The sequence below is a fragment of the Musca domestica genome, unplaced genomic scaffold, assembly GCF_030504385.1.
Source record: "Musca domestica strain aabys unplaced genomic scaffold, Musca_domestica.polishedcontigs.V.1.1 19, whole genome shotgun sequence".
Taxonomy (NCBI): Eukaryota; Metazoa; Arthropoda; class Insecta; order Diptera; family Muscidae; genus Musca; species Musca domestica.
The window spans coordinates 2,829,727-2,901,815 of record NW_026712245.1 but is presented as its reverse complement, the minus strand read 5'-3'; the positions used below and the strand labels follow the sequence as shown (position 1 = coordinate 2,901,815).

Sequence of the window (72,089 nt, the reverse complement as noted above, 5' to 3'; positions counted from 1 at the left end):
ATTGGCAAAAGATCTGGCGTGAAAATTTATAAGGGGTCAAAGTTTTGAATATTTCAATTTCTTGAAATGCGAAATAAGCACCCGATTCTCCTCAAATTTCACACATCTCAATATTTTTATTGGCAAAAGATCTGATGTGAATATGGGTTATAACGGTCCACATATTCTGGTAACTCTTTTGAATAAATATATATCTCATAAAATGTGAAAGGAGCAACTGATTCTCATCACATTTCACACATCCCAATATTTCCATTGACAAAAGATCTGGTGTGAAGATAGGATGTATCAATACAATTCTTTCGTGCCAAGTCAAAATATAATTAAATATACGAAAATTGCTTGTTTTTATAGCCCAAATTTTCTTTAGTCCGAAACAGTTTATATTGAAGCAGAAATATTTATTGAGGTCATATATATATTTTTTTAATTAAAAATGAAATTTTATAAATATTACTTTTCAACCGTTCCCTGAAAATTCGCATCGTCAATTTAAATAAATTTCCCAACATCTGAATTTTTATATTTTATTGTTTTTCATCCAAACACAAGTAAAAAAGCAGCCAATTTCGGTCGAGCCGAACTTTTAATACTATTACTACTCTTTTGAAAGAACTTAAAATATTTAAAAAAAAATTCATCGTAAAAAACCTCTCAAATGATAATCCGTAAATGGCGGCTTTACGAAGACGTATTCCTTCATAAACGAACTTCAATTACGGAGTTTAAAACAACTTTGGTGAATAATACCGCTAAAATGATCAAAATGCCGAATATCGGGAGGTATGGTTATATGGAGGCTATACTAAGACATGGACCTACATACGTGTTTTTTTGTCATAGGCTGTAGAACGTATTGTGAATTTTAAATACGAAATTTGAAATAATCCCGGTAAAAATATCGCTAAAATACACATCTGTGTACGATTTTATTTCATTTTGTTCGAAAGATATCATGATTACAATAGACAGACAGATGGTTGGAATTTTACGCTGATTAAGAATTTATATACTTTGTTGGGTTTGACATGAGTATAAACGGAATAACAGAGTTAATATACCCTCCATAGCATGGTAAAGTGTATAATAAACCACCGGGTATTGAAATTGAATAGGTCATATTTCAAAAGATAGCTTCAATAAAATGTTTCAATTTAATTCACAAAAAAAAAACTCCAACTCATCATCTCTTTATCCCCATATAAATATTGTAATTTGAGCCAAACTAAAACAATTATCGCGGCCAACAAATTCATTCCAACCAAGTTCGACTGTAACTAATGCTCGAAATGCCAATGATGTTGTCCGAAAACAATCTAAACGAGAGGAAGAAAGTCATCAACTATGAAGTTGGCCAGAAACAAAAAAAAAAAACTACGAATGAAATACAAATTGTGTTGTGTGAGAAGTTGTTAAGAGGTTCCTCTTCTCCACATGTATGTGTGTGTTGGCATCTCTCTGTGTGTGTAAAATTATATTATTATTTTTTTTGTTTTGCAAATCATTTTATGCCACCACACACACACAGCCTAACACACTCTCATGTATTGTAAATTTTTATGGAGCAAACTAGGCAAATGAACAGAGATATATAAACAAACAAACAAACGACGGAACGACATACAAACATTAGAGACAGACAGAGAGACACATAGGCATACATACAATCAAATCATCTCATCTCTCACCCACTGGGTTACGATTAATGAAGTGTCAGCATTAAAAACATGCGACTAAAAAAAAAACGTCGGAGAAGGAAGGCGAAGAAGGCTACTTCTTCTTCTCAATGGTCCCCAAACAGAGTCAGATTCAGAGTCACAACAACATCGTCATCGGTTGTTGGTTGTTGTTATTTTGTGTTGTGGTAGTTCTTCAGCTTTGTTGTGTAGTTGCTGTTGTTGGCCATAGCCATTGTAGAATATTATGATGATGGTGATGGCCTAGCCAGGCACTTACTCACTCACTGAGGCAGTTGGTCGGTCGGTCGGTTGGTTTGTTGGTTGTTTGGACCACAGTTAATGTAACACCAAACAAGCAATCCAACTTCAACTTCTATCCATCCATCTATCCAGTCAACCTTTGGTTTAACATCCAGCCAGGCTGGTAGTAATAGAGAGTTGTGGATAGAGGGCAATAAAACGGAGTAGTACCGTGTGTGTGGGGGGTGGTAGGTCAATCGTGACTCTCCGTCAGCAGGCACCCCAAAAGCGCCACCGAAGAAGAAGTTGGAGAAAAAAAAATCAGCACTACCTCCTCCGGCACTGTATATGATTATTAAAAGTGTATATGAATGGGATTTTGGGCTTCAATCAACAAACCATGCAATCCAACCCAACGAACCAGCCTGCCAGCCATCCCAGCCAGCCTTTTTTGACTTTCCTTTTTCTTGCGCGAAGAAATCGAGAGGGGGACAACTTTTTGCTCTTCAGCTGAAGTAATGAAATGGTACACATTTATTCACTCACTCACTCGCTCGCTCACTCAATGAAACACTTTGACACCATGGCCTTTTGGCACTCTTCAATGGACTCTTCAAATCGCATTTTTTTCCTTTTGCAATATTTTTCCTTTGCGTTTTTTTTTTCAAATTTTTGTTTGGCACTTTTTTCCAGGAAAAATTTTATTTACGATTTTTTTTTTCAATAATTCTTCGGAACTTTTTTGTCAAACTCCCGTACTTTAAAATAGTTATACATATTCAGTCGTGCGTGTATTTACCTTTTTCTAAGCCACTTTTCCGATAGCCCGTTTGTTGCAATTTCCTAGGAATTTGTTTTCAACATAGCCACCAACACTTGCCTTTTTTTTTTGCTTTTGTTGCTCTTGGGACCCGCAAAAATTTATTTTGTTTTAATTTTTGCAATTCTTGTTTTATTTTTTCTTTGATTTTCTTTTTTTTACTTCACTTTAACAAAAAAACTGCTCCATGAAAATGTTGTGGATTTTGATTTTGCTGGCGTTTTAGGGATAATGGAAAATTGTAAAATAAAATGGATTTTGTCGCACGACTTCTTCGTTCGTTCGTTTCTGGTCTTCTTTTGAAAACAACGTTCAGCAGCAAACTGAAAATGTTGATTTTACTACAGCATCCATACAATGGAGCCGACGTGGTCGTAGTCGTCATAGCCATCGCAAAACGCCATCGTCGGGTCGGGTATACGACCAAAAACCAAAAAAAAAATGGCAAATTACAACAACAAAATTCACACAACCAACAGGCAACCCAACCAAACCAAACGAACACTCAGCCAGCCAGCATTTTGTTATGTTCGTTCAAATCCATAAACTTTACTCTCATCGCATCCAGAAAATACAACAACATCATCAAATCACAACCACAAAGAGACAACAACAACAGCATATCTCTGGTATTGAAGGAAAGTTTTTCCTTCATCCGATTTTCTCTATAAATGCTTTACTCCATGCTCTAGTGCTCCAACACGTTTGCTCAGAGCAAACAGATTCTCCAATAACCCAAAGAACCACGCAGCCAACCGACCCGCTCCCATAAACCGACAATCTCATTCACTTTTCACCAGATTTTCCTTTCCTTCCTCACATAACAATGGAAGGCAACGCGACACACATATTTTTTGGCGGTTTTTATTATGGGCCAACGTTGCCATTTTGATTGAAGCTTTCCGACCAAAATGTAGATATGAAAGTGGAAGATATACTTAAAAATCGACGAAAAATACCTTTATATTCTTTGAAGAACATTCTTAAAAATTCCTAAATATTGTTATTTTATTCTTGAAAAATTCAGTTACAAATCTCTATGGTTGTCATTTTAAAGGCCTTCGAAGAAAATCAAATGGAATCCAAAAAAAAAAAAAAACAAAAAAATTAAAACCATAACAAAATATTTGTGAAATTTATATATTTGTGATATCCTGGAGAATACTGTGGTAGATCTTAAATATTTTTTTAATATTCATGATAGTACTCCTAATAGTCCTAGAAGTAGATAGTAGATCTTAAATATTTTTTCAATATTCATGATAGTATTCCTAATAGTCCTAGAAAATTCATGTCATAGTCTTCGAAAAATGTTCCTAAGAAATTCATTATCCTGCATTGTCTGCAATTGTCCATATCCTGCATTGTCTGCACTTCATAAAATTCTAAATCTAAAAAAAACTTAAACAATAGTTCTCGAAAAATAGTCTAAACTAGAATAAATTTAAAATCTTTATTAAATTTTTATTAAAAATCTGTTATCTCCAGTCCTTGGAAAAATCTCTAAATGAAAAAAAAAATATTTTTTTTAAATTTTAGTTGTTGAAAAATAACTTAAATAATTCCTATTTATATATTGAATTGTTTGATTTTTGTAAGTGTAATCCCTTCAAAAAAACAGGTTATGAACAAAAACAGTTTAAAAATCCACAATTGTAAATTCTTGAAATAAATCCACGTCTGTAGTCCTTGAAAAAAAAAATATAAGGATATACAGAACTTCTAGGTCTAGACCAAATATTAACAGGTCAAAAGTCCCAGATTTTATTTATTTATTTTTTTTTTAATTTTGATAAAGTTTGTTGAAGATTTTATATTAAAAATCCGTAATTTTGAGTTTTTGAACTAAAAAAATTAAAAAAAAAAATGATCTAAAAAAATTCAAGTTTTTGAAAACCTTAAATGGGTCTATTATCGAATTAAATAAAAAAATATTTTTTAAAAATGACATTGAGTTTTTAGAACATTATTTTTTAAAAATCTTAAAGTTCACGATTACTAGTCTTTGAAAAAATAATTATTAAAATTCCAATATTTTGAGTTAAAAAAATCTTTATTACTAAAAATAATCAACGTTATAAATATACCTAGAATATCCACGGTTTTCAGTTTTTGAAATACACTAGTTTTATTTTTATACCCTCCACCGTAGTATGGAGGGTATATTAAGCTTGTCATTCCGTTTGTAACACCTCGAAATATACATTTTAGACCCCAAAATGGATATATATTTTTGATCAGCATAAAATTCCATGTCGATTTAGCGATGTCCGTCCGTCTGTGGAAATCACTTTAGCTTCCGAACGAAATGAAGAAGATTGATCCAATTTTTCTTAAATATATATTATGTCTGCAGGACTTTTGGTATTCAAAATGGGTCATGTAGGTCTACGTTTTGGTATAGCCTCCCATATAACGGTACCTCCAAATATTCGGTAATTTGATGATTTTAGCGACATTATTCACCGGAATTTTTTCAAATTTGATATTTGAAGTTTGTAATGTATACTACAACCTATGACAGAAGATTGTCCGTGCAGGTCCATGCCTTCGTATAGCCCCCATATAGCGATACCTCCCGATATTCGGTATTTTGATGATGCAGGTCCATAATTTTTAACGGATTTAATTTATTATTATTATTTTATTTATTTATTTTTATTTATTTATTATTATTATTATTTTTTTTTTTTTTTGAAAATTGCCAAATTTATTCCAAGCGGTGGAGGATATTCAAAGTTCGGCCCGGCCGATTTTTTATATTTTTAAAAACAAAAATATTTTACAAACACTCAATTTTAAATTCAATTTTGCTTTTATTTTTTTAAGGTTTTCATTACCTCGTTGTGGAGTGTATTAAAAGTCCGGCCCGAATAAAAAAAAAATGGTATAAAAAATATGTGCTACATGTGCTCAAAAAGTACTAATTAGTACTATATTTGGCACAATGTGGTGAGCAGATAGTGCTTGAAATCTGTAATATGGTATAAGGGTCGCTGTTCATATGTAGCCCGGACATATGGAGGTGGTTTTGGAAAAATGCACTATAATTGTACGAAAAGTACTGAATGGTACTATATTTGGTATAGGGTGAAGGGATACAAATAAAATTCTAAAATTTAATATTTAGATTACTAGTTGTACCTGTGTTTGAGATTTAGCGGCAGTTTGGAAATGCGTCCTATATATGTACCAAAAGTACTAAATGGTACTAAATTTGGTATTGAGCGAAGGGACAGGGCTGGAATCCTGAAATGTGCAATTGAGGTCTCTGTTGTTGTCTGTGGTTAATACATGGAGGTGATTTTGGAAATATGTACTACAATTATTCGAAAAGTACTGAATTGTACTACTATTGTGAAATCTGTTTGAATCTGAAAATAAGACATGGATTGTTTTTTGGAATGTGTACTTTAATTGCACTTTTAGTACTAAATTTAGTATTGGGTGAAGGAATGGTCATGAAATCCGGAAATTTGATGTTGATGTCACTTTTTGTGATCTAATCTAATCTGATCTGATCACTGATCTCAACTGAAATTAAAAAAAAAAAACTATTTCAAGAAAAATAAAGAAAATCCATTAAAAAATAAGAACTCCAAATTTGAATAAAATAACTTTAATAATTTACAAATTTGAGATCTAGAGTTATTGCTCGATTTTTTACTATCAGTTTTGAGCTCTTAAAATAACCATGGTTGAGATCTTAGATTTTTATTAAATTTTCAGATATCGATTTTTTTTTTTTTTTTTTTTTGAAAATTTAATTTCTGCAGACCTCGATTTTTATCTTTAAAAAAATAAAAATCCACAATATTCTGAAATCTTGAACTTACACAAAAAATATTGGAATTTTTAAAATTGTGCCATAAAATTCTGATAAAAAAAATAAATACGTCTTGTAGCTCTAGCAGAATCACAGTCCACTAATTTCAGTGCCTGGAATTCACAAGTATTAGTCTTACACATTTTATTCTCTTAAAACCCATTTTTTTTAATGCATGGCAATATAATTGGTATAAACAATTTTAGCCTTCGAAAAAAATAATTTTTAAGAAGTACATTATTTCTAATTCCGGAGAAAAATTTTATTAATCTTAAACTCCCATCTTTAATTGTTTAGAGAATAATTAAAAATCCTTCAAGAATTCATTTTAATGAAAAAAAAATATTTTCCAAAAATCGATTTTCATTGCTTGGAGACCCTGAAGAATATCCACTTTAATTATTCAGAGAGACCTTGAATAAATAACCTCTAAAAATGCACATCACTTGCACATGAGTCCTTGGAAAATATTTGTCAAAAAAACTACGCTGAGAAGGTCCTTGAAGAAATTGCGCGTAAATATTTTAGAAGACATTTGAAGATATAGCCTTCAAAAAATCTATTTTTTTCAGAGAGTCCTTGAGATAATATTCTCTAAAAATCCACTTTAATTGCTCAGAAATTCCTATAGAAATACAAAAAAATCCAATTATGTATTTCTGAAAAATATGCACACTTAAATTCTTAAATAAAGTCTCACTAAAAGATCAGAGGCGCGTTAAAAATATTCTTCGAAATCGATGCTTATGCTATGCGTTATTGTACTGGTCCTTGAAACATTATTTTCAAGAAACGTCCAGAAAATCGTGTTCGTTGCTCTGCTTTCAGGAAGTCCTTTAAAGTATCCTTTAGAAACTTATAAAATAATATGTACTCTGAAATGATGGTCATTGAAAATTTATTTCATCTCAAAATTTTGCAAATATACCTTTAAAAACCTCATTGGTTGCTCTGGGAGTCATTGACGAAAAAGTTCTAAAAATCAGGTCACACAAAAATATTTTTTGAAAATTCAGTTTTGTAGCACTTATATCCATGGTAAGAATTCCTAAAAGTGTTCTGATTCAAACACAAAATTTACTTTTGTAATTCTGAAAATCCTTACATTTTTGTTCTGATAAACTTAGAAAATATTCTTACCTTTTTCACGAGATTGGCATCAAGGTCCTTAAAATTATCCTTACATTTTTTTGTTAACAAATCGGACAGTCCTTGAAAAGAATGCGTTAAAAAGTCCATGATAACCAGTCGAATAATCTTTAAAGAATATTCTTAAAAAATGGAAAATCCTTGGTCGGATAGTACTTAAAAAAGTCATTTAAAAAATATATTAAAGTCAACCAGTCTAAAATCCTTTCATGGTTCGTATTAGTTTTGAGGCAGTAGAGTCCAAAATGGCAGCGCCAAAATTCAACAGAGAGTTCCCCCCAAACAAAAAAAAATCTCAAAAACACACAATTCTCCCTCTCTCTCGAGCGCTCTCTCAATTTTCCACCCGGGTCTCTTTAATTAAACACACTGTTGCTCCAATAAAATGTTTGCCGCTTTTCACCAGCCAACAATGAAAGCAAAAAAATCAACATTCTAGGCAATTTGTTTTTCCAGGCAAAAATACCGAACCGCCATCCATCCATCCAACCAACCAACCAACCGGCCAAACATTGTCATGGGGAGGGAAAAACTTGTGCTGGTCGGTCGTATCTCGGCTGTTACTACAACTCACCATCGACATTTTTTGCGTTCACAAGGAAAAACATTAACGCACACAACCAATACAACATCTATGATGACGACGATGACAACGACGACGTCCTATGCAACGACAGACGACAACAAATGTCTACTACCTCAAAAAAAAACACACACACAGAGCAGAAAAGACGACGTCAATGAGTCGAGCGCACGTTATGTTGCGATGCGACGCGTTGCTTTGCTTTGCGAGCGATGCTTACAAGCCCACTTCCTAGCCACGTATGGCATTTTGTTATTGCTCAAACGTTCGTTTACGCCACACAACATAGCATTTTGTTGCCGTTGCCTGTTTTACAGCCTGTTTTGTATTTTTTGTTATTGGTGGTATGCCAACCAATGTAGCTCCCCCCACACCCCTTGAAGCATCCCCCCACAATTCAAACAAACATTGCTTCGTTCAATTGTTCCCAGTTTCATTGAGAGAGCAGAGCGGCATTACAATTTGATTAGATACTCTTTGTTTTCAAATTTCTCTGTGTTTTGTTTAGAGCTTTTTTTGCCAGCTGTTTTGTTAAGAGTCTAGGAAAGTTATTTGATTAATAGTATTGAACTTTGTATGGGACTTTTGCAAGTTTCATTTAATTCCTGTAATGTTAGCTAACATCGGACGGGATGTTAAATTGTTTATTGGGATGTATTGTAATAATATTGTTCGGGGAAACTCTCGTATGATAAAATCACAGTTTTGAATGTCGGAATTTTTATAAAGAAAATTTGGTAAAGGAAAATTATCCTTGGGCGCCACTATTATATCACAATCGCGCTTCTATTAATGTACATTTATATGAATATTTTTGCAGAAATAATAAAAAAATAACCCGAAATTCCGATTAGAATTCATTCACCAATCAAGGAAACGGATATTCTTTAAGAAGGAATGTTTCTCTCGAGGCAACATTATCTTCCTTAGTATATACACATTGTATATATTTCGCTATATATATATATCCGATATATTTACTATCGGCATCTACGTAACGGTCAGAATTGACCTGTTCGTCTATTTGTGTTTTCGCGGGGATTTAAAATATTAGCGGTTTAATGGAAAATTTGACTTTTATTTAACACAAATGTTGTGGCCTATTTCATCCACTTATTATTACCCGATGACCATCAAAATTGGAATGCTTCTGCCCAGCCCTAAGCTCTAGCGTCATGCTAACTTCCGCGTCGATTGGTCTATAATTGCGACCTATAGAGCAAATGAAAAATCGGGTTTCTTTTTAGTTTATGGTCCATTTCAATCCCTAAATATTATGCGATCATCTCCAAAAGCAATAGGGTTCTATTCGGGCCTAGCCCCACCTCCATTTTAAATTCCGTGAAGATCGGGCCATAATTGTGACCTGTAGAGTGATTACAAATTAACATGGACAGACGGTCAGACGGACGGACGGACATACATAGCTAGATCGACTCAGCTCGGCGAGATAGGAAGATCCATATATAATTTCCTATGTGGGAAACTAATATTTCGAGGTGTTACATAATTTTTGGCCCAATCAAACTTATAGTACCCCCAATCCAAATTGGTCGACGAGAAAAAAACCAGAAGTTTCTTGAAAAATTCTCAAAAATTAAAAATATTGAAATTTTACGAATTCACAGGGTGAGATGAAAAAACTGCGACCAACTTCAGACTGCTGTCATTTCTAAGCCACTCGTCCGACAGCTGTTAAAATTATCCCAGTGACAGCTTATTATATTGTTTACAAGCGTACAAAAACATTTTGGTGAGAATTTTCCATAAAAAAAGTTATTCGTGATTGAATTCAAGCGTAATAGTGTGATTTCTTTATACTTAGCTGGAAAACCACAAGTGGCTATCGTTAGAGCACTCCAGCATTTAAGTGTGAATAAATCTCTTGTGTCTCGTACCATCGTTCGTTACCGTGAAACTGGTAGCGTAGCCCGACGTCAAGGAAGTGGACCGAAGAAAACAGCAAAATCGGCCGAAATTGTTCAAAAAATAAAAGAACGACTTTATCGAACCCCGCGTCGCAGTGGCCGAAAAATGGCTCGTGACCTGAACATATCGCAATATTCCATTCGGCAAATATTGAAAAATGATCTCAGGGTAAAGCCATTAAAATTCCAAAATTCGATCGATCTACCGATGTCCGTCCGTCCGTCTGTCTGTCTGTCTCGAAGGGAGTATCCGATTTCATTCAAACTTGGTACATATTAATATTTTTGTCAAACTTAGATCGAGTTCGGAGATGAGCAATATCGGCCCACTCCTTCTGGTACCTCCCACACAAAATGTCAAAAATTTCAAAGAAAATAATTTATTGCACAGAAAGAGAAAGGATAATCCGATTTTGCTCGAACTTTGCGAATCCTCATATTTTCATCAGTGCTAGGTCATGAGCGAAAATGGACAATATCAGTCCACTCCATCAGGGACCTCCCCCACAAAGGGTCAAAATTGTGAATAATTAAAGCTCTTATAAAATGTGATGTAAGAGCCCGATAGTCTTCAAATTCCACACATCCCAATAATTTTGTTAGCCCAAGGTCTGGTGCAAAAACGAAATGTATCGGTCCACTCCTTCTGGTACCTCCCCCACAAAAGGTCGAAATTTTTAAAATATTATTTTTTGCACAAAAAGAGAAACCATAATCCGATTTTCCTCGAACTTTGCAAATCCTCATATTTTCATCAAGGCTAGGTTATGTGCGAAAATGGACAATATGGGTCCACTCCATGTAGTACCTCCCCCACAAAGGGTCAAAATTTTGAATAATTACAACTCTTATAAAATGTGATGTAAGAGTCCGATTGTTTTCAAATTTCACATATCCCAATATTTTTATTAACACAAGGTCTGGTGTTAAGAGGCAATACATCGGTCCACTTCTTTTGGTACCTCCCCCACAAAAGGTCAAAATTTTCAAAAACATATATATAAAAAAATATATTTTTGCACAGAAAGAGAAACGATTGGCCGAGTTTGCTCTATCTTTGCAAATCCTAATATTTGATCAGTGCTAGGTCGGGTGCGAAAATGGACAGTATCGGTCCACTCCATCAAGTACCTCCCCCACAAAGGGTCAACATTTTGAATAATTATAACTCTTAAATAAGTAAGGATCCGAACGTCTTCAAATTTCACACATTTCAATATTTTTATAAACCCAAGATCTGGTGTTAAGATGGGATGTATCGGTCCACTCCTTCTGGTACCTCCCCCACAAAGTGTCGAAAGTTTGAATACCCATGAAGCACATAAAACGCCAAATTAATATCCGATTCCATTTAGACTTGGCACATCTCAATATTTCTATCAACACAAGATCTGTTATAAAGGTGGTATAGATTGAACCATTTCTTCTCCCCAATACATAGGTTTCAAGATTTTGAAAATCAAAACACTCAAATAAAGCGAAATAAATATCCAACTCTCTTCAAATTTCACACACAAATATTTTTGCTAACACAAGATCTGTTGTGAAGTTGATATATATCTGCCAACCCCTTCTGGGGTCACAATTTTCAATAATTATATATGTTATAACTTTCGAAACAATTTAGCAATACTTTACTACTTGCTATGTCAAATATTTCTCTCAATAAGAAGCCCGATATGAATATGAAATTTCTCGGTATTTATGATTTCGCATAAAATTGGACATAAATATCCTTTCTTGTAAGTTTACCCAATATTTCGCTCATTATTTTTTATTTGTATCAGATGAAGTATAAAAGTGGAATATTTCGGTAGACTCTATCTTGTAAATAACGCACATTTTAGCACTTTCTAAAAATTATTACATATCTCATATTAAGTGAAGGAGCAAGTCAATATAATCTATACCAGGAACGTCGGAATATTTATATCATATTTTTGGGTCCGACACGAAATGGGCAGTATTGGCGAACACAGGCTGAGGGTATATATTTGTCGGCAATACCGACTGATACTTTTTAACTTGTTATGTTTTCATTCAATAAAATTTAAAAAAAAATGTAAAAACTATGGCGTTTGACTTTGTTGCAGTTTTTTTATTTCACCCTGTATTTATATACGATTTATTTAAAAGGTAGAAGGAACAAACATACCCATTTAGCAACTCTCTTGATGAAGACACTACATACCTAAAATGAATAGATTCCAAGGAATCTCAATGCGAAAAACTCAAAAAATTTGGTAAAGTTTAAAAATGTTTGCGGAATTAACCTTCAAAATATCGATAAACGTGTCTTCTATTATTAGCTTTACTTTCGTAATCTGCTGGATTTTTCCTGTAATTATGGAAAAATTTGAATTTTGTCGCCAAGTGTTATATTAAATTGTGTACCCTATTGTATATATGAAACAGGGTTCCCTATGGAAATCGTCATTAGATACCCAATCTCTCATTTCCCCGCCCCAAAATAAAAAACTGCCATCATCATTTTTGGTGTTATCATAAAAGATTTTTATTAAATTTTATTTAATATATATATTTTTTTGTTCAGAATTTTTCCATTTTTTTGCTTGTCAACAACTCTGAAGAATTTTTTTAATAGTATTTTTTTATTATTTTATCGAAATAGTATACATTCCTTTTTATGGGCTTTTTTTGTTTGTTTTGTTTATTAATTAATATATTTATTTTTAATTGTAAATCAATCGTCTTAAAGTTGATAATTGTTTTGGTTTTATGAAATATTTTGACTAGATAACAATTTGTTGTTGTTGTTTTGGTTTTTAAGGAAAAATGTTGTTGCTGTTTTTTTTTTTTTGTTTTTGTAATAAATTAATTTTATTTTTTATTATATTTAAGAGTAAACTTAACAAATACTGCTTATAAATCAGCATTAAAGCTAACAAAAAATTAGAATAAAATATAGTTTTAAATAACAAAATTTTTTATTGTATTTTTTTGGTTTTTATGCAATTTAGTTGTTGTTGTTGGTTTTTATTTATTTATTACATATGTTTATGAACATTCTTTTCACACTTTTGTTTCGCGGGTTTTTCTTACTGGCCTAGCTTCGTCTTATTCTCAGTTATGTTTGTATGTCGTTTTGTAGATGTGTGGGGGTGTGTGTACGTAAATGTAGATGTTTCGTGTGTGTGTGAGACATGGGCTTGGAAAAGTATTGGGACTATGGCTTAAAGAAATCATTTTTGTTTTCACCCAAGGAGGATAATCCAAAATATAGTCTAGACCTGTCAAATTTTCCATTTGCAAATTTATCCCGAAACTTTCCAATCCATGTCTCACACACATGTAAATGTTGTATGTCATACATGTATATACTTAGTTGTAGATTTAGATGCTTGTTAATGTCATTTGGATTTTTTTATCATAAATTTTGATATCAGTTTGTGATGTTTTTTCAAAGGGAGGGGAAAAAATGTTGCGATTTTTTTTTTAATTTTTGAAAATGTTTTCTAAGCAAAGAATTTTTTCTTTTAAAGATTTTACAATTTTTTTATTCGATTTTTTTTAATTTTTTTCCTTATTCATGTTTCTTGAAATGTTGAGAGAAAAAATTTGAAAATTAGGAGAAAATAAAAGGATATCCCTAGAAATTGTTAGAGAATGTTGTTTTGAAAAATGTTGGAGAATCAAACCATTTCCTTGTTTCAATTTCTTGGTTCCATTTTTTTTAAATCCTTCAAATCAAAATTTTTTTTTTGTTTTAATCAGGTTCTACCCTATAAGGTTATATTGAAGGGGAAAATTCAGTTCTTAATCTTCTCCAATATTGCTTTTACTAAAAATTAAACGTAAATGGATAAAATCACAAAATAGTGTACCGAAAAAAGAATTTATTTTGAATATGTATGTCTAGATTATGACCAAGACCAAGGTCTGAATTTTACCCCAACAAGACCTTTTAAAATTGACCTTGTTTTGTTCGTTTGTTTTTTTTTTAATATATAAATGGTACCCCAAAAATACGGAAATTGATCAATTTGGGAATATATTTCTGTTTTACATTCTTCACGTAATATCCATTCATTTTTGGGACACCCTGTATATATTTTTATTTGGTTACTGCTTTTCATTGTTGGTTTTTATTTGCTGCTATCCAGAACATTTAAAAATCTACCCGTTTTCCAATTTTCTTCGATATCGTAAAGGGAAAATCGGTTATCGTAGCAAAAACTTTTACATTTTTACAGTTCTGGAACAGACCTACTATATATAACACTGTGCAACAAAAATTCAATTCTTCCAATAATTACAGGATATATCAAGCAGATTATGAAAGTAGATCTACAAAGACAGACATATGTATCGGCGTTTTGAGAGTTTACATCGCACAGGGGCCTAAATAGTGGGAAGTTCCCTCCACCATAGTATGGAGCCTATATTAAGTTTGTCATTCCGTTTGTAACACCTCGAAATACACATTTTAGACCCCACAAAGTATATATATTCTTGATCAGCATAAAATTCTATGTCGATTTAGCCATGTCCGTCCGTCTATCCGTCTGTGAAAATCACTCTAGCTTCCGAACGAATTAAAGTAGATTGATAAAATTTTGCTCAAATGTATGTTATGTATGGAGGACTTTTGGTATTGAAAATGGACCATGTAGGTCCACGTTTTGGTATAGCCCCATATAACGGTACCTCCCGATATTTGGTATTTTGATGATTTTAGCGAATTTATTCACCGAAATTGTTTCAAATTTGGTATTTAAATTTCGTAATGAATACTACAGCCTAATACAGAAAATTGTCTGTGCAGGTCCACCTCTTCGTAAAGCCCCCATATAACGGTACCTCCCGATATTCGGTATTTTGATGATTTTACCGACATTATTCACCGATTTTTTTAAAGTTTCACATTTGAATATTGTAATGGCTTATGACAAATGTTACCTACTCAGGTCCATGTCGTCGTATAGACCCTAATATAACGGCTACATTCGGTATTTTTAAGATTTTAACAGAATTTTTAACGGATTTTATTGTTTTTGAGAATTGCCAAATACGTTCCAAATGGTGGAGAGTATTCAAAGTTCGGCCCGGCCGAACTTACAGCTTTTTTACTTTTTTTATTTAAATTTCTAATTAGGTTCCCTCAGAATCCGTGCATTTTAGGGGTATAATGTCTTCGGCAACCTTACAGACAATAATATAAGTATTATTTTTGTTGACAATTTTATCACTCAAGCAAGTCCTTTCCTCAAAATAGGGTTGAAAATTCTCTTTAAACGGCATCTCAAAAAGCCAAAAATATTCCCCAAATGTATTTGTCATAAAATTCTACTATAGGTCCCAAAAGACATCGAAGAGTTGCTTCGCTTGGCTGAAAGTGGTGAACTGCCGAATTTGGTTTTCTCCGTCTCCGATGAGAAAACATTCGTTGTCCATCAGTTTGTAAACAAACATAATTATCGTGTTGCCAAAAAGGTCAGCTGAAAATGTGCACCTTCGGCTGGCCACCAGAACTCAAGCGCCGGCCATGGTGATGGTGTGTGCCATAACAGCCAATGGTCGCTCTCGTATTAATCGACCGTGGCATAAGAATAACTGCCAAATGTTATGTCGAAGATATTCTGAAGGGTGTATTAAAGCCTTGGGCACGCAAACATTTTAGTCGCAGACCTTGGACTTTCCAACAGGACTCAGCACACGCCACCCAAAAATGGTTACAAAATGAGGTTTCTCTCTTCATTTCCAGCGCACAATGGCCACCAGAATCTCCGGATACCAACCCGTTGGACTATTGTGTCTGGAGTATTTTGTAAAGCAAGGTTGGCACTAAAAAATCCCAAAGTGTCGATCACCTCAAGCAAGCGCTTCGCCGGGAATGGGCCAAAATACAGCACAGCAACTTACGGGCAGCGGGTGGCGGTTTCATTGGCTGTTTGAAGGCCATAATTCGTGCCAAAGGTGACCACTTCGAACAAATCTAAACTTATTCTAAAATGTGATGCTACATTTTTTGATTTCATTGAATAAAATTTAAAAAAACGTAAAAATGAAGGAGTTTGACTTTGTTGTAGTTTTTTTTATCTCACCCTGTACATAATTTTTACTTGTAACATATAAAGTTCTAATGTAATTTTCTCAAAAACCATTAAACCTAGATATGTGGTTTATTCTGAGATTTATTATGAAATTTTGGTTAGAATATTTCTTCTTTTGACAACTTCTGCCTAAAACCAAATTTTATGCTACTTTCAGGCGTCGAATTTAAATAAGCCAAAAAAAATAGGATTTTTTTTTTTTGTTACAGTGATGCAAATATTTTTGTGATATATTATGGAAATAGAAATTTAATAAGGAATAATTTTGTCTTTGATGTCATCCACCAGAAATGAGGCTATATTGGAGAATTTGCATAAACTCACAAAGAGTACGATTAGAACCCTAAAATGTCTTTTTAATGTTAATGAATTTTCCTGGCGTTTATGTAAGGTTTATGTAAGACTTTTGATATTCCCATCGACCTATAGTAGAATTTTATAACAAATAATTTTGTGGAATATTTAAAACTTCCTATGATCCCGTTTAAAGGACATTTTTCACCATATTTTAAAAAAGGACCAAAAAGACCATTTTTGGAAATTTTAACCCTTTTATGAAAATTTTTACTTTTAAGATTTTCGACTAAAATAATGCTCATATTATTATATGAAAATTTGCCGAAGACACTATATACCTAAAACGAAGGGATTCCATTGAATTTTAATGCAAAAATTCCAAAAATGTTGTAGAGGAGAGAACTTGTCTCTCTCTCTTTAAGTTACTATGCCATGTAAACTTTCAAAACGCTCAGACACGAGTTTTTTATTTTTCAGTCTACTTTCATGATCTGCTGAATTTTTCCTGTATTTATATTTTTTTTTTTTTGTGTTGCACAGTGTAATTAAACAAAAATTTACATTAGATCGAAATTAGTTATCGCCTTTTTTCATGAATTTGTTTTTAAGCTGCTCAAAATGTTGTTTATTTTTTTCTGTTAAATTTTTATTTATTATAATAATTATTTATATTTATTTGGTTTTTCTATTATTTTTTTTTCTTTAAATAAAATGAATGCAATTTGTTAATTTCCTGAGGTTTACTTTTTTATGTTTTCTTGTTGTTTAATATTTTCTTTTTATTATTAAATATATGTTTTCATTTATGTTTTTAAATTGTTACAAAATAAACAAAAAAAATTGTTGTTGGAAAATAATATAATGTTTTTGTTTTGCTGTTTTTTTTCATATTTTGTTTCTTTTAAATATAATTTAATCATAAATTTATAGGTATGTCATGTTATGTTTTATTTTGTTTTTGCTTTACAACCCAGAGCCTAAATATTAAAAATAATGCATTTAAAAAAATTAGATTTTGTTTTATTTCCGTTTTTTTATTTTTCGTAAAAAAACTAACTCAGTTAAAATATATTCATTATTTTGATATGTAAAGGATATTATATATTTTATTAATTTCCATAATAGTGTTGATTTTGAAGAAATTTTTGTGATAACGGCTAAAGTGAATGTTAGGTGTGGAAATTGGTGTAACGGAGGAAAAGGAAAATTATCAAGAATCTACATTTTGAATTTGGTTTCAGAAAATATAATTTTAACATATAGAAGCCTCTCACAGCGTAAATATGACTTATAAAATGGAGAAATATGGGTATATTAAATCTTATTAAAAATATTTTAAAATTTACTTCAAAATTCCCCAAATATGAAAATACTGCTACCCCTTAGTAATAATATGAAAATTTTCCAAGTGTATTTCCACAGAAGGTAGAAAGATAATTTAAAGTTTCAATTCAAATGTTTACAAAAACCGAAAACAATTTGATGAAAATGTCGAAAATCTGCCTTAAAAGACCTTTAGAGAAATATTCTATGTTTAAAATGCATTCAAAATATTTTTTGTATGTATTGAATGTCTTTAAAAGAGAAAACTGTTTTATAGGCAATTCTTCACCACCATAGACGAATTATATTCCAGGAAAAACAACCAAACTTTGCTCCATCCGTGGTACTGCCCTGACGACTTTCTACATTGAGAATACTTTTCGACACGTTTTCAATCTATAGAATAGCAGAATGTTCTGTATTTAAAACACAGCCTGTCAACAATGTGTTCAAGCTTATTTCATAAATTTTGGTTAACCCATCAAAAAATCAATATTTTGAATTTTCCAAATATTTAATAATTTTTTTTATTAAAGTCGTTCATAAAAAACGTTGAAAAAAAATTTAAAATCATGAAAAATTTTATTTGATTTTTCTTTTAAATATTTTTTTACAATTTTCCTCAATATGGTCTCTGAAGAACGGTCAAATCTTAAAAAAGTCTCTTACGTGTTTATTGACCTTTACTGAAAAAACTTTGAAAAAAATTAAAAATCATGAAAAATTTTATTTGATTTTTCTTTTAAATATTTTTTTCCACAATTTTGCTCAATATGGTCTCTGAAGAACGGTCCAATCTTAAAAAATTCTCTTATTTGTTTATTGGCCTGTCTACAGTAGACATGGAGAGATGATGGAAGCCCCCTAAGTGACTTCCAGTAAATAAGGCCCATCAAAATGTACCCTACTGTAAAAGATTATTAAAGATCTTCTATCTGAGTGCGATCTCCACAAATTGCATTTTGAGCACATTTGCAGTATTTTCAGCCATCCCTACTTACCAATAAGCCTGTAAACGACCTCCACAGGAAACTTGAAATAAGTCTTCTAAATATCGAAAAAACTATGTGTTCTTTAAACGGATATTTTATCTTCATTTCGGAGATAAGCAATCCATAAATATACAGTTATTTTACAATCTCACACAACTCTCACTCTCTCAATTAACATCGTGTAATTCCATTGCATGAAATTGGACTGCTCAGCGGAGAGTTTTTATTTGTTGTTTTTTCTCCCTTTATTTTCTCAACCGAGCAGATCTTTGCCGATTTCCGTCCCAAAAAATTGCTACCTATTTAAATCCAGCAAAAGGTATACTTGCTAAATATATCCTCCAAACGGTGTAATGGCGAAATATTGTCTGACAATTAGTACTGCCCACGATGATTTGCATTAAAAATGGAAAACATCCGTTCACCCATATCCTGGTGCCCCCCTAAATTTCGTTTTTCCACAAGCCGCCTGTGAGTTCAGCTACTATACGGTAGACGGAATCTGAGCTTATCTACGCGAGAGTATATGTCCCTTGAGGCCTTTTTGTCTATAGTAAACGACCCCTGAGACCATCGACTCTACAGAAGATTCTCCTTAAGACCTATTGGTATACAATAGATGTGATCATCTAATACAGTGGATGTCCCCCGAGGCCTGAAAACATCTAATCATCTGTAGAATTCCCCTGAGATCATCTACTCTACGCTAAATGGCTCCTGAGACACCTTCCCTACATTAGATGTCCCCTAAGACTATATATTCTACAAGAGATGTCTCATGAGACCATCTTCTTTACAGTAGATGTCCCCTTATGCCACCGACCCTACAATAGATGTCCCATTAGAACATCTACCCAGTAGGCAGACTTGAGTCCATCTATTTCACCGTATATGCTCCAAGGGTCCATCAATTCGCCTTGATGGTCCGATATTGTCAATTTTCCCACCTAACCTAGAACTGATGTTGGTATCAATTTCAAATTATTTTTAAATAAATTTTCAAAGTAACAAAATAGTAATTATCCTTTCCCTTTCTATGATGTAAAATATTTTTTGAAAATGTTAACCATTTATAGTCGAGGTTTTGGTACCTCCGATGGGCCGATATTGTCCATCTCCGAACACGATCTAACTTTGATAATAATATTATGAGTTTTATATACCAAACTTTAAACAATTCTGTTAAATGTGTGGCTTGACTCGTCAAAATATCGAATACCGAAGAATCATTGGCCTCCTGCTGTCTGAGGAGTGTATATTAATATACCCTCGCCAAGATTAACACTAACCATTTTTGGAGGGATACATATATATGACTTTTACTTCACATAGGGTACCCCAATATGACATTTTGATAAGATTTATTCGAAAATTTCTAAGTTTTTTTATGGAGAAGGCACAAGCAGGATTTAACCAATGTATTGCATCTTGGCATTTTCTCTACTACAGGCAAAAATATTGCGAAAATCGGTCACTGATTTCACATTTTACGAGAATTGTAGTTATTCTACATTTGGACCATTTGTTAAGTGGGTAAAAAAAAGTCGCCCTATATTGTCCTGTTTCGCAGAGGACCTAAGTCTTATCTAAATATTACGATGTGCCTCAATCTGAATTTTTTTGTTTTGAATATTATTTGCTTTTGTTGTGACAGTGCCGATATGCTCTTCTCCGAACTCTATATATGTTTTCTAAAAATATTATCGTATACCAAGTTTAGACCAATTAAGTGATGCCGTTCGAGTGATATCGAGACACATGGAATACAGACATCACTAGATAAACTCCAAATTCTCTGAACCGGATTTCGTTAAGCATATCTAACACCTAAAACCGTTGCCTAAATGTGGCACATTTTTGCCATATCGAATTATATATACGCTCTGTAGCCATATGAGTGAGGGTATGAAACTTATAAAGTCCAGTTAACAAAGGAATTCAAAATGGCGCTACGTGTCGCTCAGGTAAGGAAACCATTACGAAAGAAGTTTTTGAACCGGACTTTCTCTTGAGGAGGTGATTAAATTAGACATGGAGATCTTGTGATTGACCAACAAGTGGCTTTTTCTTTGGTGTCACATGAAAGATGAGGACTACGCCAACAGCCCAGCTTTGATGAAGGAAATTCGTGAGGCTATCATTTGGCTGTTGTTGTATTCCGATATTTAATTCTTTCTTATGAGATAGACCATTGAACATATTTTTTACTGGAAACCCCATTAGTTTTCACAATAGTAATACAATGGATAGGGATCCAAATTAGGAGTTGTTTGTGTGAAACGAGAGATCGAAAGGTTTGGTAAATAAATCCTCTCATGTAATTCAAAACCGATAGTCATAAGCTGGGGGTCTGTAATGCATTCAATCGTAAACACTTCGGATAGGAAATAAACCTAGAACATTTAAAATACAAAAAATCGGCCCGCACTGCTTTCTGTCAAAAAGTGGAGCCATACGGAAAATTGATTATGATTTTATAATTGTATCATGATTTAAACAGATATACCAATATTTAATTCTGTCATCTTCGTTGAAAACACCTTATTGAACTGTCATTATTTTGACTATTTTTAAAACCAAATGGAAGGGTGTGCTCAAAATCAAAATATGGATCTAATAAAACTTACAAATGAAATAAAAAACCAGCTGGGGTTGAAATGTTAAGGAATCGACAGAGAAAAATTATTGAAATAACTTCAATTCTAAAATTCAATTCTCATTTTGGCTTTAAAGAACGTTTTAGTCGGAATTGGATTTTTTAATGAAAGTATCTTAATTCCAATATGGAAATAAATTATTAAAACTCGTTTTTTGAAAATTGAAAGTTTAATAACATTAAATATTTTTTCAGTGAATTTTAGCTAATATTTTCTTTTTTCAAGTTGGCTTATGGATTCCGTGTAAGGATATATGTAAGGATTCATGTAAATAAATACGACTCTAGATGGGTTCAAGTATTGAAAACAAAATGCCATTAAAAAAATTGTTTGGTATTTAGGCTAAGGGAATTTGTTGTTTTTTGGTATGTTTTTTGTTGATTTTTTTGGGTTTTGAGTTGAAAAGTAGAGAGAAAGAGAAATTCTTAAAGAAAAAGTATTTTGATTTGTTGTTTTTATTTTTTTCTAATTTCATTTTTTAATGCCATTTTTTGTTTATCTTATGTTGTCTTCGGTTTCTTTTTGATACGAATATTAAATAGATACGGTTATGTAAACATTAATGCAGATAAAGACAGATTCAGTTTGTTGTTGTTGTTTTTTGGTAATTATGTTGTTGTAATAGTATTTTCATGTTGTTTTTCTTGCGATTTTGGTGGTTGTATTGGATTAAAATTGTTTTTTATTTATGGTTTTTTGAATTTTGAACTTAGCTGATTTTTTTGTTTTGTTCCATTTATTTGCATTTGCTGTTGTTGTAATTCAATTTTGTTTCCGTTTTTATTTTGTTTTGTTATTATTTATTTAATAATTCTATAAAAAGTTTTTCTTTGATGCATCCGTTGTATTCTTATCCGTATCCTTAAAGTCTTTCGATGTTATGGGTGGTCCACGGGATTCAAAGGTCGGTTTGACCATGGCCAAAGCGGGATTTAGATCAAGCATGGTGCGAGGACTCATGGCAACAATACTGGCACCAATGGGACCTAAATTTTATAGAAAATAAAAAAATAGGTGATATTAGATCTCTATAGGGACATAAGAACTAATGGTTTCACTAAAAGTCTTCTAAAGTAAATATTACGAATAGTAAAAAAACAGAAGCATTTAGTTGAAGCAAGCTGTTGAAGCAGGTTTTTTTCGAACAAAAACAAGAGATAGAAATGTAGAAATTTTTTTATTGGAATAGTTAACAAACATATACACATGCTTTAAGTTGAATACATATGTAAGTAAGTAAATAGAAGTTCAAGCTTTAGGGATAGAAGAATATTTATTTACAAAGAGGGTAGGATACAGTTCATGCAGTTTTGTTAACATTTTTTATTTAAAAAACAAATTATAAACAAATACTTAAATTCATTGTATGTACAATTTGGGATTTTAATGCCAGTAACCTCAATTAAATGTCACATTTTTATCCTACACCAAAATGTATACAGATGAGTATATTATCTCACTCTTAACAAATTGTATAGAACACCGCCAAATATATGTAATGATATTATAATGAGAGGAACAACTCTAGTTTCCTAAAAACTTTTCGATTTTTTTTTTTAATTTTTTCCAGAGGTAGGTATTTTTACCCGGATTCCGAGAAACTGTTTTTTTTTCTTGGAGGATGGACCCGAGACAACAGATTTATGACCCGAACCCGGACTTTCATAACAAAAATTTGGGGTCCCGGGTCCGTTCCCCGAAAAAAAGTTTCCCGGAATCAAGGTTAAAATACCTACCATTGGAAAAAATTTTCAAAACAATTGAAGCGTTTAAAAATAAAAACTAGAGTTCGATAGAAACCCTAATTCCATTTTTTCAAGGGAAACATTGTCCTTTCAGTTAGCAAAATTACTTTTTGAATTTTTATAATATCCACAGAAAATCCGAACTTCCGATAATTCCTAGAAATACATTAAAATATATAAATTACAGCCTGGGAATACGTATTTAAGAGCTAATACAAAACAATTTTAAACACCAGATTTTTTGTTTTTTACCCAACAATACTACGTATTTGGGGTATTCTAAGTTTGATAACACCGCGAAATATTTGTCCTAGATCCACAAAGTTTCATATTGATTTTCCCATCTCGCTGAGTTGAGCCGATCTAGCTATTTATGTCCCTCCGTTCGTCTGGCGATATTAAATTGTAATCACGCTACCGGTCGCAATTACGGCCCCAAAGGTCAGAATAGAAGTCTATTGTTCTTGGAAATAATCGCAAAATATTTAGGGGTGGAAATGGACCAAAAAAAAAAAGAAATATTTCTTGATTTTGAAGGTGCTCTAAAGGTCACAATTATAGACCATTACATTCATGCTTATATCCAAGATATCGCATATATAGCAAAATGTATACAATCTCATATTTCAAAAAAGGAAATTTTAGTTCGACCTCTTATAGCTCAAGATGGACGGATTCTGACAAACCTCACAAATTAATAGCCTTTTGACAAAAATTAATAAAATCTAGAAATATTGCATAAGAAAATTCTAAAAAAATATATATATCCTCCACCATGGTATTGGTATTAAGTTTGTCATTCCGTTTTTCAATGCCCCGAAATACACATTTTAGACCCCACAAAGTATATATATTAGCATAAAATTCTATGTCGATTTAACGATGACCGTCCGTATGTCTGTCTATCCGTCCGTCTGTGGAAATCAGTGTAGCTAATAAAATTTTACTCAGATGTGTGTTTGTTTTGCAGGACTTTTGGTATTGAAAATGGGCTACATAGGTCCACGTTTCAGTATAGCCCCCATATAGCGGCACCTTCCGATATTCGGCCTTTTGATGATTTTAGCGACAATATTCACCGGAATAATTTCAAATTTGGTATTTGAAGTTCGTAATTTATACTACAGCCTAAGACAAAAAATTATCTGTGCAGATCCACGTCTTCGTATAGCCCCATATAACGGTACTTCCCGATATTTGGTATTTTGATGATTTCAGCAACTTTATTCACCGGAATTGTTTCAAATTTGGTATTTGAAGTTCGTAATGGCTACTACAGCCTATTGCAGAAAATTGTCTGTGCAGATCCAGGTCTTCTTATAGCCCCCATATAACGGTACCTCCCGATATTCGGTACTTTGATGACTTTAGCGACATTTTTCACCAGAATTGCTTAAAATTTTGTATTTGAAGTTCGTAATAGATACTGCAGCCTAAGGCAGAAAATAGTCTGTTCAGGTCCACATTTTGGTATAGCCCCATATAAAAGTACCTCCCTATATTGGTGATTTTAGCTGCATTATTCACCGATTTTTTTTCTAGTTTCGAATTTGAATATTGTAATGGCTGATGACAAAAGTTGAATATGCAGGTTTGCGTTGTCGTTTAGACACTAATATAATGACGACATTTGGTATTTTTAAAATTTTAACAGAATTTTTAACAGAATTTTTAACCGTTTTTTTTTTTTTTTTTTTTTTTTTTGAAAATTGCCAAATTCGTTCCAAATGGTGGAGGGTATTAAAAGTTCGGTCCGGTCGAACTTACAGCTTTTTTACTCGTTAAAAACTCTAATTGCATTCTCTTTCCAATTGGATGGCATTTTGATATTTTGGGAATCTCTCTCTCTCTCTCTCTGAAAAATTTTGTAAAAATAAGTCCACTTTTATATATAGGCCCTATATATGGGTACTTCCTAATTTTAGGTACTTTCTAGGTTTCAAACTCAGTATTTGCCGCGAAATGTCAAGAACAAAATAGTTATTGAGGAATCTGTCTATCTCCAACCAGATTGTTTGCTGCGGTTTAGGTTCGAAGGGCTTATTTTACCTTACTTTTACGACCATGAAGTTTGTAACGACTAAATAAATTTTTATGGTCGGAATTGGATGGTTTTGATCTGGACAAAGTTTATTTTGGGCGTTAATGTGTGGCACAACCCAGTGTCGATTTAAGACCTGAAAGACGGAATTCGTGAGGCAGTCGGGAATAAGGGGCTTCTATTTTACCATTTGACAATGCAGATGGGAGCTACACTAAAAAATGTACCTTCTTTAATGAATTTTGGTTAGACCATCCACAGAAAACCCTGCATATCAAATTACATCCAAGTCGGTTGGAAATTATTGACATTTTGGGATAAAACTTGAATAAATTTATGTATATATTTTTTAATATTTTTTTTTTTAGAAAAATATATTATTTTTATAGTTAACTAGCCAGTTTTTAAATTAAAAAAATGTGAATTGAACCTTAAATTTTCCTACAGACACTGAGCCAATTTTTTTTTTTTTAAATAAAATTTGAAAGAAAATTAATATGTTACTTTTCATCAATAATATTAAAGACCAATTTGGAATATTTTGAAAATTTCATCATATTTTTTTAACCGATTTGTAATTTGGAGTTCGTAATGGGTATTTAACTTTCTTAAAAAGATTTGCCGAATAAAAATTATAGTCCCATGTATTATGTAGTTGAAGACTTTCACTGCATCTCCTGCCAAAATTGGTTAGTATAACAACAGGTTTCAGAATATTTGACATATAACTGAACAACCTAATTATTTGCATACAAAATTAATATTTGTAGAAATTTTAATTTAGTCTCCATAAACCATGTCAAGTTTTTATTTATTTATTTTTTAAAATCGTCATTATTTTTTTTTTTTCAATTCTTTTCAATTTCAATTTTCAATTCAAATACATTTTAAGCTAAAACAACCACCTGCCATCTTCCTTGCCAGTCCTTTCCTGTGGACTAATCTTTCGAAGATATGTTCTTATGTTAACATATAAATATTGCTTTGTGATTTTATAGTTCAATACATTTATTGGTGGTGTTCCATTAATCTACCAGCTGTGGTGTAGAATATCAAAAGGACAATTTAAGAACCTTTAACTTTTGAGGTTTACTGACTTTAAAAATCCAAAAAAAAAATAGTTTTCAATAATTATTGCTGTTTTCTTTTGTTGAACTAAACTATACAATTTGTTTTCTTTTTTAATTTTAGTTCACTAAAATTTTGAGGGGTGTTTTATTATTCATAATACTTAAAATAGGGAGTTCTTTAGAGGACCTTTGTAGGGGGATTTTTTTCTCTTCACCAATTAGTTTCAACAATTTCAAAATAATTTAGGGGTGTTTAACTACAAATTTTTTTAGGGCTTCTCTATGTGGGTGGTTTTTAGTTTTTTTGGGAGGAAGTAACCTTTCAAGGGTAATAAAGTAAAAAAAAAGGGAATTGACTACTTTCTTAAATGTTGTTTAAAAAAAGGAAGAATTACGACAAAGTGATGGTATCAAATTTCAACACACCCTCCCATTTGCTTCCGTTTGTTTTGTTTGTTTGTTTCTTTTTCTTTATGAGGTAGAAGTGTTTTGTTTCCTATTTACTCTTTATTTTTTTGGATTTTGTTTTGATTTGAGATTATTGTGTCATTTTTCTTTTGTGTTCTTGTTGTTGATCTTTCTGTTTGCATTGCTTTGCATTTTGAAAAATTTTGAGAAGCGTTGTCGATTTATTTTTTTTTTGAAAGTTTATAAAAATTTCAATTTGGTTTGGTTTAACTTGTTTGTTAGTTTTTTAGTTAGTTTTTGTTCTTTTTAGTCAAAACCAAAGGCCACATCTGTAAGATACAAAATAAGGATTTTCATTTTAATGAATGTGTGTTGAGTTGTTTTGTCATTTTTTTTTTTGGCTTAAATATAGAAAATGTTATTTTTAAAACTAGGAATGATGTATTATAAAATAATAATAATAATACCAAACAGAAACCCCATATATACATTAATTTATTAATAATTTCATATAATTATATATAAAAAAATATATATAAATAATTAAATTTTTTTTAATGTGGATCACTTTTATTTTGAAATTGAACTTTAAGTCCTGAGTAGACAATTCAGACAATACAGATCAAAAAATGTCCCTTTTCGCTTTATTTAGAATAACCTAAATATCTGTAGGGCTATCAAAAAAAGTAAATAAACCATTTTTAGAATAAAATAAATTCCACATTTCCACACCACTAAGAATAGAATAATAATTCCTATAACTAAAGCACTGAAAGCGTACGAGGTTACTTCTTCTTAAATTTTTAATAGATCGCCAGTTCAACCAAATAACCAAACAAAAACTAAAGAAGTGGGAAAATTAAACAAAAACAGGTAAAAAAGTATCGGTCGGTTTTGCCGACAGATGTATACCCTCAGTCAATGTTCGATTTTTTTTTTTTAAATATTTTGACTTCTGTCATGAATTTTCAAACTCTTGACCCTCTATGGAGTGGGTTTTGAAAGAACGGGTCAATATTGTATCGGACCTAAATAAATATATATATATATATATATGTATATATGAGGATTCTGGATGAGAGACATATATTTAGATATAGCAAGTTGTAGAGAATCGCTGAGTTGTTTCGCAATTTATGACAAATAAAAGTATTGAAAATTTTTACCCTTTGTGGGAGGGGCACCACGAGACCTAGAACTGACGCAAATATTAGGATTTGCGAAATTAGATTATTACTTCCCTTTCTGTGCAGAAAATATTTTTTTCCAAATTTCGACGTGGACCGATATTGTCCACCTTAACATCAGACCTTGGGTTAATATAAATATTGGGATGTGTGAAATTTGAAGATAATCGGGCTCTTACATCACATTTTATGAGAGTTTTAAATATTCAAAATTTTAACCATTTGTGGGGGAGGTACTTGATGGAGTGGACCGACATTTATACACCAGGCCTAGCACTAACGCAAATATTAAGATTTGCAAAGTTGGAGCAAAATCGGATTACCCTTTCTCCGTCAGTGCAAAAAATATACTTTTTGAAAATTTCGACCATTTGTGTGGGAGGTACCAGAAGGAGTGGACCGATATTATCCATCTCAACACCAGACCTTGGGTTGATATAAATATTGGGATGTGTGAAATTTGAAGACAATCGGACTCTTACATCACATTTTATGAGAGTTGTAATTATTCAAAATTTTAACCATTTGTGGGGGAGGTACTTAATGGAGTGGACCGATATTGTCCATTTTTACACCTGACCTAGCACTAACGCAAATATTAGGATTTGCAAAGTTGGAGCAAAATCGGATTACCCTTTCTCCTTCAGTGCACCTATATACCTTCTGGTATATAGATACCAGAAGGGGTGGACCGATATTGTCCATCTTAACACCACACCTTGGGTTTATATAAATATTGGGATGTGTGAAATTTGAAGACAATTTTTACCCATTTTATGAGAGTTTTAATTATTCAGAATTTTGACAATTTGTGGGGGATAAGATATCCAGTATTTTTTAATCAATTTCGAATTATACTACGAGTTTCAAAAAGACCCTTTTCTTTGGAGAAGGCCCTAAAAAACGTTCTCCACAATAGTATGGAGGGTATGTTACGTTTGTCATTATGTTTGTAACACCTCGAAATATACATTTTAGACCCCACAAACTATATATATTCTTGATCAGCATAAAATTCTATGTCTATTTAGTGGTGTCCGTCCATCTGTCCGTCTATCCGGAAATCACTCTAGCTTCCAAATCAAATAAAGTAGATTGATAAAATTTTACTCAAATTTATATTATGTCTGCTGGACTTTTGGTATTGAAAATGGGCCATGTCGGTCCACGTTTTCGTATAGCCCCCATATAACGGTACCTCCCGATATTCGATATTTTCATGATTTTAGCGACATTATTCACCTGAATAGTTTCAAATTTGGTATTTGAAGTTCGAAATGAATACTACAGTCTAAGGCAGAAAATTGTCTGTGCAGGTGCACGTCTTCGTATAGCTGCCATATAACGGTACCTCCTGATATTCGGCATTTTGATGATTTTAGCTACATTATTCACCGATTTTTGTCTAAGTTTCGCATTTGAATATTGTAATGGCTTATGACAAAAGTTACCTTTGCAGGTCTACGTCGTCGTATAGACCCTAATATAACAGCTATATTCGGTGTTTTAAAGATTTTAACAGAATTTTTAACGGATATTATTATTATTGAGATTTACCAAATTCGTTCCAAATGGTGGAGGGTATTCAAAGTTCGGCCCGGCCGAACTTACAGCTTTTTTACTTGTTTTATTTATGTAATAGGGTCTCTTTCTGTACGACGTTACGAATTCCAAAAGAGTTTTTCCTATTTTTATAACCTTGTAAGGGGAGTATATTAACTTGGTCAATCCATTTGTAACATCCTCAAATATTCGTCATAGACCCCATATATTCATGATCAGCATACAATTCTAAGCCGATTTACTGATTTCCGTCTGTATGTCTGTTGAAATCAAGATACAACCCACATTATTTAACGTATAGCTTCAAAATTTGGCACAACAATTTGTATTGTTGGTTGGTATTGAAAATGGGATATTTCGGTCCAAGTTTGAGTATAGCCCCCATATAACGGTACCTCCCGATCTTCATTACTTTGATGATTTTCCCCACATTTTTTGAAGGGTTTGTCTAAAAATTGGTATTTATAGTTCATGATGGATTCTAGCTCTTGTGGCTGGACATAGTATATATAGGTCTACGTTTTTGTATAGCTCCCATATAATATATAATAGAAATAGAAATATAATAGAAAGTATTTTGGTAAAATTGGTATTTGTAGTTCATAAAGTGTTCTAGCTCCGGCAGCAGGACATTGAAAATTTAGGTCCACGTTTTCCTGTAGCATACCGATACTCTGAATTTTTTTGTAATCCTAGTAACATTTACCCATGAAATTGTTTCAAATTTGGTATTTAAGAAGATTTGGTAGATAACAATCCTTGAAGTATAAAATTTTTATGGAGGTTCCCTTTTTGATTGTCTAAAGTGTTTGTAGTTTAAAGTGAAACACGTTTGAATTCAGATACTTTTATTTAAAAATGTTTTCTTTAGCCAAAGGTGGAGTGTATTAAATGTTCGGCCCGGCCAAACTTAATGTTTTTTACGTGTTTTTATACCCTCAGCCATATGGGGAAAGAGGGTATATATCATTTGATACGGCCAAAACGTGACTGATCGAAATAACAGTTTTAGATGCAAGGTCTCTTTGGACCAAATGCGTTTCAGGACATTTGGAGTTAATCTTGCAATGTTCCCCCGTCAGTCTGGCTGGCTGCTGCGCACGGCAAGTATCCGAAGGAAGTTTCCGATTTGATCCAAAATTGGTACTATGGAAAATATCGGTGTACTCCTTCTGGTACCTCCCCCACAAAGGGTCAATATTTTGAATATTTATGAAGGTCATAAAACACGAAATTAACATCCGATTCCATTCAACCTTTCACATCTCAATATTTCCATAAATATAAGATTTTTTATAAGGATGGTGGAAATCGGACCAATCCTTCTGGTACCTCCCTCACAAAGGGTCAAAATTTTGAATAATTAAAACGATCATAAAATCCGAATTAAGCATCCTGTTTTCTTCAAATTACACACATCGCAATATTTTTATTAACCAAGGTCTGATTCCTCCCCCATAAAAGGTCAACATTTTGAATATTCATGAAGCTCATAAAACGCGAAATTATTATTCAGACTTAGTGCATCTTAATATTAATATCAACACAAGATCTGTATTTATTTAGATCCGATACGAAATGGACAATATTGCCCTATTCCTTCGAACATAGGCTTAAATAATCGAACATAGGCTAAGGGTATACATCTGTCGGCAAAACCGGCACTGGACCCTTCTCGTACTTAACTTTTTGTTCTGAATTGAACTTGGTGGTTTTGTGTTAACAAGAGAGTTGAAATAATGCAAACGAAATTGAGGGCACTTGTTGTTAGTGTATGAGAACTATATGAAAAAGTAGATTACAAATAAATCTCAAAGTTTCCCAGTATATTGAATATGCCCTACCCTAACAATATTTATGGAAACAAATTTTGAATTGTTATCAAAAACTCAAAATTTTTGGAATACAAATAAATTTATCTCACATTATATATCTGTTCTAATGGTCCCGCAAACATGTAATAACTTAAATTATACATTAAAATATCGATATAGCAATATCATAAAATAAATATATCATTGATGTGTTTTTTTTTTTTTGTATTTTTGAGTGTATGCTGAAATATTTTAGGAATATATAATAAAATCATAATTTTTTTCTAAATAATTGGTTATTATAAATTAGACCAAAAGAATCTTCAAAAATAAAAATACAGTTTTCCTTAAAAATGTAATTTAATATTTTTTATTTAAGTTGTTAAACCTTGTTATTATTTAATTTTTAATTTTATAAATTCTCACACACACACAATGAAACAATTCATTTTTTGGCTTACATATAAATAAAGAAAATATCATTGGAAAGAAATTGGTGTTTAAAAACTGGTATTAGTTTATATAAATAAATAATAAAAACCAACAACACTTTGTTGTAAAGCAATATATTCGTTGTTTTTGTTGTTGTTGTAAACATTGAAAATCAGTTTCACGGAAAGAGGGATAGAGAAATAGAACAAAAGGTAATGGCAAGTGATCAGATACGATAAAAAAAACGGAAAAGAAAGACATAAGAACGAAGAACAACACTCAATTCAATCAAGAAGAAGAAGAAGTAGAAGTTGGAAAAAACATAGGACTTAGAGATTTTTTTTTTTTTTTTGGTTTGGAATATCCAACGTTTAGAAGAATATCACAAAATCCAACGTAGCAAAATTGACGTACCGCAGGGCTTCGCATGCATTTCGGTTTGAGTCTCTTCAAAAAAATTCCAATCAAAAAAACTGTTAAGTTATATCCATCTTGCAAAAACATTGTGTGGGTTTTGGGGAGGGGCGACAAAAAACTGTTATCTTCGGTGAAAGTCGAAAATGTTTTGAATTTTGAAATGACGATTTGAATGAGTTCCGAATATGTATGTATATAGTCTTCCATCAGATTTATCATTACTTTCTCCTTCTTCCATCCCTTGTTCATATAGCTTTGATCTCCATCTCCTCCATATATATAAATAAATCCTGTATTATCCTTATGGTGTATATAAAGTTTTGGTTTTTTTTTCAGACGATATGATTTATGTTAATTCTCTGGTGTTTTTGTTGGTTCAATAATACGATATGGTCGTTTTGCAATTCATTTAATTTTTGTAAATGTTAACACACGCACATTTAGAAGGTATATTCGAATTTCATTTCAATTCTTTTGATTCGTTTTTGGTGTTCTCTTGAATTCCTGTCCACAATTCTAGGTTGTATTGTATTTGTTGTTCTTGTTGTTGTAATTTTGATTTTCGCTTTATTGTATGGTAGTGGTGCTTGGATCTTTTTTGGGTGAAGAATTACGCCGCTGCATGGTTGGATTTCAAAGAAGCCTCCCCATTTTACCGTCACCTCGATTTTTGCCAATCATGGCTGTGTACTCATCTATAGTTTTATTCAGCAAAAATTATTGTTAAATATAAAAAATATATGTGGGGATTGATTGTTTTGTTTTTTTTTTTTAATATTAGAATAAAAATGTTTTAAAAAAATATAAATAAAAAAAATTAAAAAAATATATGGCTACAATATTTTAAAAATAATTTTCAAAAATTTATACAAGAGAGAGAAAAAAGTAGGGGCGAAAGAGCAGCGCAATGAGTCAATACTTTTTTCGAAGGTTGCAATAATTGATATTCATAAAATTTAATTGTTTTAATCGTAAATTTTTCAAAGTAGTTTCTATGGTCAGAGCTATAAGATTTTTTTTTAAATTGTATTCACGGACCTAGGGAGGAAAAACTTGGATGTTTGATGAATCAGATATGTAATTATAGATTTTTTAAAAATATTTTTTTAATCAAATTTATTATTGTGGATTTTTAAATATATTTTTCAGTCATGTTAATAATTTTTGTTTTTTTATATATTTCTTTGTCATTTCAATTAGAATCGTAAATTTTTCATAATTTTTTTGTTTTGCCTTTAAAATAATTTTTTAATTTTCGTAATGTTTTTCCTTATTAAATATTTTTTTTTTGAAAATTAAAAAAAAAAATTGAAAATGTTTAAAAAAATATATTTTTTGAAAATATTTAAAAATATATATTTTTTGAAAATATTTAAAAAAAATTATTTTTTGAAAATATTTGAAAAAAAAAATATTTTTTGAAAATATTAAAAAATATGTATATTTTTTGAAACAATTAATGTTTTTCTTTTTATTCGACATTTTTATGTTTTAATGAAACAAGACCTCAAGCTTGAACAATATTTTTTGAAAAATTTTTTTTCAATAGTTGTGTAAAATAAACGTGTATTTTTTTAATGATTGAAATGGACCAAAATCAAAATCTGATTTTGCAGTCGATACGGGATATCACAAGAGACTAGAGTTTAGGACATGTCGTAAGTTTTTAGTACCCATCATCACTACAGAACTCGTAAATATAGGTAAAATTTTACCGGTCAAAAACCAAAGGAAACATTTTTTTAACCAAAAAATCGACTAAAATGGGTTTGGACCTTAGGGGGACCTTATTATAGTGTTGTAGGATATCACGTGATCGGTCCCGCACTTCTCGTTTTCAATTTTTTCGTTTTTATATAATTATCAAAAAATATTTTTAAATATTTTTTTTTTTACGACCCAAAATTCTACCTCGACAGTTAAAGGTGAAATACTCGTTTTGGATACTTTACTTTACATACATAGTATGGAGGGTATATTAAGTTCGTCATTCCATTTGTAACTCATCGAAATAATAATTTTAGACCCAACAAAGTATATATATTCTTGATCAGCGTAAAATTCTAAGACGATTTAGCCCTGACCGTCGGTCCATCTGTCCGTCTGTTGTAATCACGCTACAGTCAAAACAAATTAAGATAGGAAGCTAAAATTTTGCACAGATTTGTCTTTCGTCTGCAGGCAGGTTAAGTTCTAAGATGGGCTATATCGGTCCACGATATCGTATATCCCCCATATAACGGTATTCGGTATTTTGATGCTTTTAGCCATATTTTTCAATGGAACTCCACACAAGGAGTTCCTTGTGATCACTTTACCCCTTGAAAGTGAATTAATTGGCTATATATGTCCACGATATCGTATAGCCCCCATATAATGGCACCTCCCGATATTCGGTATTTGATGATTTTAGCCACATGTTTCAATTGAATTGTCTGAAAATCAACACAAGGAGTCTCTTTTGAGTACTTATCCCCTGGAAGAGTATTATATATATAGGTCCACTATATCGTATAGCCCCCATATAACGGTACCCCCCGATATTCAGTATTTTGACGATTTTCGCCACATTGTTCCAAGGAATTATCTGAAATTCCACACAAGGAGTTCATTTTGAGAACTTAACCCCCCAAAAAATAGATTTGTCTATATAGGTCCACAATATCGTATATCCCCCATATAACGGCTTCTTCCAACATTAGGTATTTCGATGATTTTAGCCACATTTTTCAATGGAATTGTTTGAATTTCTACAAAAAGAGTTTTTTACGAGTACTTTACCCCTGACAGAGAATTGTCCATATATGTTCACAATATAGTATATCGCCATATATCGGCACCTTCCGATATTCAGTATTTTTAAGATTTTAACAGAATTTTTAATGGATTTTTTTTTTTTTTTTTGAAAATTTCCTAATTCGTTCCAAATGGTGGAGGGTACTACAGTCTGTGACGGAAAACTGCATATGCAGGTCTACGTCGTCGTATAGCCCCCATATAACGGTACCTCCCCATATTCGACATTTTCATGAATTTGGCGACATTATTTACCTTTTTTTTTTCAAATTTCGTATTTGAAGTTCGTAATGGGTACTACAGCCTATGACAAACATTTTTGTATGCAGGTCCAAGTCTTCGTATAGCTGTCATATAACGGTAGCTCCCGATATTCGGTATTTTGATGATTTTAGCGACATTATTCACCGGAATTTTTTTAAATTTCATATTAGAAGTACTTAATGGGAACATCAGTCTATGACAGAAAATTACCTATGCAGGTCCAGGTCTTCGTATTGCCCCAAAATACCAGTACCTCCCCATATTCCATAGTTTGAGGATTTATTCAAAAGAATTATTTTAAATTTCGTATTTGCACTTCGTGGTTGGTACTACAGCCTTCGTATAGACCCCAAAATAATGGTACCTCCCTATATTCGGAAATATTAAAATTTTAACAGAATTTTTAACGGATTCTATTTTTTATTTATTTATTTATTTATTTTTTTTTTTTGAAATTTCCAATTTTTTTTCCAAATCGTGGCGAGTATTCAAAGTGCGACACGACCGGACTTACTGATTTTTTAACTTTTTTTTAAATATTTTCAAATTATTGTTATTTCTTTAATAATCGTAGATGTTTTAAATATATTTTTTTAATATTTGTGTCACATTTAAAAATATTTGTTCCTTTTTTTCGTGATTTTTTAAATAAGTTGTGAATATTCAGGTCCACGTCTTCATATAGACCCCAAAATAATGGTACCTCTCTATATTCGGTAATATTAAAATTTTAACAGAATTTTTAACGGATTCTATTTTTTATTTATTTATTTTTTTTTTTTTTTTTTTTGAAATTTCCAATTTTGTTCCAAATCGTGGCGAGTAAGCAAAGTACGACACGGCCGGACTTATTGATTTTTAATTTTTTTTTTTAAATATTTTCAAATTATTGTTATTTTTTTAATAATCGTAGATGTTTTAAATATATTTTTTTATATTTGTGGCACATTTAAAAAATATTTGTTCTTAATTTTCGTGAATTTTTTTTAAATATGTTGTGATTATTGTGTGTTTTTTTAAATGCATGTTTTTAGATACTTTACTTTTTTAATTAATTTTATTTATTTATTTATTTATTTTTTTTTTTTTTGAAATTGTGCGGGGCTTTCCTTTACGTAGATTTTTAATTTACTTCTGTTACGATGGATTTTTTAAATTACTTTTCATGATTGACGATTTAGAAAAAAAAATCAACAATTTTCAATAGTTCAGGTTTTTTTCAGAACTTTTAATAATAATTTAAAAAATATTAAATTATCAGACCAGCAATCATAGATTTTTCCATATTTTTATATTTTTAAGGTACTATATTTTGAATATTATGAATTATGGATAACTATACATTTTAATGTTTTGTTTTGCACATTCGAAAAAAATATTGACTCAGATTGTTGTTCAAATCCATAAGAAAAAATTTCCAATATATTAAAAAGGACCAAAAAAACATATTCCATTATTAATTAAAAAAAAATAAATCTTCAATAAAGCATTTAATTTTAGCTTATAAGAAGTGTTTTCAGAACGTGCCGGCTTGCTTGCTGATTGCTTGAGCATTTATTTTTCTATCTGCTGCATAAGTATGTAGGTATCTCTATTGCAGGATGCTGCTTCTACAAAAATACGCTTGATTGTTTTTTGTTTTGCTTGCATTTTAAGGGGGGATAATTTACAAAGCCATTCAAGGCAGTCGAGTAGAGATAGAGAATAATAGCAGAGAAAACACGCTTTCTTGTTTGCCAGGCATAGAGTGTGACTTGTTATGGTGAGCTTAACTTGTGTCCACATTCAAATTGCGTTTTTTTGTTTTTCTGTTTCTGTTTCGGATTTCTGTAAGAGTTCCGCAGCTGTTGCCAGCCAGCGTTCATTTGTATCGGTATCGAGAGTATTGATTTGAGTGGTGATCGTGTTTCTGTTGCATTTGAATGTCATTTTTGGCAAGTGTTTTGGTTTCTGAATACATCATCAGCTGTTTGAGTTGCATCTTCTGATTTTGTTTGGTATATTTTTCATAGTTTTGTGAAGTTTTGTTTTTGGATTTTGTTGTTGTTGTTTTTAAGAGAAAAATCATAATAAACGTAAAATAGGCAAACAACGACAAAAATAGGCCAAAATATATGGTTTATATTTTTGTAGTGTATAAATGTCAAATTCATTTCTTACATATATGGTAGTTATGTATTTACAACTGTACAACATATCTTGTTTTGTTTACGTGTGACATCTTTTCGGATCGTTGGAATATTTTTTTTAATCCTATCAACCGATTATTTAAAAATCTATATCTTAAAATGAAGGACTCTCTTGGTAATACCAAATATTTTTTCACCATTTTTCAAATATTTTCCGTTTTATAATCGTATGCTTATTAAGAATATACCCTAAGGATCATTGGACCTGGATTTTTAGCCCAGTAATAGTTTACTTAAAAAAATTCTTAGTATTTTTTTTTTTAATTCTTCTTTAAATAAATTTTAAATATATGTAAATTTTATTTTTATTTATTTTTTGTTTATTTTTTTATTTATTTTCAATTTGTACATAAACCTAGCCGATAGGGCTTTGGACGGTTTCAAAAACTTCTATATATGACTACTCTAATTTTTTACAATTTTTTCAATAATCATTATTTTTTAGAAATTTTTTTTTTCAATAATTGTGAACTGCATTTTCAATATTATTGGTTTATTCAAAATATTTTTTTCCAAAAATCTTCGATTTTTTAACTTCTTTTCATACCCTACAACATGGAGAAGGAAACGAAATAGTCCCAAAGTTACTTTAGATTGTCTCCATAGAATCACACTCTGAGATGATTTATGCATGTCCGTCCTTTTGTCCATCTGTGATTCAAAGGATTGAAATTGGTGGCATTAGACCCAAATTTAGATAATGCTCCCATATATCTCTGCCAATAAAAGTGTAAAAAATTGTCTGACTGACTTGATAATTCATCAAAGCTCAGAAGAAACAGCTGAATCTATAATTTTAAAATTTTGGTGAGGGTCGCCCTCGGTCCGAAGGGTTTTTGGAAACTCGGGCAAGAAAGGGGTTTTGGAAAAGCTCAGAAGAAACGGCTGAATCTATAATTTTAAAATTTTGGTGAGGGTCACCCTCGGTCCGAAGGGTTTTTGGAAACTCGGGCAAGAAAGGTATTTAAAGCTACAAAATTTTGTATTTGACGAACCAGTAGAGCTAGAAATTAAATTTGGAGTGAGGGTCACTGATGAAGTGTATGATCGATGCATCAAAGGGTTTTTCGAAATTCGCATAATAAATGTGCAAAAAAGTACTGAAATGTACTGCATTTGGTATGATTTCGTATCATGTGAGGGGTTAGGGCTAAAAATTTGAAATTTGGAATGGAAATCAAGTTGTAGGAGTAGAATCGATGTAAGGAGGTAGTTTTGGAAGTGTGTGCTCATGTATACGAAAAGTACTAAATGATACCAAATTTCGTACAATTTGAATTTGGAGGATCGGATAGAGCTGAAATCCAGAAATTTAAAAATAACATTACTGAGGTCCTTGTTGGTTTCTGGAATTGAGTTATGAAGGTGGGTTCGGGTAAGTGTACGAAAAGTACTAAATGGTACTATATTTAGTATTGGATATTTAGATAACTGTTGGTATCTGATGTGGAGATTTATAGGAAAAGTTTTACTTTAGTTGTTCGAAAAGAACTAAATTGAAATTTAAATTTGGTATTGGGTGAAGGGATAGAGCTGGAATTCCGAAATTTAGAAATGTGTAACATAATTGTACGAAAAGTACTAAATAGTACCAAATTTTTGTATTGGGCGAAGGAATAGATGTCACTTTTAGTGTCTGTAGTTAAGATATGGAGGTGGTTTGGAAATGTGTCCCATATTTGTATGAAAAGTACTAAATGGTACCAAATTTGGTATTGGGTGAAGGGATAGCACTGGAATCCTCAAATTTGATATTGAGGTTTCTGTTTGTTTCTGGAATTGAGATGTGGAGGTTATTTTGGAAATATGTATTATAATTGTTCGAAAAGTACTAAATTGTACTAAATTTGGTACTGAGTTAATATATAGAGCTGAAATCCCAAAATTTGAACTTTCGTAAAAATTTTCCAGAAAAAAAGTTATTCGTGATGAATTTCAAACGTGATAGTGTGATTTCTTTATATTTGGCTGGAAAACCACAAGTGGCTATCATCAGAGCACTCCAGCATTTAAATGTGAATAAATCTTTTGTGTCTCGTACCATCGCTCGTTGCCGTGATACTGGTAGCAACATCAGCAGAAACGGTTCGAAAAGTAAAGAAGCGACTTGATCGATTCCCGCGTCGCAGTGACCGAAAAATGGTTCGTGAGCCGAACTAATATAAAATATTTCATTCGACAAGTATTGAAAAATGAGCTCGGGGTTAAGCCATTGAAATTGCAAACAGTCCAAGAACTTACACCGCAACAGAAAGAAAATAGACTCAAAAGAGCTAAAGATTTTTTTTCGCTTGGCCGATAGTGGTGAACAGTCGAATTTGGTTTTCTCCAATAAGAAAGAATTCGTTACCCAGCAGTTTGCAAACAAAAAAAATGAAGAGGTCATCTGAAAATGTGCACCTTCGGTTGGCCACCAGAACTCAAGCGCCGGCCATGGTAATGGTGTGGGCAGCCATAACAGCCGATGGCCGCTCTCCGCTCGTATTAATCGACCGTGGCATCCGAATTAATGCCGAATATTATCGCGAAAATATTCTGAAGGGTGTATTAAAGCCTTGGGCACGCAAACATTTTGGCCGCAAACCTTGGACATTACAACAGGACTTAGCACTTAGCACGCGCCACCCAAGAATAGTTACAAAACGAGGTTCTTCGCTTCATATCCAGCGCACAATGCCCACTAAAATTTCCGGATACCAAATCCGTTGGACTATTGTGTCTGAAGTATTTTGGAAAGCAAGGTTGGCACTAAGAAATACCAAAGTGTCGATCACTTCAAGGATGCGCTTCGACGGGAATGGGACAAAATACCGCCGAGCAACATTCGGGCAGCGTGTGACGGTGTCATTGGCCGTTTGAAGGCCATAATTCGTGCCAAAGGTGACCAATTCGAACAAATCTAAACTTATTCTAAAATTTGATGCTATTTCCGACATTTTTTGCTTTCATTCAATAAAATTTAAAAAAAAAAATTAAAAATTGTGGCATTCGATTTTGTTGCAGTTTTTTTACTTCACCCTGTAGTACCAAATTTGGTATTGGTTGAGAGAATAGAGCTAAAATCCTGAAATCTGATATAGATGTCACTGTTGGTGTATGTCCTAAAGATATGGAGGAGGTTTTTAGAGACGTCCTATAGGGTTGCCCATATTCGACGGACCCATCTGGCAACGCCATAACTTTTGAAATTTACATTCAACAGAAGAAGTCAATTGTGAAAACTCAACGTGCTTTTAAAACATTAAAAAATGTGAGAAGTGCGACTTCTAAGAACACCATTAAGCGTTTATACGAAAAACATTCGACTGGTAAGGCTCTTTCTAATCCGAAGAGGCCATATAAAAGTCGACCAAGGCGATCGGCCGAGAATATTGAGAGGTCCCCAAGAACATCCCAAAAACGCCGTTCTCAGCAGTTGGGCATGGCTCGGTCCACTTTACAACGGATTATTCGCATTGATTTGCATTTGTTCCCGTACAAAATTCAATTGACGCAAAGAATGTTGCCTGCGGACAAGCCTCGTCGATTGGAATGGGCCCAAAGGTCCGTCGAATATGGGCAACCCTGTATTACAAAATTTTGTATTGGGTGAAGGAATATATCTGAAATTCTGTTATTGTATATTGAGGTCATTGACTGAATTCCGCCTAGAAGAAAGTGTGTCAAAATCAGTTCAGATTAGCTTCAGCTCCCACATACATATGTTTCATCCGATTTGGTATTTAAGTCCCTCACATTCGTAATATTTTTGATACCAGATATCAGATGCAGTTCAGAAATTTCTCTGCAAATTTTGTCGAAATTGGTTCAGATTTGGATATAGCTCCAAATAACTGGTGGAAATGAATTCAGAGTTAGATATACCACTCATATATTATTTCCTTCAGATTCCAAATTATAACTTCTCTAAAGCCATGGTTCGCATTCGGAAAAGGTCCACAGTTAGTATGATCGTCTTCAAATAATTTCTATCTACTACTAAATTTACATAATGGTGTAGGGTATCATACAGTCGGCTACGACCCAAATCTGACATTTCTATAGTTTTTTTTAATTTTTGATTTTTTTAAAGTTGCAAAATTTTTCAGTTTGTAGGATTAAAAAATTTTGAGTTTCTTAAAAATATTTAATTAAAAAAGCCTTGGATTAAAACAATTGAATATGAGGATTTTTTTTTCGAAAATTATGGATTTTGCCCTTACATCAGTTCAATATAAAATGTCTACGATCCGAAAAGATGTTTTGACCCTGTTTATTAATCTCTCAGCACATTATATTATAAAATATCCCGGCATTATATCATAAATCGTGTTGTGTTGTCCTTGAGTATCAATTATAATCAGTTTTCCCTCTTCTTCACATTTCAGACTTACCTGATTTAGGACTCACTAAATCTTTGGTCTTATTATTCATACGTCTGGGTCCAGTACCGCCAGAGCCCATAGGGCCTGAATTTGGTCCCGAACCGGGTGTACCACAGCCACTAACACCTCCTGATTGACCTGTAACACAACGAAAAACAATTTACTAACTATCCGACATGAAGAATAACAACCCTCCAAACCTGGCAGCCTTGGTGGACGGGGCTGTTCAACCGGAAGCACACGTCTACGTTTCTTTGGCAGTTTAGCACGGGCCTGTGTATGCGAATAGTACATGGCAAAATTGCTGACTATGACGGGCACTGGCAGTGCAATGGTTAGCACACCGGCTAGAGCACACAGCGCACCCACAAACATGCCAATATAGGTCTTTGGCACCATATCGCCGTAGCCCACTGTGGTCATCGTCACCAGGGCCCACCACAGGCCCAGCGGTATGCTATTGAAATCATTGTGCGGATTCGTTTGTATACGCTCCGCATAGTAGACCAGACTGGCGAATATGACAATGCCCAGGACTAGGAAAAATACCAGCAGCGTCAATTCTTTGGCAGAGGCTCTAAACGTTTGTATTAATATTTTCAATCCCGACGAGTGCCGTGTCAGCTTAAATAATCGCATAATACGTATGATCGAGAAGAATTCCAAAATATCGGCATTCTCCAGATGTGAGGCGAAACGTTGCAACACCAGATCAATGTAGAAACTCAGTGTGGCAATGTAGTCGATGATGTTCACAGATGACTTGATGAAATCACATTTATTGGGTGAGGATATAAAACGGACCTGGGGTGGGGAGGGAATACAACAAACAATTATTATCCCTTGAAAATGCCAGATTTTAATGGTGGACTCACTAATATCTCAAAAGTAAACCAGGCATTACAAACACACTCAATGTAGAAAAAAGCTATGTGGGCATTTGTTTGTGTCTTCTCCAGAAACCAGCCGGAGCTGCCATTGGCCGTCTGCACTGAATTGTTACGGACATAGGGTACCCTCATGTCCGGGTGGGTTTTCAGGCAGAACGACAATATTGAAATGCATATAAAGAATACCGATACGACGCCAATTATCTGCAAGCGGAAAAAGAGAGAGAGAGAGTTATTCAAATAAAGGGATCTCTTTTGAGAGGGACATTTTTACCTTGGCCGCATTCGAGCTATATGGCTCATCAAATAATGACCATATCCGTGGCTTCGTTTCCTGCCACCACGATAGTGTTCCCTTGTAGTAGTCATCTTCGAAACCAAATTTTCGAGCTAATTCCTCTTCGGACGGTTTTTCTGTATCGAGGTCTAAACGATCTAATACGGCTAGAGTTTCTTGAGTGTCACGATGCTGTTGGAAAGAAAGATATGGAAGAGAGTACTTATTATGAGAAAGGGAGACCATTTATACTCACCTGGGTGTAGGTCATCCAACAACATGGTTCTACTTGATTTGAATCTAAACCCCAAAATTCCAGCTCTTCTTCGAACAGTGGACCGCATACGTCCGTGGGATAATGCAGTTTTCCAGTTCTAGGAAATTCGAAGAGAATTGAGAAAATTTAACACAAAAAAACAATTCAAATTTGAAGATTACATAAATCGCATAGGACTGCTATAGCTATTAAAGGACTCAAGAGGACCTCATAGGTCTCCTATAGCCTTAGAAAATCTCAGAAGACCCAATAGGTCTTCTATGGCTTTAGAGACCTGATAGGCGTTCTATGCCTTTAGAAGACTTCATAGGTCTTCTATGCCAATAGAGGTCCTCATAGGTCCTCTATGGCTTTATAAGACCTCATAGGTGTTCTATGCCTATAGAAGAGCTCACAGGCTTCCCATAGCTTTAGAGGATATCAGAAGGCCTAATAGGTCTTCTATGCCTTTAGAAGACCTCATAGCTATCCTATTATATAGAGAAAACCTCATAGGTCTTCTAAAGGCATGGAAGACCTATGAGGTCTTCTATAAAGGATAGGATAAGTATGAGGTCTCCTAAAGGCATAGAAGACCTATTAGGTCTTCTGAGATCTTCCAATTGTTCTTGTATATCTTTAGAGGACCTCACGGGTCTTCTGTCTATCTTCTGTGCATATAGAGGTCTTCGTAGGTCTTCCATGTCTTTAGAAGAGTTCATAGGTCTTCTATGCCTATAGAAGACCTTATATGTCTTCCATGCCTATAGAAGACCTTATAGGTCTTCTATTCCTACAGAAGACCCTATAGGTCTTCTATGCCTTTAGAAGACCTCATTGGTCTTATATGTCTTTAGAGGACCTCATGGATCTTCTATAGAGGTCTTCATAGGTCTTCTATGCCTTTAGAAGACTTCATAATTCTTCTATGTCTTTAGAAGAGCGCATAGGTCGATTATGCCTATAGAAGACCTTATAGGTCTTCTATGCCTATAAAAGACCTTATTGGTCGCCTATAGCTTTGGAAGACCTCATAGGTCAAATATTCTTATATAAGACCTTATAGTTCTCCTATCAATTTAGACGGCCTTATACGTCTTCTATACCTATAGAAGACCCCATAGGTCTTCTACACCTTTAGAAGACCTCGTAGTCTCCTATGACTAAAGAAGAGCTCATAGGTCTCCTATAGCTTTAGAAGTCGTCATAGGTCTTCTACTCCTGAGGGAGTCACACAAGACCTCATAGATCTCCTACAGCTTTAGAAGACATCGCAAGTCTCCTATAGCATAAGGAGAACTCAGAGGTTTCCTATAGGTTTAGAAGACCTCATAGGTCTTCTTTGCCTATAGCACACCTCATATTTCTTCTATGCCTATAAAAGACCTCATAATTCTCCTAGACATTTAGAAGGCCTCACAGGTCTCATTTAGCTTTAGAAAACCTCATAGGTATTCTATGCTTACAGAACACCTCATAAGTCATATATGCTTTTAGAAGACTTTATAGGTTATCTATGCCTATAGAAGACCTCATGGGTCTTCTGTACCTATGGAGGCCTCGTAGCTTTTCTAATCCTATAGAAGATCTCATGGGTCTTCTGTCATTATAGAACCCCTCATTGGTTTTCTATCCTGATAGGTGATCTCATGGTTCTCCAATCACTAGGGAAGGAATTGCGTATTTCATATCCTCATAAAAGAACTCGTGGGATATATATTCTTATAAAAGACCTAGTGGGTCTTCTACCTCTGCGGAAGGCCTCATATGTTTCGTACCCCCATAGAAGACCTCACAGGTCTTCTATCCCTATATTACCCTCATGGGTACTCTATCCCTATAAAAGGTCTCATTGGTCTACTATCACTATAGAACACCTCATAGGTCTGCTATCATTATAAAATACCGCATGGGTCCCCTATCCCTGAATAAGGCCTTCTGAGTCTATAGGAGGTATAATGGGTATCCTTAGAGAATACTTTATGGGTCGGCTGTCCTCATAGAAGTATTCATAGGTCTGATATTCTGGTAAAAAATCTCAGGAATCTTCAAGAATCTGATGAGTCTCCTATCACTACATTGGACCTCATGGGCCTTCTAACTTAATAGATCTCATGGTTCGCCTATACTTATAGAAGACCTCATAGGTATGCTATCATCATAAAAGACTTTATGAATCTTCTAGAGCTATGGAAGGCTTTATGGACCTTTCCTCCCTTTACAATGCCTCACAAATATTCTATTCCTCTTCTATGCCTACTGTAGACCTTGAGGATCTCCTCTTTCCCACAGAATTTTAGTTTCGATTTCAAAACTTAATTCCACATTTTCACAACTTACCTGTAATAATTCAAGACTTGTGCAAACACGCCCGGATGTCGATCGAAAAAATATTCATTCAACAGCGGATCGTAGTTGGCCAGCGCTTCAGTCAGTTTCGACAACCTGGTGGCCGGTATCTTTTTCAGGGTTGCCTTGTATGTTTCGTGTCGGATGCCGCCTACGTTTAGTACCACCCTATTCTCCGAGTCCATATTTATTAGATTCATAGCTGTGTGGGAGCGTGAATAATAGGAATTTTTTTTGGGTATATAAGTCATGGTGGTGATGCGGATTGTGATGATGGGTATATCTTAAAAGAGGAGAGAAAAGAACGCCGGGGGTGAATAATAAATTTGATACTAACCTTGAATGTGTTTTTTGCGAATGTTTGGTTAACTATATAGCAAAGCTTGTAGTTGTTGTTGTTAGAGCAGAATGATGATATTAAAGGTGATGATGATGATGCTGGTGATACGGTAACGGCCGACTCTACAAGTGACTTGAGGATGAGTATTCAGTTTATGATTACGCTACAGGATGCTTTTAGTTTGACTTATCAATTTCAAGTTTTTGCTTTCAATTTTCAAGCTGAGCATTAGTCAAACGTTAAATAGGTTTTGCTGGCGCCCCCAGGGCCTGCTGTACGGCTGCGACCACTACCAAATCGTTTTGCAGAATATCAAATCACTTCGCAAGGTTCAAATATTCGAAATCAAATCGTCGATCAAATCACTTAAATGCAGCTTGGATCGCATGGGGCAATGATGGATATTAGCTAATTAGGCAAGCCATTGTTGTTGCTGCGGCAGCATTGTTGAGGCCTTAACATTTAACATATGCTCGGACATACCAGGCGTATGAGTGATAAGCTTTGCAAGTTGCTTCTACGCCTAGCTCTCTCTTTTGTTTGTTTGTTTTGTTATTTGCTTTGATTTGCTATTTGTTTTCGTTTCTATTTCTTTTCTTTGGGAGCGGGGAGCTGGAAATAAAAGCGAAAAAGAGCGAGTGAATGAATGAATGCCGTTGTCAGTGAAAATGTTATGGAATTCTGCTGCCACTGCCGCTGCTGTTATTATTATTTGTTGCTGTTTCAGCACGTGTTCGCTCACTCATTCGCCACCACGTCGGGGTTGTTGAACCAAAACCAAAAAGGAATTCAAGCGTTTAGCAAACAAGTATCAAACGCTAAAACAAAATCACTGAAATCAAAACCAACAACAAAAACGGCTATGGCCATAAAAAACAACGAAAACAGAAAACAAACCACCGACACACACACTCTCTTCAAATAATCGAGGAAAGGAAAATGAAAACAAGGGCAAGGGATACAAAACCGAAAAGTATTAATCGCTTATGCCGCCGACTTGTTTGGTTGCCTCTTTTACAATAAAGCCCAAACACACGCACACACACCCACTCACACGCTCATAAAAACAGCACAGTAGGCATAATAAAAGGAAAGTCACTTGAATTTTTGTTGTCTTTTTCCTCACCAAATTCACTCTCTACAAAACACACACTCACACACAATTGCACTCGTTCTCTCTCGCATGTATACATTCCGCTAAATCAGTACATACATACACACACACACACATTGTGGCATAAGCACACTGTTGATAGATTTTCATCCCGATAACTCGCGCGTATTTTGTCTGAGCCTTTTCGTTAAGTAGACATGCGCATTTTTGTGCCCCCCACGTTAGATTACCATAAGGACACTCAAGTAACTGGCTACGAGGTATAACAATGGAAATAGCTTCCTACTTGGCTCGTAATTACATGAATATTTTTAAAATTCTGTGAATTTGTATTAGGCAGAGGCTTAAATCCGATACGAGGTTTGTTCGAAAAAAATTCCCGAACCGTCACTGAGATATAATTGTGGATAAAAGGCCAAGTAACAGGTGAAAAAGTTTTAGCAACAGATGTATACCCTCAGCCAATGTTCGATTTTTATACCCTCAGCCATATGGCTACAGAGGGTATATATCATTTGATACGGCAAAAATGTGCCCTATCCAAATAACTGTTTTAGACCTTAGGTCTAATTGGACCAAATCCGTTTCAGAACATTTGGAGTCTGTCTGTCCGGCTGGCTGGTGCGCACGATAACTCTTGAAGGGAGTATCCGATTTGATCCAAGCTTGGTACATCGTAATAGTATTGTCCAACGTAGATCGATTTCGGAGATGGGCAACTTTAGTGAACTTCTTCTGGTACCTCCCCCACATTAGGTCAACATTTTCAAAGGAAACAATTTCTCTCATAAAAAAGAAAAGACCACTCAATGTAGGGCAAACTTTGCAAATTGCAATATATTTATCAGTGCTAGGTCGAAAACGGAAAATATCGTCATACTCCTACAAGTACCTCCCACACAAAGGGTCAAGATTTGGAATAATCTTAACTATTATAAAATTTGGAATAAGAGATCAATTGTCTGCAAGTTTCCAATATCCCAATATTTCCACTAAAACAAAATCTGGTGTGTAGATAAAAAATATAGGACCACTCCTTCAAGTACCTCCCACAAAAAGGGTCAACATTTGGAAAAATTATAACTCTTATAATTTGTAAAATAAGAGTCCGATTCTCTTCAAATTTGACACATCCGAATATTTTTATTAACAAGAGATCTGGTGGGAAGATAAGATACATATTTTTATTCCTTCTTGTACCTACCCCACAATGGCTCAAAATTTTGAATATCCAAAACGAAATGAGCATCATCAAATTTTACACATCCCAATATCTCTTCCAACGCAAGATCTGGTGGGAAAATGACAAAAAAAAAAACCTGTAAAACTGAACAAGTTGTACATTTTGAGTACTAAGGCCTGAACTGTTGGAATGAATCTAAAATTTTAAAGTGGACTTTTCGCTGATGAAGTAGCCTGCACTTGCCAGTCACAATATAAAACAAGTAAAAAAGCACCATTTGGAACGAATTTGCAAATTTTCAAAAAATAAAATCCTTAAAAAAATCTGTTAAAATTTTTAAAATACCAAATATAGCCGTTATATTGGGGTCTATACGACGTTGACCTACACATGCATTGTTTGTCATAAGCCATTACCATATTCAAATTCGAAACTTGAAATAAACGGTGAATAATGTAGCCAAAATCATAAAAATATCGTATATAGGAAAGTACCGTTATATCGAAGCTGTGCGAAGACCTGGACCAGCATAGACAATTTTCTGTCACAGGCTGTAGTCCCCATTACGAACTCTAAATACGTAATTTGAAACAATTTCGATGAATAATGACGCTAAAATCATCAAAATACCGAATATTGGGAGGTTATGACGCTAAAATCATCAAAATACCGAATATTGGGAGGTTATATGGGGGCTATACGAAAACATGCATCTGCACAGACAATTTTGTGTCATAGGCTGTAGTATCCATTATGAACTTCAAATACGAAATTTAGCGTTATATGGAGGTAGCGTTATATGGTTACTAAAACGTAGACCTATATAGGCAATTCTCCTCCAGAAGGTAAAGTAGTCACGAAGAACTCCTTGTATAGAATTTCAGACAATTCCATTAAAAAATGTGGCTAAAATCATTCAAATACCGAATATCGGAAGGGATAAAGTAGTCACAAAGAACTCCTTGTATAGAAATTCAGAAAATTCCATGGCAAAAATCTTTAAAATACCGAATATCGGGAGGTACAGTTATATGGGAGGTATACGATATTGCGGAGATGTATATACAATTCTTTTTCAGGAGGTAAAGTAGTCACGAAGATCTCCTTGTGTAGAAATTCAAAAAATCTGGCTAAAATCATCAAAGTACCGAATATTGGCGTACCGTTCTATGGGGCCCATACGATATCGTGAACCGATATAGCCCATCTTCAAACTTAATCTGCCTGCAGACAAAAGACAGATCTGACTCTAGCGTGATTACAACCGACAGACAAGCAGACAGATGGACGGACGGACAGGACTAAATCGTCTTACAATTTTACGCTGATCAATAATATATACACCTTTTTGAGTCCAAAATTATTATTTCGATGAATTCCAAACGGAATGACGAACTTAATATACCCTCCATACTATGTATGGTGGAGGGTTAAAAAAAAAGTATCAGTCAGTTTTTCCGTTCAGTCAATGTTCGATTTTTTAAATATATTTTGACTTCTCTTATGATTATTCAAATTCTTGGCCCTCTTTGGAGTAGGTTCCGAAGGAATGGGCCAATGTTGTCCATTTTGTATTGGACCTAAATAAATATGATATAAATATTACAACCTGCCAGGTTTGGACTATATCGACTACTGTGAGACATGTAATAATTTTTAGATATTATTAAAATGTACGTGAGTTACCAGATAGAGTCGACCGAAGTATTCCATTTTTATAATTCATCTAATACAGATAGAAATATTGGAATGGGCAAAATTACAAGAAAATCGAACATCAATTTTATGCGAAATCAGAAATTCCGATAAATTCCATATTCACCTCAGGTTTCTGGTTGAGAGAAATATTTAGATATAGCAAGTTGTAAAGAAGCGCTGACTTGTTCGCAAGCTATGACAGATAAAAGCATTGACAATTATGACTTTTTGTGGGTGAGGTACCAGAAGTGGTTCGCAGATATATGATATATTCACAACAGATCATGTGTTAGCAAAAATATTTGGATGTGTAAAATTTGAAGAGAGTTGGATCCTAATTTCGCTTTTTATTTTTCAAATTCTTGAACCTTATGTGTGAGGTACTAGAAGAAATGGTCCGATCTCTACCATCTTTATAACATATCTTGAGTTGCTGGAAATATTGAGATGTGCCAAGTCTGAATGGAATTGGATGTTAATTTCGCGTTTTTTGAGCTTCACAGATATTCAAAACTTTGACCCTTTGTGAGGAAAGTACCAGAAGGAGTGGACCGATATTTCCATCGTCTCACCAGACCTTGGGTTAATAAAAATATTGTGATGTATGTAATTTAAGGACAATCGGACTCTTACATCACATTTTATAAGAGTTAGTAAGTAATAATTCAAAATGTTTGACCCTGTAGGTATTATCCGTACCTGACGAAGCACTGATGGAAATATTCGGATTTACAAGATTGGGGCAAAATCGGATCATCCTCTTTCTGTATTTTTTTTTTTTTCAAATTTCGACCTTTTGTGGATGAGGTACTCGAAGAAGTGGGCCGACATTGTCCACCTCTGAACTCGATCTATGTTTAATAATAATATTACGGACACTCCTTTCGAGAGTTATCGTGCGGACCAGCCAGACAGACGGATGGACGAACATCGCAGGATCGACTCTAAATGTCCTGAAATGGATTTGGTCCAAAAAGACCTAAATCTAAAATCGTTATTTCTATGAGGCACGTTGTAGACGTATCAAATAGTATATGCCCTTTTCTCTTGCTATATGGCTGAGGGTATAAAAAGTAATTCTATGTTGATCATCAAATGTAACTATGGATCTATATTGTCCCCCTTTACCTGTGGTATTGGGTATAAATATTCAATGGTCCCGCTATAACCAAAATAAGCTGTGTCTTTAAACAAGTGATTAAGAGCTCAAAGTACAAAAGAAAAATAATGGAAAATGTAATACAAAATTAAAACAAAAAACTTGAAACCGGGGGACTATACCAAACAGCGAACTGACACGACCCATTAATTTTTAAATCTGAAATAATCCAGATGTCTCTTTAATTGTTTTTAAACCTGATTAAAAATAATTTTAAAAATCTAAAAATTGCGGCTACTAAGAAATAAAATAAATGAAATGATTCATGATTTTTCAAAAAAAAATCTATTTTTGTGGAATGCTTTTGTTTTCTAATATTCGAAGTTGAGATAAACATGAATAGTACCTCGGCTTATATGGGATTTAGGCTTTTTATAATTTTATCCATTTATTCTGTTGATGGGAGTAGAACGTAATATTCCATTAACGCACTTCAACTAATTTTAAATGAAATATTGTAGAGTTGTGCCAATTGATCGATCGCATGAACTAGTTATTTCCTTACTAACTTCTATGGACTCGGGTCGTTTGTATGAGAACTCTGCGTATGAGTGATATGAAACATATGAAAACAATCATACCTATAGGAACTGGTTTAGTGAAATATTTGTGAAGTTAGGGTAGCTAAGGATTAAATTGAATTTGTATACCATCCGCTTTACATAGTATGGAGGGTATATTAAGTTTGTCATTCCGTTTGTAACTCATTGAAATACTAATTTTTTACCTAACAAAGTATATTTATTCTTGATCAGCGTAAAATTCTGAAACGATAAAGCTTTGTCCGTCCGACCGACCGTCTGTCCGTCTGTTGTGGTCACGCTAGAGTCAAAACGAATTAAGATAGGAAACTAAAAAAAATATATCAGTGTGCATGCAGGTCAAGTTCGATCCACGATAAAGTATAGGCCCCATATAACGATACCCGCCGTTATTCTGTATTTTACTGATTTCAGCCACATGTTTCAATTAAATTGTCTACAATTCTAGACAAAGAGTTCTTTGTGAGTACTTTTCCTCCTGAAAGTGAATTGAGAGAAGATACGATATCGTATATCCCCCATATAACAGTCCCTCCGATATTCGGTATTTTGGTGATTGTAGCCAACATTTTCCACGGAATTGTCTGAAAATCCACACAAGAAGTTCCTTGTGAGTACATTACCCCCTGGAAGAGAATTGTTTATATACATCCATGATATTGTATAGCCCCCATATAACGGTAACCCCCGATATTCGGTATTTTGATGATTTCAGACAAAATTTTAATGGAATTTTCTTAAAATCCACACAAGACATTATTCACCGGAATTGCTTAAAATTTCGTATTCGAAGTTCAGAACCGTTACCACAGCCTATGACAAAAATTATTTATGCAGAACCACGTCTTCGTATAGCCCCAATATAACGGTTTTTATTTGTGCGATATTTTTCGATTTCAAGATTTTTCAAGCTTCACCCAAATGGTGGAGGGTTCGGCCTGGTCGAACTAAACTACACAATTTTTACATTTCTTTTTAAATTTATTGAATGAAAGCAAAAAATGTCGGAAATACCATCATATTTTAGAACAAGTTTACATTTGTTCGAATTGATAACCTTTGGCACGAATTATGGCCTTCAAACTGCCAATGAAACCGTCACACGCTGCCCGAATGTTGCTCTGCGTTATTTTGGGCCATTCCCGGTAAAGCACTTGCTTGAGGTGAGCGACACTATTTTTTTGGTATCAATCTTGCTTTCGAAAATACTCCAGACACAATAGTCCAACGTATTGGTATCCGGAGATTTTGGTGGGCATTGTGTGCTGGAAATGAAGCGAGGAACCTAATTTTTTAATCATTCTTGGGTGGCGCGTGCTGAGTGCGATGGTGATTTACAAACTGCTGGACAACGAATGTTTTCTCATCGGAGATAACCAAATTCGGCAGTTCACCACTTTCGGCCAAGCAAAGCAACTCTTTAACTCTGTTGAGTCTATTTTCTTTCTGTTGCGGTGTAAGTTGTTGCACTTTTTGGAATCACCCCGTGCTCATTTTTCAATATTTGCCGAATGGAATATTGCGATATGTTCAGCTCACGAGCCATTTTTCGGCCACTGCGACGCGGGTTTCGATCAAGTAGCTTCTCTACTTTTCGAACCATTTCCCCTGACGTCGGTAACGGGCGATGGCACGAGACACAAAAGATTTATTCACATTTAAATGCTGGAGTGCTCTAACGATAGCCGCTTATGGTTTTCCAGCCAAATAAAAATAAATCACACTATAACGCTTGAATTCTATCACGAATAACTTTTATTCTGAAAAATTCTCACCAAAATGCTTTCGTACGCTTGTAAATAATATAAAGAGCTGTCACTGGAATAATTTTAACAGCAGTCGGATGAGTGGCTTGTATATGTTTGCTACAAAAACCTACAAATATAATTAAAATATCATATGCTGAAGGTATATATCAGACCGCGTAGGCTACTAAGAATCTTTTTCTTGTTGTATGTGCTTTTCGAGATCTCTTTTAATCTTCTATTCGTGGGAACATTTGAAAAAAAAAAAAACAAATAACAGCATCATATATATCCGGCTTCATAAACTGAATTTTCCCAATAAATATCAGTTCCTTTGATGTTAACATGATATGTTTATGTTTTTAGCCAAAATTGCCATTATCATTAAATAATTTATTCAAAAAAATTTCTAGAAAAAGAACTTCTGGCTGCGATAATTTCTGCTGCGCAATGGCATCTGATATGCCATTGTTTATTTCTTGCAAACAGTAGTGGCTCTGAAATATTTTTTTGTAAATCCCACCGTTTGCTGACTGACTCACTGTTCCAACGAACCTCGCTCATGCTGGGTGGACGACGCTGAAGTGCATTTAAAAAAAGGCCAGCGTTATTTACGAGTAATGAGAAAATTAAAAAATAAAAAGATTTTAAATTAAGTGTTTTCCTTCCTGACAAGAAGAAGAAGAACAAGACGACGATGATGACGAAGAAAATAAGCTCTGAGCAAGGGGTTTTCTTGGTTGTGTCCTCTCTCCCTCTCTCTCACACTCTCCGTTACATGTTTCTTTCATTAACTATTTATTGTTGCTGTAGTGCCACTGTAGCTGTAGTAGTTTACAGTAATTTCACATCATGTTGATTATATCGCGTTCAAGTGGTGGAAGGAGGAGGATAAGCATGAGGAGGAGGAGGAGGATTATTGACTCATCTCTTAAGAAAATTATACACCTGCTATTTGCACACAATAAAGGCGAAAACATACACACACACACACATATTTGGTATGGTCTACCTGTATCCAACATTTCATATCGTTTTGATTATCATTTATAAAAATATTTCGATTTATTTACGATTTGATTGTTTTCGATACGCCAGCGAGTTTACTGGAAGATGCTGCTCCACAAGCAAATAACAGATGATGCGGCTGTGGTGTTTGTTTTTCATTGAGGCATTTGCTTGTGTGGCTGGGGTTATTCTTGTTGGTATTTTGGATTTAGCCAAACTACCTTCAATTGTGGCAAGTGAACAATTAAATGCTAATTTATAAAAGAATATTTTCGAAGAATCCCCCTGCCAACCCCAAAAAAAAAAATGTTGATGAAAGCCTGAGTGTGTGGGGGAGTTGTGGCTGTGGTTTTTTTCCTTTTCCCCGTTAAAGCAACAAAGTGCCACAAAATTTCCATTAATTGCAGATTTTTGATAGTTTCTTGGAATTTGGTGGTTCACGTGGTGGCAGTTTTACTGCATTGGCGATGAATTTTTGAAAAGTTTTCAATTACACTGCCCCTTCGACCAATATGTTTCGGGTTTAGTGCTGGGCCCCATTTGCTGTGGTGTGTCTCACTCTCACGCCCTTTAGGTCAGTTTCTCTTCGCGTTTTGTGACCCATCAAGTAATGCCAACAACAATAACTACCAGGTATGATCCACCAGAGACTGTTACGTATGTTTGACACACATTTGTGACGTAAACAACATTCGTATACAACTTCTTTGGTGGGAGGGTTTGAAATGGAAGTTTTTTTATTACAATGGGATCAATTTAAGAGAATCGTAGTTTTTATGAAATAAAAATAATATTTTTCAAAAAATAAACTGTTTATCCTGTCTCTAAAATAAATGGACTGATAGAAGAGCTTTTAAAGGATTTCTAAATACAGGAAACCATTCAGAGAGAGAGATAGAGAAAGATATTCTATTCATAGAGTTCTTTCCTAAAAGTTTTCTGTGGACCAACGCCATAATTGTGGATTTTTCTTTTTGAGCGAGTATCAGGACAAATCGTCGAAGTAGAATGTTAAAAAAGAGGGTCTAAAAAAGCGTGGTTTTCAGAAATCATCTAATCACATCTATAATCATCTATCACATCTATAACCCATAGTTACGGATTTTTAAAAATATTTTCTGCAGAATAACAAAGCTATAGCAATGACATTTTTAAGATTTCTTCCTGAGGAACAACTATAACGTTGACTATTGACCCATTATAAGAGTCACGTTCATGCATTTTTTACAAATGTTTTTTCAGATCCAAACTTTTTTATATTTTTCACCTAATTCAGAGCTGCACACCTGCATTCATAAAAAATATTTTGGACCAAGGACTTCTATAGATATAATCGCATTGGAAGCCAAAATAATGGATCCTTAAAAAATAAAGGTCTACCAAACCACGAATCATTAATTAAAAAAAAAATACTCCCAAACAGCCCTCCTATAAATCTTAGGTTCGATTCAACAGTTCGTCTTAGGCCTTTTTATACGATCTACCATAGTATGGATGGAATGTTAAGTTTGTCATTCCGTTTGTAACACCTCCAAATATATATTTTGAACCTCACAAAGTATGTATATTCTTGATCGGCATAAAATTCTATGTCGATTCAGCGATGTCCGTCCGTCTGTGGAAATCACTCTAGCTTCCCAACGAAATGAAGTAGGGTAAGTGTGCCTAAGTTCGGCATGTCCCAGTAGTCGGCACTTTTTATTTTTAAGCCCAAATAAATGAAACTATTATAACTAAATGTATTTTGTTTACTTCAAATATATTGTCAGCTATCTTTGTGCACAATTTTGCCAAGAAAAGATGAATTATTCTAATAAAAATTAAATTTTTGTCTGTGAAGGTCCTCAACAATTCATATTCTTAAGAAAAGTACAATAAAGACGTCGAATCAGTTTAACTAAACAAAAATATTATATTTTAATGAATTAATTTATTATTATTATTAATTATTCTTACAAAAAATTTGGTATGTCGACTGTTGGAAAATACCATACCGACAATTGGCAAGTGGTGCCGACTACTGGCAAAAAAGCATTGTTTTAATAAAACTACAAATTTATGAAATTTAATAAAAAGTTATTAAAACTTTTTTTATTATTGCAAAAACTATACGAAATTTCGAATCTGAATAAATTAACTTTGAAATGTTCCACTCAGAATGGTGAGCGATTAAAAACGCGAAAATCCTAAAAGTGCCGACTACTGGTACACTTACCCTAGTCTGATAAAATTTTAATCAAATGCATATTATGTCTGCAGGATTTTTGGTGTTGAAAATAGGTCATGCAGGTCCACGTGTTGTCACATAAAAGTACCTCTCGATATTCGGTATTTGGATGATTTTAGCGACATTATTCACCGGAATTGTTTCAAATTTGGTATTTAAAGTTCATAATGGATACTACAGCCTATGACAGAAAATTGTTTGTGCAGACTCACGATTTCGTATAGCCCACATGCAACGGTGCTTCCCTTTTTCGGTGTTTTGATGATTACTTATGCAGGCCCCATTACTTATGTATAGCTCCCATCTAACGGGTTTTATTCAAAAGGTACTTTTCTATAATTTATTTTTAAAACTTTTCAAGTTCTTTCCAAATGTTGGAGGGTATTTAAAGTCCCGCACTTTTTTGCTTGTTAGTTCTCAAAATACACAAGATTTTCTTTTCAAGTTTTTCCTTTTTCTGGAAAAATAATAATAAGAAAATGTTTATCTTATATGCCAAAATGTCTTCAAAATTTCCATTTTCAAGTTCAGAATAATATTAGTAAAACCATCTCAACATCAAAACAATCTCAACATCTCCATATGTAAACCCTACAAACCAACTGTCACCTCAATATCAAATTTCAGAATTTCAGCTATATCTCTTCAACCAATACCAAATTTAGTAACATTTAGCACGCATATCCAAACCATCCTAGACACCAAAAGTGATCCAAGATTAGTTCAATTTAGTATTTTTTCGAACAAACCTCACATATCAACAATATCACATTTCGGGATTCCAGCAAAAAACAAAAAAACCTCCAAATCTCAACACCATATATCAACACAGACTTCACTATCTAATTTGAGGATTTCAGCTCTATTCCTTCACCCAATACCAAAGTTAGTACCATGTTGTGCTTTTCGTACTATTATAGAACATATTTTCAAAAACCACCTCCCTATCTCAATCCCCGATGCCAACGGAGAACTCAATATAAAATTTATTCATTCCAAATATCAAATGTCAGAATTTTATCTCTATCTTCTCACCCAAAACAAAATTTAGTACTATTTAGTACTTTTCGTACAATTACAGTACGCATTTACAAAAACCTCTCCAAATCTCAACACCACATACCAACAGATACCTCAATATAAAATTTCGGCATTCCGCCTCTATTCCAAATATTGCAGTAGCACATATTTCCACCATACACACTAACAGTGACTCCCATATCAACATTTCGAAATTAGTACCATTTCGAAAAGTTCCTAAACAAAGTACACATTTCAGAAACCACCTCCTTATATCAACCCTAGTTCCCCAACTTTATTCTTATATCAAACGTCTACATTTCAGCTCTATCCGTTCAAATAATACCAAATGGTACCAAATATAGTGTTTTTTAGTACTACTAAAAGTACTAATCTTAGTTCCAACTGTTAGAATTCTACCAATAGAATGAGCTCAATTTATGGTACCTTGCGGAATAAATATTATCCTATATTTGTCTCCTACCTCCTCATCAATTTGCAGCCATGTCGCTAGTACCGTTATAAATAACGTAACTTTCCCTTAAGGACTTTTAGTTTCAGGGACTATCAGAGTCAAAAGATTGGCATATAGATAATATTTTTCCAAGGACTTTCGACTATTACTATTCTATTCTTTTTAAGGACCCATAAGACGTGTGTGATTTGTAAGTATAATTGTTTAAGGACTATCAAAATCACAAACTCTAAGTCACGTGAATTTTGAAGTATATTTCGGAGGAACTGTGAAAACTAAAATCGCGGGTTTTTTTAGAATCTAGGACTTCAGAGCCATGAATGTGTATTTTCATAGACTTTGCAAAGTTATTGTACAGACCGAAGTGATTTTAAAAGTCTACTCTAATCCGAAGACATTTTAATGGACTACATGAAAGAGAAGACTTTTAACAATTTCATTCAGGGGCCGTCTAAACGCCTTTTCTAGTAGGAAGTATTATTCTGTTTTGCCGACAGATACTCTTTTATAGACTGAAGGCTTTTTAAAATCAGAGCACAGGTTTGCTCGTTTCCCCTCGGGAGTTAAACTGTTACCAAGCAGGATTGCACGAAGAGTGAGAGTTTTATGCGGAGTTTACTCTTCACTCCCTCGTATTGTGTGGGAGCGCTCCCGAGTCACATCTGCTTGAAAATTCGAGTGGGAGCAGAATCGGGAATAGAGTTAGGTCTAAGGGTCGGGAGTGCTCCCGAGTCCCACCTGTTTGAAAATTCGAGTGGGAGCGGAATGTGCCTGTGTAACATCAAACTGGGTTGATGTTGCTATGTATTTTGGGTGAGGTTGGGGATCGTGTACAATAAAAGCAAGGAACCGGAGCGAATTTCACTCTTCACTCGAAAGCGAGCGAGTTTTTTGGACGTCTGAAAGGAAGACGACAAGTCAGTCTACTACAGTTTTCTACAAATAGCAGAATTTCTAAATCTACAGACGTGTTTTCAAGGTATTCTTAGAAGTGTTTTAAAATTCCCTTTAAAAAGGCATTTCTTGAAAAAAAAAATATTTTAAAGTCTCCAGTTCACATTGACAGAAGGTACATAATTTTCTTCTTTTAAAGTCCTTCAATGAACGGACGACAGTTTAACGTTGTTCTATGATCAGATAATTTCTATTGGTCCTCTATTAGAAATATACCTTACGTCTCCTTCTCTAAGGAGTAAATATTAAAATAAATTGCCTTAAAATTTCCTGATTCATGCCACAATATTTTTTTCTTCTCTACTTGGAGGGGTCAAATGACATGGCACACAACGAACTTCTGTTCTGGATTACAACAAAACGGAACCACATTACCATTAGCTACATCACTTGTGTTCCGTTGTTGTTGTGTTTAATTCAATTCTCAATTTGCTGTTGTTGTTTTTTCGTACCTATAATGAGATGGTCGGTGCACACAAATACACATTAATTTTTTGCTTTTGTTGTTGTAAGTATACAACCTCATTTGTTTTCCTTGCTCTCCATGTGTACGGAATACAAAGTTTCCACTCTTTTTGTTATTGTTTTTTGTATTGTTTACTTTTCTGGATTTTAATTTTCAAAAAGAAGAGCAAGCACAATAAACAGTTATACACTATAAAGTCAAACAGATAAACAGACGGACTGCCGAATGGCTGACAGACAGACAGTTGGGAACTGATTGAAGATCGATGTTTATGTTAATTGAGGATTTAATAAATTTCATTGAGAAAATTATGTGAATAAAATCAGGTTGATTGCAGTGAGAAAGAAAGAGAGAGAGAGAGAGAGTGGGGAAGGGTGAGAGGAGAAAATTTAAACAAAGGTATTAAAAAGTGTTGATAACTTGGTCATTTCGTTCTGTAGAAACATCATAATTTTGGCAGTTTCAAACAATGCCAGTTTTTACAATTATCAGAAATTTATATCCTCAGTCATATGGCTATAGAGGGTATATATAATTTAAAAGGAAAATCTATCAATTTCAGAACAATGTGTATTTTAAATCAATTGAAAAAATTGAGAATTTTTTTTCGTACATAAATATTATTTTTCAATACACGCGATGTCCGTCCGTCTGTGGAAATCACTCTAGCTTCCGAACGAATTGAAGTAGATTGATACAATTTTACTCAAATGTATATTATGTCTGCAGGACTTTTGGTATTGGAAATGGGATATGTAGGTCCACGTTTTGGTATATCCCCCATATAATGGTACCTCCCGATATTTTGATGATTTTGATGATGATTTTAGCGACAATATTCATCGGTAATTGTTTCAAATTTGGTAATTGAAGTTCGAAATGGATAGCCTAAGACAAAAAATTGTCCCTGCAGGTCCACGTCTTCGTATAGCCCACATATAACGATACCACCCGATATTCGGTATTTTGATGATTTTAGCTGCATTATTCACGGATTTTTTTTTAAGTTTCGCATTTGAATATTGTAATGGCTTATGACAAAAGTTACCTACTCAGGTCGTCGTATAGACCCTAATATAACAGCTACATTTGATATTTTTAAGTTTTTAAAAAATTTTTTGACGGATTTTATTTTATTTTATTTATTTATTTGTTCATTTTTTTTTTTTTTTTTGAGATTTGCCAAATTTGTTCCAAATGGTGGAGGGTATTCAAAGTTCGGCCTGGACGGACTTACAGCTTTTTTACTTGTTTTATTTATTGTGAAAGTCTTGACCATATAGTTTTTTTAAGCAAATGGTTCTTGAAAAAATTCAAAGTTCTCATTAAATTCTCAAAGCTCTATATTAAATATATCTCAAAATATTGCTGTCCCTTTTATGTATGGCCAAAGCTATATAGAGGTCTGAAAAAGTTTAGCCTAAGAAATCCATTCTCTTTTGGGGTTTTGTCCACTTGGAATTCCCACAACCCAGAATAGATATTGAAAAATGAAATTATAAGGCACTTTGCAGAGAATTTCGAAAAAAGGCAAAATTTGTCGAAAAAAAAAAAAGATTTTTTTGCCAATCGAGATTGATTTATATTTTTTATGGTACATGTTGAGTATACAAATTTCTTTTACTCAGAGACTCAAAATGAAATTTGATGTAGAATATTTGTCCCTTTGACACTTTTCCCCAAAAAAAATAATACTAAAGAAAATTTTGACTTAGAGTGGATATAAACTTAATTTGAAGTAAAATAAGCAGTAAAAAAGCAGTAATTTCGGCCAGGCCGAGCATTGAAAACCCTCCACCATTTGAAACGGATAAGAAAATTTTCAAAAAAAAAAAAAAATAAAATCCATTAAAAATTCAGTTAAAATCTTTAAAATACCTAATATCGGAAGGTTCCGATATATGGTGGATATTCGATATTGTGGACCTATATAGACAAATCTATGTGTGGAATTTCAGACAATTCCATTAAAAAATGTGGCTAAAATCATCAAAATATCGAATATTGAGGGGTACCGTTATATTGGGGCTATACCATATCGTGCACCTATATTGATAATTATCTTCCAGGGGATAAAATAATCACAAGGAACTCCTTGTGTGGAATTTCAGACAATACCATTGGAAAATATGGCTAAAATCATCAAAATACCAAATATCGGGGGTACCTTTATATGGAGGATATATAGAGAATTCTCTGTCAGGGAGTAAAGTGCTCATAAAGAACCTCTTGTGTACAATTTCAGACAATTCCGTTGAAAAATGTAACTTCAGACAATTCCACTGAAAAATGCGGCTAACATCTTCAAAACACCGAATAATGGGGGGGTGCCGTTATATGGGGGCTATACGATATCCTGGACCGATATAGCCCATCTGTGCAAAATTTTTGCTTCCTATCTAAATTCGTTTAGACTGTAGCGTGATCACAACAGACGGACAGGCGGACGATAACTTGATCTTAGTTTGATAATAACAAACAGACGGACGGACACCGCTAGATCGACTCCAAATGTCCAGAAACGGCATTCCTCCAAAAAGGCCTAGGATCTTTAATCATTAATTCGATGGTGCATGTTTTGGCCGTAACAAGAAATACAAACGCGATAGAGTGAAATAAATTGAATTGATATTTACGGAACTTAATTCGGCGCCCTCCAGACGTTCCCCAAGTGAGAAATATGAAAATATCCACAGCTACACTCTTCAGCACATGATCTGTGGAGATGAAAATACAGATCGAGGAACATTCAATTCTTACCATAAAATATGCCAGAATCCGATGGGTCATTTTAGGCAGCAAATTCAAGTCGCCGGCGTAACTATAACTCTCTACTATAAATTGAAAAGTAGAAATAAAGAGGAAGATAAAAGGAAATCTCTCGATCAAAAAGTTTATGAGAGAGGCATGAGGATCATAATACCGATGTAGTCAACGAGTACTTAATACTTTACCATTATAGTATGACTGTCGCCCTCGGAGTCCACCCACCATCCATTGCAGCTAAAGAACGTCAGCTACCTTGACAAATCATTGATGGTTTTGACCCAACTACGTTCAGCGTGGTGTAGTTGTTTCAATTCAATATTGAGTGCGTATTGATCATATTGTGATGGATCTTCCCAATTGCCATACACACCAATCCTATCCAACTCACTTTGGAAAATCTTTGGCTACAACCTATTTTTATACCATATATATATATATATATATATATATATATATATATATATATATATATATATATATATATATATATATATATATATATATATATATATATATCATTTGATACGGCCAAAACGTATATCAGGCAGGTCTTTTTGGACCGAATCTGTTTCAGGACATTTGGAGTCGATCTAGGCACGTCTGTCCGCCCGTCTGTCTGTCTGGCTGGTTGGTGCGCACGATAACTTTCGAAGGGAGCATCCGATTTGGTCCGAACTTGGTACATCGTAATATTATCAAACTTAGATCGAGTTCGTGGAAGGACAATATCGGTTCACTGCTTCTGGCACCTCTCCCACATAAGGTCAACATTGTCGCAGAAAAAAATTTACCTGATAGAATACGAAAGGATATCCCAATTTTGAGCAAACTTTGCAAATTCCAATATTTGTATAAGTACTATATCAGGTGCATAAATGGAATAGATCATTTCAGTGCGTCATGTACCTCAACCACAAAGGGTCAAAATGTTGAATAATTATAACTATCATTAAATTCAAAAAAGCACCTGGTTCTTCCAATACTTTTACTAACACAAGAACTGGAATGAAGATGGAAGATATCGATCCACTACTTCTGGTACATCCCCCACAAAGGGGTCAATATTTTGAATAACCATTAAGCTCATTAAATGCAAATTGAACATCCGATTATTTCCAAACTCGGCACATCCCAATATTTCTATTAACAAACGAGCAGGTGTGAAGATGGAATATGCCGGATCATTCCTTCTGGAACCTTCCCAATAATATGTCAAAATGTTGAATAATTGTATATCTCGTAAAATGCGAAATAACCATCAGATTCTCTTCGAATTTCACACATCCCAATATTTTTATTTATACAAGATTTGGTATGAAGATAGTAGATATGGGACTTCTTCTGGAATCTCCCCCACATTGGGATCAAAAGTTTTGAATAACCAAAACGCCTATAAAATGCGAAACAAGCTCCGATTCTCTTTAAAATTCACACATCTGGCATGAAAATGATAGATTTTGGTCTATCTCTTTTGGTAATACCGAAAAGTGTAAGTGATTCTTTTCATACTTGGTGTATCTAAATATTTCGCTCAACCAGAGAATTGACGTGAATATGGAATTTGTCGGATCACTTCTTCTTGTACCTCACCACACACAAAAGGTTACATTTTTGATTAGCACATCCCAAGATTTTTATCAGTATTAGATAAAGTGGAACACCTCTGTCCACTATATCTGGTACATCACGCATATTTGGATAATATTGCTCCATAAAGGATCAAATTTTTGAATAATCCTAGTGTAGGTCAAACTCAGCCAAATCGGCTGATACTTTTTAATTTGTTAAATCTTGAGTTAGGGGAAGGACCAGAATTTCAACGCTTATCTTGTATTATCTTCCCCTTTTTTACAAGCTACAAAAAAGTCCATAATACCTTCTAACACAGTGTGATGTAGGGAACCGACATAGCCAGAAATGCTTGTGAGAAATAATTTTGGGGTATGGATTTTCCAACCGATTAGATTTTCAACCAAAATGTTATAAGAATATCTAAAAATTTACCATTTCGGTTTGTTGGTTGGGTTGGTGTCAAGGTCTCCCCCTACCTACGTCAATGTTGTGGGGTATAACAAGTAAAAAGCAGTAAGTTCGGCGGGGCCAAAATTGAATATCCTCCACCATTCTGTCAAAATCTTAAATATACCGAATATAGCCATTATATCGGGGTCTATTACAAGACGTGGACCTTCAAAGTCAACTTTTGTCATAAACTTGAAAAAAATCGGTGAATAATGTAGCTAAAATCATCAAAATACCGAATTTAGAGAGGTACCGTACCAAAAAATAAATAAAATAAAATCCGTTTAAGGTTCTGTTAAAATCTTAAAAATACCGAATATAGCCATTATATTGGGGTCTATACGAAGACGTGGACATGCATAGGCAAGTTTTCTCATAAGCGATTACAATATTCAAATACGAAACTTAAAAAAAATCCAGTGAATAATGTAGCTAAAATCATCAAAATACTAAATATTGGGTGGTACCGTCAGGGCTATACGAAGGATCTGGACTTGTATAGACAATATTCTGTCACAGGCTGTAGTACCTATTAGGAACTTCAAATACGACATCGCAAGAAATTACGGTAAATATTGTGGCTAAAATCGTCAAAATATCGACAAGGGGGGAAGGGGAGGAACAGTTGTATGTGGGCTATACGGTATCGTGAACCTATTTAGACATTTCTCTTCCAGGGCGTAAAGTGCTTAGAAAGAACTTCTAGCATGGATTTTTAGACAATTCCGTTGAAAAATGTAGCTAAAATCATTAACATACCGAATATAGGGAGGTACCGTTATATGGGACATTTACGATATCGTAGACCTATATAGACAATTCTCCTACAGGCGGTAAAGTGCCCACCAAGAACTCCTTGTGTAGAATTTCAGACAATTCCATTGTAAAATATGCCTTAAATCATCAAAGTACAGAATATCAGGGGGGTACCGTTAGATGGGGTCTATACGACATCGTGGACCGATATAGTCCATCTTCGAACTTGACCTTGAAAGATTCCGCTCAGAAATGGGTTTTCTTAAAGTTATTCCTTAAATGATAGCAACAGCAACTATACATTTCGTTGTCAACTGATGTAGGGTCCAATTTGGTGTTTTTTACAACTCATTATTATTTTCAACAGGTGAAAATTTCCATATGTATTTTTCTCAGGATATTCATAAAATCCTATTCTATAGTTATATACTTTTTTAGTCTCTGGAATATTCATTGTGTTGTGCTCCAGATTGGCATCACTGGTATTAAGAAAAAAAATAACTTTACCGAATATTTGTTATTATCCTAAGTACATTTTTCCATACATATGTATGTATATGTATATTTTCAAGGAAAACTGCAATTTTTATATTTTCTACAACACTAACTTCAATAAAAATTTACAGCAATCTTTTTTCTTTTCATTTTTTCTCTTCAATTTGAGGAATTTTACTTTATTTCTTACAAATTCCATTATTCAATTTACTTTAGCATATACGAGAACAAACACACTCTCACTCGAACACAAACACACACACTCATACACAGACAGACTTTTTCAACCACACTGTGGGAAAAGTAACATTAACACTCCTTTTTTTGGTTTTTGAAACTTCATCGATTTTTCTCCTTGTTGGCAGTAGTTGTTGCCTTTTTTGTTAAGTTTTTTTGCTTTTGTTGTTTTACATGCGTGCAGCCAGCCAACTACAAGTTTTTCATAACTTTACGTTTGCACTTGTACACCGTTGCCCCCCCCCCTCCTTCTTCCTCCCATCACTCTCACACTCCCCAAAAAGAGGTTTTTGCCTTTTTCCACCATTTGACCACTTTTCTTGCTGGCTTCAAACACTGGCTGGCATTCCGTTTCGGAAGAAGAACAAAAAAAGTAACCATTAATTAAACACACACAGCCACACCAACATACGTTCACATACACAAAAAAATTAGGTTATTTTTAAAGTTAACATAACTAATTGTTAACTATTTTCTTGCCACAACTGCTGGCTCGTTTTTCTTTTTTCCATTTTCACATATTTTTTTCTTTTTTCTTGCCTTTTCATTGTAGATATGTATCTACATACCTTTGCTGGCTGGCTTTTCTTCTACAATTTTTTTTTCTTCACTTAAAAAATACTTTTTTTCTTGTATATTAATTTAAATTTGTTGTTGTTGCTGCTGCTGCTTCTGTTGCTTATTTAGTTAAGTTACGACGTTTCGAATTTGATTTGATTACAAAAAAATATAATTTTATTAAACCGTTTGTTTTATATTCTATATATTTTTTTCTCTATTAGACTACAGATTTTCTTTTTTTTTTTTGGTTGTTTGAATCGATTTTGAAGTGAAAAAATGCGTTTCCCTTGCGTATGTTTGTGTTATATTTTCTCTAAATTTCCTCCCGAACTTTTCACTCAATCAAACACTTTACTAGAACTGAACTGACGTGTATGGCTGGCTGGCTCTTTTTCTGTTTGGCCATTGTTGTTCTGTCTTTCTTCCATCGACTGTTGGATGTTCGCGCAGCACTCGCCACTCAAAACGTTGAGACACACAACAGCAGTCAGCGCGAATGAAACGAACCCCCCAAAGCAACACAACACACCGAGATTTGGTATGTGGTACGTATGATTTACGTGCCACAAGACGTATACGTTACGTTTGTTTAGTTGGACGTGCGTGAGTTCAGAGTGCAATCATCTCGCAATACATACACACATAGCTACGGCTCCATACAAATGAGTAAGTACTTCAAACTACAAGACAACCAACCGGTTGTGTTTTATGTTAGTACTTTCATTTAGCTCTCTCTCTCTCTCGGTACAAATGAGAAATGCTCTCTTATTACTCCCTTCTTAAAATGTAGTACAAAATTTTACTTTATGACCATTATCAGATGTGGTAAGAACAATATTTTGTAACTTTCCACAGTAATGCCTAGTTGGGACGAAGGACCATCAGGGGTTTTCACAATATTTTTAGACTTCAAAACTCTAAATTTTCAAGGACCATTAAAGCTTTAATGGTGCGTTTCATACATACATTTTAAAATTTTTTAATCATATCTTTCCAGGACCAACAACGCTTGAAACTTCCATATTTCGAAAAAAAGTCCTAAGAGACAATCATATTTTTCGAACTATCGGATACAATCATGATTTTTTAGAATATTTTTCGAGCTTTATCGAAGCAATAATCATGGACCTTTTGAAGGGAAATTAGAGTTACAAACTTGGATTATTCTAGGATTTGCTTAAAAATATTTAGTTTTTTAAGAATTGCTCTGTTCCAGAACCTGCAAGAATCGACTAGTTTTATCATATGTTTTTATGTCATAATCGAAAAATCGGTTATCATAGTAACATTTAACATTCTTCTGGACCAGAGCAAATATTTTAAGGATATAAAGAGCCAACGTAAGAATATTTATAACAAACAGATATACATGGATTTTCCTAGGAAATTAGTTTTAAGGACAACCGCAGCAGCATTTGTTGATTTTTTTATTCTGAGCTGACAGAATCCTTTTATGTAAATTTTTTTGAGAATATTTATTCAAGATCTATCAGAGCAATTTATGTAGATATTTAAAAAAAAAGAATAGTTTATAAGGACCATCAGAGCAGTATTTATATTTTTTTATTTTTTTATAATTGGGAGATCTTCAAAAAAAATTCTATGGACCATCCTGACAAAAAAGTCGTCGATTTTTTTAAGAGTAGTTTTTTGGACCTAGTGACAATTATCTTGTATTTTTATGATATTTTAGGAATATTTTCGAAAGATCAACATAAATATAATCGTAGATTAAGAATATATTCTTTGAACTAACAGATCTAGGATTTTTTAAGTTAATTGTTTAAAAATTTTTTAAAAATAATCGTGAATAATTTTGAAGAGCCAACAGGCCAAAAATTGTCCATTTGGACTCTTAATCGAGAATTTTCAATAAATTTCAAAAGACAGCTCTATGGTAGATTATTTAAAAATATGTTCCCTAGGACCAGTATATCAATAATCGGGGATTTTTTCACAGAATATTTTTGAATGAAAAACAAACTAAAAGTCATAGATCTTTAAGAAAATTTTTGGAGGTGCGTCAGAGCAATAGTCTGTAATTTTGAAGAATATTTTTTCATGGACTTGCAGACACATAATCGTAAATTTCATTTCAAGGATCATCGCAGATTCAAAATTGGACTCTCCAAAAATGCTGGTAACGAAAGGCAAATGGTTGTGGTTATTTATTTCAATGATATTTTTAAGGACCAACTAACTAAAAATTCTTTTTTTTTTTTCGAAGAATATCTATCTATCCCTTAATCTAGAATTTTTATGATTTTGTTTTCTAGGTCTAACAGAACTATTATCGAACATATTTCAAGAAAATTTTATTTCAAGAACTGCCCCAACCCCAACTTGTTTTTTTTTCGAATTTTTGTTTCTTTTTTTCATCGTGGATTTTTCTAAAAATATTTCTTTTATGAACAAAAGACCAATTTTAGTAGTTTTTTTTTTTTTTTTGGATGGACCAACAGATTAAAGATTAAATTTTTATGATTCTTTTCGAAGATCGTCTGAGCAATAATCGTAGATTTTTCAAAAAACTGTTATTTTCTTATCATGTATTTTTTAACAAAAGTTTTTCTAGAATCAACAGACAAATATTTTTGAAAGAGCAACCGATTTGTTAGGAATGGTCCATCGGACCAATAATCCTGCATTTTTTAATGTATATTTTTTTTAGGACTTTAAGGCCCATAGTCAAGTATTATTTAAGAAACTATTATTTCAAGGACTATCAGAGACACAAACTGGAAATTTTATAAAAATTGTTTTTTTAGGAACATAAGACCAATAATTGTGGAATTTTTAAATAAAATTTCTGATGAACCAAATGACCAGTAATTTTTGGATTTTTATACCCTACAACACTTTGTGTTGGGGGTATTATAAGTTTGATTGGCCCAAAAATTATGTAACACCTCGAAATATTGGTTTCCCACATAGGAAAGTATATATGAATCTTCCTAGCTCGCCGAGCTGAGTCGATCTAGCTATGTATGTCCGTCCGTCCGTCTGTCCGTCTGTCCGTCTGTCCATGTTAATTTGTAATCACTCTACAGGTCGCAATTATGGCCCGATCTTCACGAAATTTAGAATGGAGGTGGGACTGGGGTATAGAACCCTATTTCTTTTGGAGATGATCGCCAAATGTTTAGGGGTTGAAATGGACCAAATACTGAAAAAATGTCGGATTTTGCAGTAGCTATACAGGTCGCAATTATAAACCAATCGACGCGGAATTTCGCATGTAGCTAGAGTTTAGGGCGGGGAAGAAGCCTACCAATTTGGGTGGTGATCGGATAATATTTAGCGGGTAAAATAGACCATATATTTTGTGTTAAAAAAATTCAAAATTTTTCATTAAACCGCGAATATTTTAAATCCCGGCGAAATCACAAAGCCATGACAAGGTTACTTCTGATCTTTACATTGATGTTAACATCCAACAAAACGGATATATAGCAAAATATGTGCGATATATATGTTTATCAAAGAAGATATGCTTGAAAAATCTCTTATATGTCGAGAACGGCTGAACCGATTTCGACAGTTCTCATTAATTCAGAATGGCCTCTTGGCAGGAAAGAAAACACGTCTAAAAAAATCGCATAAAAATATCTCTCTAAAGATGAAAATATTGATTTTGTAAAATTTTCTCATATTTTTTCAATTTTGTCATATTTTTGGCATATTTTCATTTTGAATTAAACATTTGGTAATATTTCTACAGCTAACAAAACTAAGTAGTTAGGATATCAGGATATCATATACAGATCGCATTTATGGCCCGATCCTTACGAAATTTTGCATGGAGATAAGATGAGGGTCAGAATAGAAGCCTACTCTTTTTGGAGATGATCGCCATATATTTAGGGGCTGAAATGGACCAAAAAACTGCAAAATTGTCTGCAGGTCGTAATTATCGCCCGATCCTCACGCACATTTGAATGGGGGTTACCGGACATTGCAAAAGCCAAGCAGTTTTGGATGGCCATCCAAAAATATTCAATGTGTGAAATAGTTTGCCAACTTTTGTAGACAAAATACGAAAATGTCCATTCCAGTGACTTTTTGGAGAATTCACAATATTTCGTTAACGCTGATTTCGTTGGAGAATATAGTCAAATGTCTGTATCTCATATAGATGCATTTCAGTCAAAAACCAATAATAAATGTTAATCTTTTGCCACTTCTGAGAGATTATAGGTCTTTGGGAAATATTGGTTCCAGATCTAAGAAAACCATTTAAGTGCAACATCTACCAATAAATTGGAAATGAGGAAATTAGTTTAGGTTGCTATTATTCGAAAATTATAGAACGAAACCTGATGGTTTTTTTTATTATTTGTCACAATATCTTCTGGAATCCTTTTGAGTATCTCGCCCATATAAACTGTATCGTTTATTATAGTGTTGTAGGGTATTCAACGGTCGGCCCCGCTCGACTGTAGCCTTTGCTTACTTGTTAAGAATATGTTTCTTTCTTTTTTCACACATTTTTCAGATCAATGTGTGATGGATGGATTTTTTTAATTTTATTTTTAAGGACTCCCAATATCTGGATTTTAAAATATTTTCCGCAGAACAATCAAATGCTGTTTTGTTTATATAATTTTGAGGCTATAAAAACTTTAATTCAGGTTTTGAATTTTATGAGAACTCTGAGGTGGTGAATTTTTTATATCTTTTACAGAACCATCAAAACGTAAATTCTTAAATATATTTAAAGAACAATCAGATTATGGTTGTTTTATTTTTATTTTTTCTGATGGCTATTTTCAAATCGTGTGTTTTTTTTACCTTTTTTCCCAGGATCATTAATTTCTGCAGTTATTTTTATTTTTTTCAGAACATCAGGTGACTTCAAACTTGTTTAGATATTTTATGTCATTAAGTTTTAATAAATTTTATTCCCAGCTATCTAATCGTGTTTTTTATAAAATGGTTTTCTTGATATTTTGAAAATTGTAAACTCTTTCCAAAATGTTTACCCCTCAAATTTTCGACCAAAATAATTCGTCTATTGTTATCCGTAATATTGACGAAGACACTATGTACCAAGTAATCCCAATTTAAACATTTCATAAAAATTAAAAAAGGGACAAATTTTCCCCTCTATTAGGTAACTTCACGATGTAAACTTTCAAAACTCAGATAATCGTGTTTTCGATTTTTAGCTCTACCTAATAATCGTTTCTTTAATTATTGAAGAAATTGAATGAAGTAGTAAAATTTTTCCACAGAACCCTCAAATCTTGGTTTTTTATATTTTTTCATGATTTTTTTTGTTAATCTGTTCCTGAAACCTCTGATCCTTGATATTTTAAAATATTCTTCAAATACCCTTAAATGTTTCGTTTTTCAAAAATATTTTTATGGACCTACCTACATGCTCGAAACAGTGAACAACTCTTCATAAACATGGTACCTTTTCCAGCTTCAATGTGTGATTGTCATCCCTGGCCGTCAGGATTTTGGAGAAGTTTCCATCATATTTGATTGTTTTTGTTGTTTTTCATTTTCGAAGAGAGTATTCTTTAACCAAAAACACAGTTGAGTTATACTCAAACATGAACATCATTATGTTTATAATCATTATCACCATTTGGGTGTGAGTATGTGTGTCTATTCTCTTCGATGATGTTCAACTTTGTTTTAGTTGTTGTTTTTGCTACTTTTCTTCTGTTTTACTGTAAT

General features: G+C 33.5%; 2 protein-coding genes across 4 annotated transcripts in view; both read right to left on the bottom strand.

Annotated features, from left to right (window-relative positions):
• The window catches only part of LOC101898375 (uncharacterized), a 137,432-nt gene extending 134,240 nt beyond the window's left edge, over nt 1–3,192 (bottom strand). The window contains exon 1 of the mRNA XM_059121135.1: nt 2,719–3,192. The gene's annotated coding sequence lies outside the window, so the exon portion shown is untranslated. The remainder of the gene's footprint in view (nt 1–2,718) is intronic.
• A 19,093-nt stretch (nt 3,193–22,285) lies between these two features.
• On the bottom strand, nt 22,286–67,033 carry LOC101888315 (potassium voltage-gated channel protein Shaw). Of its 3 annotated transcripts, none has more exons than XM_059121134.1 (9): nt 66,410–67,033; nt 45,968–46,582; nt 45,622–45,832; nt 43,282–43,399; nt 43,023–43,217; nt 42,734–42,952; nt 42,059–42,662; nt 41,868–41,996; nt 22,286–22,554 (listed from the first exon to the last, which is right to left on the bottom strand). In XM_059121134.1, exons 3-9 carry the CDS (start codon nt 45,828–45,830, stop codon nt 22,382–22,384), a joined length of 1,647 nt encoding a protein of 548 aa, XP_058977117.1. In that variant the 5' UTR covers nt 45,831–45,832; nt 45,968–46,582; nt 66,410–67,033; the 3' UTR covers nt 22,286–22,381. The 3 variants fall into 3 exon arrangements, with proteins under 3 accessions (XP_058977117.1, XP_058977115.1, XP_058977116.1); XM_059121132.1 differs by having other exon boundaries at nt 45,622–45,913; nt 46,454–46,582; XM_059121133.1 differs by lacking the exon at nt 45,968–46,582 and having other exon boundaries at nt 45,622–45,913.
• Nucleotides 67,034–72,089: the final 5,056 nt, after the last annotated feature.

Bases quoted from the DNA above. Each gene is read 5' to 3' on its own strand.
- LOC101888315 (XM_059121132.1), bottom strand. From the start codon at position 45,881: ATGACTTATATACCCAAAAAAAATTCCTATTATTCACGCTCCCACACA. The intron at 43,218-43,281 runs GTGAGTATAAAT...TCTTTCCAACAG, and splicing joins GTTGGATGACCTACACCCAG to CATCGTGACACTCAAGAAAC. The intron at 41,997-42,058 runs GTTTGGAGGGTT...GTTGTGTTACAG, and splicing joins CCGTCCACCAAGGCTGCCAG to GTCAATCAGGAGGTGTTAGT.